Raw genomic sequence first — 72,089 nt, 5'->3', positions numbered from 1 at the left:
CAAAAATAAAATTAAATTTTAAGGCGTTACATTGTAGATTGAGATGGTTGAATGTTGGGAAATGCTGCTGAGCTATTGAAAAGGTAGGTTTGATTTAGATCTCCATATCAATGACCAATAAAATTTTACTGTAAATCATATATAGATGGGAACCCACTTTTTCGTCCCTCTTTTTAGATTTACAACAACCTATCTTTTATTTTTAATTTATATGTTAGGAATCATAAGCTTTTTACATATAGGCTTAGTAATAATATATATGCTTGAGTTAATATTTGATATATTGATTTTTTATTTCACAAATAACTTTAAAAAATGGTATGTGTTATGAATATCTTATTAAGTAGATGTTCGTCATGATTAAGATAAAGCTTTAATGTACTTTAAATTCTAATAGTTATTAGAATTAGATCTCTACTTATTTTATACTTCTTATACCTATAAATAGAGACTCTAATGACGCGTTGTAATTATCCCTTTTGATCAATAAAGTACATTCTCTATTGCTTTCATATTTTCTTTGTTCTTTATTCTCCCCATCTCTTTTTATTTTATAACACGTTATCAGCGCGATCTTGCTTAAAGTGATAGTTCTTGTTATCGACGATCAAATTTATCCTCCATGATTTTCAATTTCTTTAACGGTAAGATGTAAAGTTTTTACAGGAAGTTTCTTCTATTTAATGTTTCATATCTGATTATTATTTTTCATTCTTCTTTCATTTTATGTTATCATTGTTTTGATTAACTTATTTTACTTTTGGTTCTTAAGGATGATGAAAGATTTGATACCGTTATCTATATGAAATCAAGAATATTTTCGAACTATCTCATACCTTCTAGTGATGACGATAATGTTAAAGATCTTCAGGTGTATCTATGCTTTATTTATTGTTTATTATAATTGGAGACTAATCATGACAGCATGCATAGATAGATTTTAATTTGAAATCTCATGCATGTTTGTGATGGTGATTATGAAATAAAGAATCTATTGGGATGTTTATAAGTCCGTCCTACTAGATTTGTTGCATTCCTCGAAGTGAATGTAAACATAAAGAAAATAAAAGATATACCCATGGACCACTAAAAGTGGGAACATAGTAATAAATAAGAGAACAATGAGAGCTCTCAAGATAACTTTTCAAAGGGTAAAGATAACTTATGTTATCAATGTGATATGAAATATTGTTGGCCACATATGTGGCGTATGCCCAAATATTTTGTTTCTGTTAATATTCTTTGAGGAAAGATATGAAAATGTAGTAGGAAATTCTATCATTACAAATAAAAAAATATTTATCTTATTTGGTACTAAAACAAGAAAATATTATTCCAATATTTAATAGTACAAAATTAATTGAAGGCTCTAGAAGAGCTAATATATCACTATCTAAAAAGCACAAAATTTGTGATTGTTAATGCATTACTTTTAAAAGTTATTTGTAATGGATCTCATATTGGGATTGTGAATGAGGAAAATATTAGATTTCATATGAATAAAAAAAGGATTGAATTATTAATTTATAATATTTATGATATTCTTTTGTCATCATCCCTATTAAAGGGTTGAAAGCAAAATATTTGACTATGAAAGATCTACTTATAAGAAATAGAATATGATAATTCTATCTAAAGCTTATTATGTTTAGATGCATCTAAAGTTGCAAGTATTTTTTAAAAACTGTGAGTATAACTCTGCAGTATTCAGAATAAGTTCTCAATTAAAATTACGTAGTAAAATATTACTAATGAGAACTTGCAAGAGAGAAAACTTATAAATGAAAAGTCATTGGTTATGTACCTGTTATACACATGGAAAATAAGATTTACTCTCAAAGTTTGCTATTAATAGATTTTTGGGCATTTGAAGATTTTGGCATATTCCCTGAAGCGAATATTGCATACAATTATTTGGAAATTATATTTATTGACTTAGTGGCATTATAGAATTCATAGTGGTTTAGACATTTCCAGTAGTAAATGTCACAATAGTATTTTATGTGGATACAAAAGAAAAAGAATGACAATAAAATTATCAATTTGTTACAATTTAGTACAATTGAAACACATGTTAAAGTAAACCAGAAGTTTATTAATACAAATGCGTTTACTACTTGGCGTGACCAGTTAGACTATCCTGACTCGTATATGATGCGAAAATTAATTAAGAATTCATATGGACATCCATTAAGAACTAGAAGATTCTTTAATTTAAAGAATTCTCATTTGTTGCTTGTTCTCAATAAAAAATGGTTCTTAGAAACTCACTAGCTAAAGTTGAGATTTAATATCTTGCATTTCTGAAATGAATATGGGCCCATTCATCCACCATGTGGATGGTTTTGATATTATATAATTTTGATAGATGCATCTACAAAATAATCACATGTTCAACACGCAACCTGTCATTTGCGAGATTGCTTGTTTAAATGATTAATTTCATATTATGCAATTAAAACAATTCATCTTACTAATGTTGGTGTTGCATGTCAATTGGGATAAAAGTTGAACGTCCTGTAACTCATGTTCACGCACAAAATGATTTAGCTGAATTGTTTATCAAATGCCTCCAACTAATAACTAAACCATTACTTATGAGAACAACACTTTCTATTTTAGCATGAGATTCATGCTTGTATTGGTTTACATGTTGTGCGCATCAAGCCAATAAATTATAAATACTCCTCATTACAATTAATTTTTGGTCAAGAGCCAAATATTTCCCATCTTACAATTTTTCGATGTGGGGTATATGTTTCAACTGCTCCACCACAACGCACAGGTCAATATAAGAGATTGGGAATGTATATTTATATGAGTCTCCTTATAATATTTTTGAGCAATTAATTCGAGATTTAATTGTGACATGAGTTGTTAGTTTTCTCAACATTAGGGGGAGAGAAACAATAACTTGTAATGATTTAGAAGAGAGTAATTAAACCAGAAGTTCAATAAGGACAACTCATTACAAGTTAACTATTTGATGTATTTACAACCTTAATGAGAATAACCAAGTGTTATATACCATCTAATATTTTAATTTGAATCAAAGTCCTAGTAGGACAATCATTTAGAATAAATAATAAATTGATCGGTTCTAAAGATGAAAATTATTCTAGATGGTCATATAGTGAAGACGGGTGCTCTAGAACAGACCCAAGACAAAACTAATAAGTAAAATACCAGAAGAGATTCAATTACCTAAAACTGAATTTTAAAATAATGAAAATAAGAGATCTCGATAAGTTATGTCAATTCGAGAAAATGTAGAACTGAATAATAAAAATGGTCGACAATGATTTTGCATGCAATATTATTATTGAAATAGTGAAATAAAAGGAGGATCTTGAATAAATCTATTGAGAAATATAGATATGGAATAAATTGATCAAAATAGAAAGATGCAACTCAAGTACAATAAAATTTGTGGAGTTTTTGAACCAGTAGTCCAAATATCTAAAGGTATAAAGCCAGTGAGGGTGCAATTGAAATAGTTTTGCAAAAGCAGAATAAAAATATGAAGTTTTCTGCTAAGTCCTGGCATTGATTATGAAAAGATATAATATTTTTTTGTGGTGGATGCAATAACTTTTAGATATATTATTAAATTGACAATTCATAAAAGATTTAACTTGCGTTTAATGGTTATTGTTACTACCTTTTATGAATCACTATATAGTAAAGTTTATATTAAAATCCTTGAAGGATTTAGGATGTTAGAAGCATATTGAAATTCTAGAAATTATTCATTTATATGAATTGAAATAATTTGAATATATACGTAAATTTGACTTAGTGAATAGTAGTTGAATGAGGATTATAAAATGATCCAAAATATCTATTTGTGTTTTTAAAAGAATCATAATTAAAGTTTGTTATGATTATTATTGAATCTCTGAAGAGATCAAAATATATTTCCCAAATTTCCCTCACTCATGACTTTTAAAAGAATGTTAATATAAATGCTTATCAAATACATTCAAATAGTCATTTGAAAAACTAGTATTCAAGATTGAATACGTAGAATATGATAAAATATGTAATGTTTTCATGAGGGGGAGTAAATATGCGTTGTACTCTTTTTCCCTTAACTGAGGTTTTGTCCCATTGGGTTTTCCTGGTAAGGTTTTTAATGAGTCAGCATATTATGCGTATTATAAATTGTGTATTCTTTTTCCTTCATTAGGTTTTTATCCCACAGGATTTTTCCTAATAAAGTTTTAACGAGACATATTATCTATCAATGGACATCCAAGGAGTGTTATGAATAATTATTAAGTGGATGTCCATTATGATTAAGATAAAGTTTTAATGTAGTTTAAATTCTAATAGTTTTAGAATTAGATCTCTATTTCTTTTATACTTCTTATACCTATAAATAGAGACTCGATAAAGCATTGTAATTATTCATTTTGATCAATAAAATACATCCTTTATTGCTTTTATATTTTTTTGTTTTTATTCTTCTCATCTCTCTTTATTTTATAACAATATGTGACTTTTTTCTTTTAAATATTTATTTTTTAATATTTTAATATACACGACATTTATCATATCTTAATCTTATTTGTGAAATCTAAAAATTGATAGCCTACCAAATATTTTCGCATATATTTGGTTTACCGTAATACAAGGTAATTTTAAAAGTTGGTTACCAGAAACCCCATTCGATGGTTTTGGCGTAATTATTAGGGTTCTCAAAACTTGAAAATTTTGGGATTTTGGAAAAAGAAAACAGAAAGAAAAAGAGAATTTCATGGTTTGGGGGGGGTAAGGGTGAGTGGCAAAAGTTGCTGCTTTTGTGTTATATATGGTGATGTACTCAATCATGCAGGGGCTAAAGGAGACTGATATTTTAGGTGTACTTTAGGTCACTCGGTTAGGGTAGACAAACTGTATAGGGATATACCCTTAGAAACTCAAGGTAAGATTTTCCCTGGAGATCTGATGGAGTTACCGTTCGGAGAGTTTGATCTCATTTTGGGAATAGACTGGCTTGTTAAGCATAAAGCGACTCTGGATTGTACTGCTAAACGAATGGTGTTAAGGACCACAAAGGATGAGGAGGTTATGGTGATAGGTGAGCGAAGGATTATTTGTCCAATATGGTGTCGACATTAAGAGCCGAAAAGTAGATCCGAAAGGTTGTGAGGTCTATTTGGCATTTGTAAGTCGATTAGAAGAGGAGGGCCGACAAAGGATAAGGTTAGGACCGTAAAGGAGTTCCAAGATGTTTTTCCGGAGGAGCTTCGTGATTGCCTCCAACCGAGAAGTTGAGTTTGGAATAGACTTGTTGCTCGAACGCCCATGTCCATCGCACCGTATAGGATGGCACCAAGGAGTTAGTGGAGTTAAAGGCTCAAATTCAAGAGTTGTTGGATAGGGGCTTCATTAGGCCAAGCGTGTCTCCATGGAGAGCACCGGTGCTATTCGTGAAAAGAAGGATGGTAATGATGCGGATGTGCATTGATTATCTCTAGTTGAACAAACCGACAATTAAGAATAAGTATCCACCGCCAAGGATTGACGATCTATTCGACCAGCTTAGATGAGCTTACAGATTTTCCAAGATCGACCTTCGATCTGGATATCATCAGTTAAGGGTCAAGGAGGCAGATATCCAAAAGATGACATTCAGGACTCGATAGGTCATTACGAGTTTCTGGTTATGCCATTTGGACTAATGAACGCTCCTGCAGCGTTTATGGATCTGATGAATCGTGTGTTCCAACCATTTTTAGATCAGTTCATAGTCGCCTTTATTAACGATATCCTGGTATATTCTAAAACTGAAACGAAACATGATGAGCATCTCCGTATAGTGCTATAAGTATTAAGGAGAAGGAACTCTTTGCGAAGTTCAAGAAGTGTGAATTTTGGTTGAGGGAGGTAACCTTCTTAGGACATGTGGTCTCTGCTGAGGGGATTAAGGTGGACCCTCGAAAAATTGAAGCGATTTTGGAGTGGAAGCCGCCTAGGTCAGTGTCAGAAATACGGAGTTTTCTAGGACTGGCAGGATATTACAGAAGGTTTGTGGAAGGTTTTTCTGTGATGACAGCAGCTTTGACAAAACTCATAAGGAAATGAGTACTGTTTCTATAGACTAAGAAGCAGCAGGAAGCTTTTGAGAAGTTGAAGAAAGTTCTGACTGAAGCACCTGAGTTGATTCAGCAGGAGTCTGGGAAGGATTTTAGTGTGTACAGTGACGCATCACACGTGGGTTTGGGCTGCGTGTTAATGCAAGAGGGTAAGGTGGTTGCATATGCATCATGATAGCTTAAGCCTCATGAGGAAAACTATTTGACTCATGATTTAGAGTTGGCAGCAGTGATATTTGCACTTAAGATTTGGAGACATTACTTGTACAGAGAAAGGTGTATTATATACACTAACCATAAGAGTCTTAAGAATTTGTTGACTTAGAAGGAGCTGAACCTTAGGCAAAGGAGATGGATTGAGTTGCTTAAGGATTATGATTGTTCGATCGAGTATCACCCAAGTAAGGCTACTGTGGTAGCCGATGCTCTAAGTCGTGAGTCAGATTCGATCTCGAGAGCAATGTTTGCTCGTCTGTCTCAGATGATGATGGAAGTCTGCTATCGAGTTGCAAGTGAGGCCAACTGGGTGGATCAGATTAAGGAAAAATAGTTGAACGATGAGTCTTTGGTCGCTCGTTTTCAACAAGTTAAGGAAGGAAACTTCGAGTTTGAGAGCGAAGAGACGCTGCAACAGCAATACCCTCATCTGTTTGATTAGGTAAATTTCGAGGACGAAATTTCTTTAAGGAGGGTAGAGTTGTAACGCCCAATTTTCGGAATCTCGTGAATGTTGGCATAGGTTTAATTATGTTAGTGGGCCTCTAGAAAGCCTAAGCTTAAGATAGAACCCGACAATTTTAGTTAATTTTTGTTCCATAAGAAAAATGGGGTGAAATTATGAAATAGGACCTATGTGAAAATGTTTGAAAATGCTATAGATTAAATTGAAGTGGCCAAATAAATAGGAGTGCAAAATAGGAGGATTTGCATGACAAACCTCCCATTTTACATGAAGTGGCCAACCATCATGTTGTTGTAGACAAAATGTGCACTTGATATCCATAATTTATGGTACAAATTGATAATAGGTTAGGTAAATGTTTCATGATAATAGGTTAGGTAAATGTTCCATGATAATGGATTAGGTAAATATTCAATGATAATGGGTTAGGTAAATGTTCCATGATAATGGATTAGTTAGGTAAATATTCTATGATAATGGGTTAGGTAAATGTTCCATGATAATGGTTTAGGTAAATGTTCCATGATGGGCATTTCATGTCTTTTGTATTAAAGAATTAATAGATGAAATATGAAGTGTTATTAAAAGAAAAAGGGGTGAAAAGAACAAAGTTTTGTCTATCTTTGTTCATCATAGCTGAAAGTTAGAGAAAAGAAAGGAGAGGAGAAAGCTCTTGAGTATTCGGTCATTAGGAGGAGGAAAATTGAAGGTAAGTTCTTGGTATCTTGCTTCTATTTTGAGGTTCATGAGTTCTTCTTGATTCTACCTTAACTCTTGAAGTATATTTTGATTTTTAGTTGTGTTGTGAGCATTTAGTCATGAATTAAAATGAAGGAAATGGTTGTTGTTTCATGTTCTTTTGATGAAAAATGGAAGATAGGTGAAGTTGAGCCAAACAAATGAGCATGCATGTGCCTTAGATGCTAAAGGGAAAAATCGGCTAACATGTTGTGCTTTAAAATGATGAAATGGAGATTATACTTAAGTAAAATCATAGATATGTGATGATTGATTGGTGATATACATGTTTAAATAACAAGCATGCAAGATAGGTGTGTGAAAGAGTGATTTGGTAATAAATCTGCTTGGGACAGCAGCAGTAACATGAATTTGGAAAATCACCATAAATTGTGGGAGATGAATTAGGAGCTGAATAAATTATGTAATTAAAGCTTAATGAGTCTAGTTTCAAATGAAATAAACGAGAACATATTTTAAATTCTTTACAATGAGAAATTTGATTTGTAATGAAGAGTGGTCAGATTAGTCAAACAGTGAAACATGGGAAACTTTGAGAAAAATCTGGTATTGATTGGCTAAACCAAAAATTCTGAAAATTTTATGGATAGAAGATATATGAGTCTATTTTCAGGGAAAATTAACGGAACTTTATTTGGATTTTCGTAGCTCCAGTTATAAATAATTTAGTGACTGTTGCTCAGGAAGACAGCTTGCAGTGAAATTATGATTATGTGGTAAACATTGACAAAATTTGTTAATGAGTTGCTTATTGATTTCTTATAAGCTTACTATGATTTGTAGGTGTGGTTGGCTGAATATTGTAAGGGGTTAATCGTAGTTTGTATTTGAATAGTTAGATTAACGTGTTAGTAATCCAATTGTAGGCGGTTCGTGTGGATCTCGTCAAAGATATCGTCGCAAAAGCAATGTGTAACTAACACCCTTTTCTTAGTCTCGACCGCAAAAGTCGAAAAGCCAAAATGCCAAAACCGGTATTTTGTAGATTTGCGAGTGTGCGAATGCTCGTAAGGTAAATCGATTAATATTTTTGGTAAACGCAAAATTTGACCAAAGTGCATGATTTACGTGCCCTCGATATTTTTGGGCTTAATGGGCCAAAATTGGAATGATGGGCCAATGTGCCTAATTCGTAAGAACCCTCGGTAGTGATTACATTAGTACGTGAAAGGTAGGAATATGCATGAAAACCCTAAAATAGATAAATTACTGAAATACCTTTAAAAGTGGAAAATTTACGCTTTACCCTTAGGAGATAAATTACCAAATACCCCTAGGTTAAATTGACCTAAATGCATGTTTGATGTTGTTATTTCTTGCATGCCATGTTATTATTATCTCGATGCATGGACCGGGATATTGACGAGGAAGTACTGAAAGTGGCTTGTCCACGATCTGGAGGCTTTGCCTCAATTTATCGATAATCGAGCAGCAAGGTACAAGAATGTGGAGTGTTAAATTTGGGTGGGTTGAGCTATTCCCACATGGAGTGTATGGCTGGTACGGGTGGAGTGTAGTGGTTGGTGGGTTGAGTAGTCTCCCAAATGGGCTTGCATATGTTTACCGATGTTGCATGTATTTTGAAATGGGCCTATGGGCCATACATTATCTGAATAAGGGCTAAGGCCCGCTTATTGTAATCAAAAGGGCTTTGGCCCAAGATCACTATACCCAAATGGGCTTGCATATGTTATTGATGTTGCATGTATTTTGAAATGGGCCTATGGGCCATACATTTATCTGAATAAGGGCTAAGGCCCGGTTTATTGTAATCTGAAAGGGCTCGCCCAGACCATCATTACTGAATGGGCTTAGGCCCAATGGGCTTGAGTGACTTGGGCTTTGAAGGGTTTTCCTTACACCGAGTTTCCCCAAACTCACCCTTTTATTTTCATCCACGCAGAAATCCCCAACCATAGTGGGCTTGGAGTTGTGAGGGAATTGGAGTGGCCACCCGCTCGAAAGTTTGATTTTCTTCGGTGAACTGGACATCCTTTTATTTACATTTGAAGTTTTGGGCTTTTAAATGTAATAAGGCCGCTTAATTATTTTTGATGGTTTTAATATGTATTACTAAGATAGGTAATACTTATATTTAACTGTTGAAACTGGATAGCTTTAGGCGCGTTTTCAAAAACAACAGTTGATTTCAAAATAACACGACAACAAGCAAAGCTTCCGCAATGAAAGTATTTTTCCAAAATTAATCACTTTTCCTAAAATGACTTAATCAAATCGGTTTTCCTAGAAATATCCATGACATTAAGGTGTGGCAATGGCGGTATGCATGTCTAGGATTGGATCCGAAGGAGCTTGGTACTTAGCGAATCAGATGGACTCACCACCTCTTTTCCGGTTTCCTACCGGTGCATAGCTTCCATTCACTTTAACCCTTAATGAATTAATCTTTGAACATCAAGTACGATTTTCTGGACTTAGAAAGGAAATTTTTTTTTTACGTTTTTGATGTGGCATGCCGGATCCGGCCATAACTTCTGGGCCGGGTTTGGGGTGCTACATTAGGTATATGAATGCGATTGATGTTTATAACTCATGAACCTCCATCTTCCTTTATTGTTTATTGTTTATTCTTTTATATATATATATAAGTAATGGATATGTCGATAAAGTATTTTGCACTTCCAATATTTAAGTTTAAACTATAAAAATAATATTATTGAATAATTTATCTACAAAAATTTAAAGAATTAATCTTAAACTTGAGTAGGCATTTTTAGCCTTAGTGTTAGTTGATTATTTTAGATTTAATTCTTTCTCATAGTCATCAAAGAAAGGAATTTCTCATAGTCATCAAAGAAAGGAAGTGGATATGAAAAGGATAGCATTATTTTTTGCCAAAAGCATGAAAAAAACATAAACTTTCACAAAAAGAAGAGGAATTTAAGTTACATGGATCTCATAAATCATAATTATGATTATCCCATATTAATTCATTTTGGAATTGAAGCTAATATTTATGTATCATAAAATTGGCTAAAACATATAAGTACTTTTAATTGATTAGAAACTAGGCTTGTTTGTCTGTTTTCATTCCATGCATGATGGGACTGTCATAAAACAATTAAAATCGAGTTGCCGTCACTTAAAACAAATTCATCCTTTTGAATATAAAAAAATGTTTTAATTATTTAATTTTAAAAAATTATAGAATGATTATTAAAGTATTTAAAAGTTTTTATTTAATATACTAAATTTTTTTAAATTTTTTTAAATCACTAAGTTGTTAAATTATAAAATAAAATAAAAAAAGTTGGATTAGCAAGTTTCAAACGACGATTCGATGACTGCACTACAGGAAAATAGGGCTTTAGCGGCATTTTTAGCGGCGTTTTATCAACAAACGCCGCAAAAATTTTAAAATACAGAGCAATAGCGGCGTTTGTCTTAAAATGCCGCTAAAAACAGAGCAACAGCGGCATTTTTTACTAAAACGCCTCTAAAAACAGATCATTAGTGGCGCTTTAAGTAAAACGCCGCTAAAAACCAGATCATTAGCGATGCTTTCGATAAAACGCCGCTAAAAACCAGAGCATTAGCGGCGCTTTCTGTAAAACGCCGCTAAAAGTCATAGAACCCCTAAACCCGAACAAAAATCATAAACACTAAGCTTATAACCCCTAAAACAATAATTATTAAAATTTATGGTTATACAATATATTAAACATTCTCTTTTATAATCGTAAAAGAGATATATAGTATTGAATTTAAAATATTAATTAAATTAATTATCATTATAGTTTAAGATATATGGTTTAGGGTTTAAGCAGGTTTATGAGTTAACTATATATGGGTTAAGATTTACGGTTTAGGAGTTAACTAGTAATTGAAGGTTTATGATGAATTATGGGTTTAGGGATTATGATTTAGGGTTTAAAGGTTAAGGTTGAAGTTTACAATGGGACAATTATTAACTTCTTAAGAGATAATTTTCTTTCCAGATTCTTATAACATGCATAGGATCGATGCTATTAAGAAATGGTGATTTTGAATGTGGAATTAGCATTTGTTGAACTATTAGCTAGAAATTAACTGAAGAACATTTAAGATTCATGCTATTTTGTATATACTCATATTATTTAGTATAAGAATATAAACATATATATATATATATGTGTGTGTGTTTTAATTTGTACTACATTAACATTGCCCACACAAATTCCCAATAATATGTATATGATTATGGTTTAAGGTTACCGATTGATTTTGGGGTTTAAAGTTTGGGGTTAGGGGTTTTGTGTTTGTGGTTTAAGGTTTAGGGGTTTAGAGTATCGGGTTTAGGGTTTTAAATATAGAGTATAATTGTGTACATGAATTCTGTAATTTGATATAGATCTTGTAAAATATTTACGCGTTATTGATATAATAAATAGCATCATGTATTTAATTTTAAATTAATTTATATGCATACATAATATGTAATTTAAAATGTGTAATAAATAAAAATTAAGTTTCAACTATAGTTAGGGTTTAGAGTGTAAGTTTATTGTTTGAGGTTTAAAGTTTAAGGTATAATATTATTTTTATTGAATATTTAATATTTAGAATTTTATGAGATTCTTGGGAATTTGTACTAAACCTAATATAAATATATGAAATATAGATATTGTACTACACTAACATTCATCACAAGAATATTATTTAGATATAATTTAAAAGAAATTCTAAATATATAGTTTTAAATTTTGATCAATTTTTATAAAATATTAAGGTATTAGCGGCGTTTATAAACACCGCTAAAGATCAGAAATAGCGGCGTTTTTCAAGAAAACGCCATAAAATTTCATTATACATTCAGTAAAACGGCGTCGTTTCCTCTGAATAGTAATGGCCTTAGCGGCGTTTTTGTAATAAACGCCACAAATCGTATTAGAACGGCGTCGTTTTGTAGTATAGATAAAAGAGGCATTAGTGGCGCTTTGCTGAAAATGCCGCAAAAGGTCTGATTACCGGCGCGTTGCTGAAAACGCCACAAAATTTCCATATTTTAAACGGCGTCGTTTTTTTCTCTCCTGAGGTTTATGGCCTTTACCCGAAATCAATTTCATTTTTTGCTAAGTAATTTTCCCCCATTTCGTCTCTTGCTTCCCTAAATCCCTAAAACACCTCTTCTCTTTTTCCCAAATCATCCCTAATTCCCTAAACCCAAATCCCTTACATTTTCCCCAAGTCCCTTTTTTTCCCTATTCGTCCCCCATCCCCAGAATCGCTAACATTTTCCCTTTCCTCTCGTCGATGGTCATACGCTTCATGGGTTTGAAATGGTTAGTTTTGAGTCCCCTTGATTAATATTTAGTTATCAGACATTTGCCTTTTTTTTTTTTTTGTTTGAAATGGTTTGAAATGGGTTTGATCTCGATGATTATACCCTTGTTTTAAGTAAACCCAATACCGGGTCTGGTGTTGTTTTTCGAGATGTTGATTAGGTTTGCGGTTTCTTGTAAAGCTAGGGTTTTGTCTGAGATTTGCATAATTGTCAACAATGCAGGTGTCCTGATAGTTTATTTGATTATTATGGGTGATGTTATGTCTGGTTCGGTTCGTCATATTGGGGTTCTCGAACAGTGGTTAGGACTGGTTTTTGGGTTCATTCGGTTGCAATCTTTTATGTACAATTTTTGGTGGTTTATGATATAGTTTGGTTTTGTGAGGAGGGGGCTTTCTTTTTCTTCTTTTTTTTCAATTTGTAATCAAACTCTGTTTTCTCCCTTTGTTGATTTGGTTTAACTTTTGATTCTATTGAAGGAGAGAACTGTACCTACAAATGTTTGAAAATAGTGATTTTGAATTTATTGAATAGGTATTTAAACCGAGTTGAAATCATTATTATAAAAATTTTAATTGAATATAATTTTTTTCCAAATAAAATTAGACTTAGAATATAAAATGATAAAAACATTTATGATTATCTGCATGCATAGCTAGTGTTATTGTTGAACTATGTTTAAAGTGAACTGAATTTGAATTTGAATTTTAATATTTGATTCAAATAGTTGGATAATATGATCCATTTTTATTTTTAATATATTTATTTGATATTATTTAAATTTAAGCTAAGTTGTTTAGGTAATTCGATATTTACTTTAAATTAAAAATAAATTGGGTCATCTCTCAATTAAATTTTAAGTGAATCAAAACATTTTCATTGGTTGATGTTAGGTCAAGAACACCTTATTACAACGAAATAGAGTGTGAAAATAAAGGATCCTCTTTCCCATCCATATAATAATAATAATTAGGTGAAGCTTGAATGGTTTAAAACTTCTTTTGGATGATGATGTTTACCTCATAGTTTATGTTCAATGAATCAATCCTATCTAACATGCAACAACAAACTTATATATATTGGATCTATTATGAGGACTATGAGGTAAAACTTCTTTTGGACGTAGATGTTTACCTCATAGTTTATGGTAAAAAAGGTCTTTGGCATTAATAAGAATATTGTTAGTGCTTATATATATTGGATCTACTATGATCCCAAAGATATGGACAACTTTCAAATTTCATCGAGCAATAACGACTTCTTGTATTTTAATATGTATACAATGTAACTTCTTGTCTTTTAATGGAATTGAGCTTGGTCCTATTTCTCCTGTTAATGTTATACCAAATTGTCAGGCTGTTTTTTTAATCATTTTATTTGTTTATTCCCACCTGTTATTATGCAATATAATTAATATTATACCAATCATTAAATGTTGTTTATTTTTAGAACTCATTTGATTGTTTTGTCGACCAAAAACAGACTTTTGTTCTTCAAATGCAATGAGTAGGGAAGTCTCTCGACATTATTAGAGATCAATCCCAAGCATCTCTAAATAAACCCTCAAGAAAACATTTCCGTTTCAATCAAGGTAACATGTTTTTCCTAACATTTATGTTTCTTTCAACATGTTTTTCCTTTTATGTTTTCAATGTTTAATTAACATTTAATTACATTCCTAAATTTTTAATGTTTTTCCTAACATTTAATTAACATTTTAATTACATTCCTAAATTTTTAAGCTTATTTCATCCACTCTTTTTTGTGTTTTGTCTCGATTTGGCTTCCTTCGTTAAGTTTCCTGTAGAAGCTTACTTATCTTTTATTTTCAAGAAGCTGATTTAGGTAATGGAAGATGTATGCCTGTGTGTTTGTGTCTCTATATATGTATGTATTTGGTACTAGATGAAAGCTTTATTCCAGTTTTGAAATATAGACCAAGTTTTGCATAAATTGATCAATTTCTGGCTCTTTTCCTTTGAATACATGGTTCTCTTGATACTAAATACTCAGGTACTTTCTGCATATTCTGTGATTCTTATTAGATAAGTTATATATCAACAGTTATGTTAGTTTCCATCAAGGCCTCTGTAAACATAAAGTTGGTATTCTGGTTAGGAGAAGTTAATGTTTATGGTTTGTTTCAATCTATGCATTTTCATGTTTACATAATAATGGTGATTCCATTTTGGTTATTTAGATGTTCTTTTGGTCTGTTTTCATGTTTCTATCCAACTTATGTGTTTAGTGTGGACTTAGATTGATTTAAGAGTTTATTGTTGTCTTGTTGCTCACGTTTTATATAATAAAATTGTTATATTTTGGTTATTTAGATGTTCTTTTGGTCTATTTTCATGTTTCTATCCAACTTATGTGTTTAGTGTGGACTTAGATTGATTTAAGAGTTTATTGCTGTCTTGTTGCTCACGTTTTATATTGTTGAATTCCTCTATTCATTTTCTTTCAGTTATGTGAAGAAATTGGCCGTGCTTTGACTGCTTTCTTATCCATTTGTTTATTATTTTTTATTGTTTGAATTGGAATTGTCCTGGGGTAGTTCTGCATTTATTTGCCTGGTACTGAATGTTAAAAACTGCATTTACTGTTCTGCGTCCTAGAAAGGGACCTTTTGAGTTTTGAGCTTATCGGGTCATTGTTTGGTTTTCAATCTCTGCGGTAAAACCAGTTTATATGAATTTACAATTTTATTGATGAGTTTATTTTAGCATGCAAGAAAAGACACTTTACTTGCTTGCGAGTAATTTTCATGGTCTTTGGGAACCTACACATTGGGTTGTTAACTGTTCATGTCTAGTTCTGTGAATCATTTTATCCTCACTTGTTTCCTATTGGATTCCTTTTAGTTTCATACCCTCCATACTACCAAAAGGAAGTGCTCGTGAGACAAAGTCAAAAGTTCTAAGATATTTTTTTCATTATATAGTTTTTGTTCACCAAACCTAAAACTTAATAAAAATGATGGTTGTGAAATTTTATAAATAATGTTCCTGAAATGTTGGTAATGAACCAAAAAGAAGAGAATTGCTCGCCATGCTGAAAATTCTTGATGAGAGTCAAGAGAACAAGAGGTGGTGTTGTCCTTAAACGAAATTGTTAGTATTGGAGTTTTTCTTTTGCTTTCTGCCTTTAGAATATTGATATTATTTCCTATGATGCTCGATTCATGTGTGAGTGGGAATGAGCATGCTAGTATTTGCTTGTACTTATTCTCGAAACCTGCTTTTAGATGTAGGATAATGTGTTCGATTTGGGCACTTTAGGGTTTGAAGAAACAAATTGATTGGATTTGCTAATTGTGTTATGTGCCTTGTATTTACAATTTTTTGCAGAGATGGAAGTCATTTGTATGCTCATAAAAGATTTTGTATTTTTTGCGAAATGGTTTGAAAAGATGTGCGCTTTGCGATTTTGCTGAGGGTACATCTTCATTTATCGCTTCTTGCTCCTCCCGCAAGTATTGGTTCAACTGAAGTCGCCATTTAATCTTCGAATGAAAATTTGGTACTGATATAGATAAAGTTTTTATATTTTCTTAAACTGAAATATATTTGGTGCTACTCTTATAATCTTACATCTGTTCTAGGTACTATCGAGCACCTGAAATAATATTTGGTGCAACTAAATACACTATAGCCATTGACATTTGCTCTAGGTACGTACAGGCCGTTTAGTTGCTAAATTTTTTTTCCTTATTTCTATGCACTTTCACTTTAAATTACTTAACAAATATTACTTTTTGGACTCCAGCCTCTGCTTTCTGGTGAGAGTGGAGTAGACCAGTACGTTTTATTAAGGTACGTTTTAAATATTTTAAAGATTCAAAGTATATAGGTGGAAACTTGACCTTATAGTATTAATTATTTGAAGTATGAATAAGTATGAATTAATTTTATTACCATATATGTAGCTTGCTTGTCCATTATAATTACAACAATAGTGACCTTCTCTCCAACCTTATTTTAAATATTTTAAAGATTCAAAGTATATAGGTTTGGAAACTCGACGGGTTGCCTTATATCGAGTGCAAGATATAATGGATCCTCCTAGGTGTAACAACGCCACGTATGATGAATCTTAAAAATTCAAAAGAATTGAAAAAGTTCTATCGCTATTGAATATTTATATAACCTTAATTTATTTCCACTTTACTTATAAAAATTAAACTATGATTCTTTCTTGATATTATTATATTCAAATTACTATTTTGTTATATTAAACATGTTTGATTTTAATATTTATTATTTTTAAATGTCTTTAAAATTTATAACTAATTTTTATCAAAATAGTATTATTAATTATTATTTGAAGTATGAATAAGTTTTTATATTTTGGTTCAACTTAAGTATTATTTGATTCAACTTAAGTATGAATTAATTTTATTACCATATATGTAGCTTGCTTGTCCATTCCTTATTTTAAATATTTTAAAGATTCAAAGTATATAGGTTGGAAACTTTGACGGGTTGCCTTATATCGAGCTACAAGATATAATGGATCCTCCTAGGTGTAACAATGCCACGATGATGAATCTTAAAAATTCAAAAGAATTGAAAAAGTTCTATCGCTATTGAATATTTATATAACCTTAATTTATTTCCACTTTACTTATAAAAATTAAACTACGATTTTTCTTGATATTATTATATTCAAATTACTATTTTGTTATATTAAACATGTTTGATTCAAAGTATATTTATTATTTTTAAATGTCTTTAAAATTTTGTTATATTAATAAGATTTCCAAAAAGTTCTATGGAGCTTATAAATAATTCTATTGACCTTAAAAAGAATTAAAAATTTCAACGAATTGAATGGCCAATTATAAATTTCATTTATCAACATAACATTATTGATCATTGTTTAAATATATTATAACTAATTTTTATCAAAATAGTATTAATATTGATCATTACTTAAATAAATTACATAACTCACATAACGTATATAACAACTTACATAACTTAACTAATACATGTAGTTTAATCTAATAATTTCCTTAAAAGTATATAGTTTAAAAGTTCAAATTTCATAACTTACATAATCTACATAACTTACATAAAACATAAATATATATCATATCAAGACTTACATAAGAAACAACTTACCCGTGAAACTTATTGCCAACTTTAGACTTCAACAATTACGAAATGGATAGGACTTGGATGAATTTCTCAAGGGCAAGCAACGAGTATCAAAATGGAGTGCAATCTTTTTTAGATTTTGCATTTCACAATTCAAGCCAAGAGAATATGATTCTTTGCCCGTGTAAGAAGTGTGGCAATATCTATTGGCATTATCGTGAAGTTGTCTACGAACATCTAATTGTTGATGGCTTCATTCGGGGGTATAAAAAATGGAATTTCCATGGAGAGTGTACAACTAGTGGAGCCTCTTCGACGATTAATCCGGGTTATTCTTATAGTGGTTATCGTCAGCATGTTAGAGAAGATGACATGGAAGGTATGATGCGGGATGCATTTAATATGCGGAGTGAAAGTTTCCAATCATTTCCACCAAACTATGTTGCATCTGATGATGTCAATATCGGTGGGAATACTTTTATGGAAACGAGAAGAAGTGTACCGGATGAACAACCGAATGAAGAAGCGGCGAAGTTCTACACGTTACTTGGTGAAATAAATGAAGAACTTTATGAGGGATCAAAATTTTCGAAAATGTCATTCTATATTCGCCTTTTCCACTTAAAATGTTTGGGAGGGTGGACCGAAAACTCTTTGACAATGCTGTTAGAGCTTTTGAGAGAAATGTTCCCATTTTCAAAAATCCCTCAATCATGTAAAGACATGAAGAAAGTGATAAAAGATTTGGGCCTTGGGTACAACAAAATTCATAGTTGCCCAAATGATTGCATGTTGTATTGGGGTGATCGGAGAAATCAACAGTCTTGTCATGTTTGCGGTAAATCTCGTTGGATGAATAGAGATGCAGAAGATGTTAATGAGGATGAATATGGGCCACAGTCAAGAAGGAAGTCGAACAAGATTTTGCGATATTTCCCGCTAATCCCAAGGCTTCAAAGGCTATTCATGTCGTCAAAGACAGCTGAGTTTATGACGTGGCATCATGATCAACGAACGGATGATGGATTATTAAGGCATCCAGCAGATTCTTTTGCATGGAAATCATTTGACAATAAATTTCCAAGCTTTGCAAGTGATCCTCGGAGTGTAAGGCTTTGGTTAGCATCTAACGGATTTAATCCTTTTAAAATCATGAGCACCTCGTACAGTACTTGGCCTGTGGTCATTGTTCCTTATAATTTGCCTCCATGGCTCTGCATGAAGCAATCTTCTTTGATATTATCTATGATTATCCCCGGAGAGAAAGGCCCCGGAAATGATATTGACATATATCTGCAGCCACTTATTGAAGAGTTAAAACAATTATGGGCGGGTGTTGAGACGTATGATGTATTGAGAAAGGAGAAATTTTACTTACGTGCTGCTTTGATGTGGACAATTAATGATTTCCTGGCATATGCGAATTTATCGGGTTGGAATACCAAAGGACGTTATGCTTGTCCTTGTTGTGCTGCTCAAACGTGTTCATAGTGGTTATATAATGGGAAGAAGTTCTGCTATATGGGGCATTGTCGGTGGTTAGATGAAAATCATAGATATAGATTTCAGAAGGCTTTATTTGACGGTACTGAAGAGTTGAAAAAAGCTCCTGAGCAGACCATTGGATCTGAAATCTTATTCATGTTAAAAGATATGGATTTCAGTTATGGGAAGCTGAATCAACCATGTAATAGGCAAACAAATAGACGATCGAGGGATGAATCTGATGATGAATCTGACGAGGAGGATGACCCTAATGAGGCAGACTTGTGGAAGAAAAGAAGTATTTTTTTTGAGTTGCCTTATTGGGAGCATCACATATTACGCCACAATCTTGATGTGATGCATATTGAGAAGAATGTCTGCGAGAACATCATTCGGACAATTTTGAACGTCGATGGTAAATCAAAAGATAATCTTCAAAGTCGACTTGATTTAGTTCACATGGGAATTAGGCGTGATCTTCATCCTCAAGTACTTCCTAATGGGAAATATTGGTTGCCACCTACAATTTTTGCAATGTCAAAGGAAGAGAGAGAAATGTTCTGCATGGTGTTGAAGGATATAATGGTTCCGGATGCGTATTCATCAAATATATCTCGATGTGTGAGTCTTAAAGATCGAAGACTATATTCATTAAAATCACATGACTATCACATCCTGATACAAGATCTACTTCCAGTTGCTTTACGGTGCTGTATGTCAAAGAAGGTAACGTCCTGTATAATTGAGCTGTCCAATATAATGAAAGCAATTTGTGGCAAAGTTCTGAATGTTGAAGAACTTGAAAAGGTACAAGATCGAGCCGCTTTGACATTATGCAATTTGGAGAAGATCTTTCCACCTTCCTTTTTCACTATTATGGTGCACCTTGTCATTCATCTCCCTCGTGAAGCAATAATTGGTGGGCGGTTTTCTATCGTTGGATGTATCCAATTGAAAGGTGCTAATTTATTTCAAAGGCATTCACCTTTATACCTATAGTTACCAGTTTGATAATGTTGTATATGGTGTTTAGGTTCCTAAGCAAATTGAAGTCTTATTGCCGTAACAAGCGTTATCCTAAGGATCAATTCTTGAAGGCTACTTGGCGAGGAGTGTATGACATTCGTTCTAGATATTTAGATGTTGAAACAAGATTGAATAGACCAAGTAGAAATGCCGGACTCAATGATCCTAACTTGGACAAAACTTATTTATTTCAAAGTTATGGAGAACCAATCGGCAAAGTTGAAATTGTAGAATTAGATGACCGATCTTGGATACAAGCACATAGATATGTTCTTTTCCACCACGATGCACTTGAACAATTACGCAAGTAAGTTCTAGAATATGATAAATATTCTTCTTTTTTTTCATTGTTTATTTTTTAACGAATTAAACATGTGTTTAACATAGTGAGTACAAACAAATCTTAAGATCTCGTCCACGTTCACGAAGATTACAACATCGCGAGATTAATAGGTTATTCGTAGAATCTTTTCATGAATGGTTAATCCAAACGGTATGCAACTCAACATTTTGTTGACAAATAATAATGTTTTCTCATAACATTTATAATTACTCAATTTACTTTCGATTCAATAGGTTTGGAGTGGGAATATCGTTAATGACGAAGTTAAATGGCTTTCCCAAGGTCCGAATCGAGTAGTAAAAAGATATAGTGGCTTCATCATGAATGGATTCAGATTTCTTACCAAATATCGCGAGAGATTGAGGAGAACTCAAAATTGTGGAGTAGTTGTTAATTCTTTAATTACAAGTTACGCTAGTGCTAGGGACAGTAATCCTGTCGAGGGAAATGTGGAGTATTATGGACTTCTAACCGACATTATTGAGTTGGATTATTATGGAAAATGGAAAGTTGTCTTATTTCGATGTGATTGGGCTGATGCTAATACTGCTCACGAATTAAAAATGATCAATTTGGTTTTACAATGGTGAATTTCTCTCGATTAATTCACACTGGAGAACATTTGATAGACGAGCCGTATGTATTTTCTTCTCAAGTTAAACAAGTTTTTTACTCGAAAGATCCAATTGATGAGGGTTGGTACGTTGTACTCTGAAACACCCCTAGAGACTTGTTTGACATGGGGAATGGAAGTAGAGATGACATCGGTGAAAGATCAGAAACTTTGCCTTTTCCAGAACAAGACTTAGATGAAAATATCCCTAGTATTAGTACACAATTTCAATGGGTTCGTCGGATGTAGACGAAGATATTTACGATTTATGATGTAGTAAGATTTTATGATTTTTATTTATATGTATTGTTACAATATTAACATTGGTCATGTTATATAATTTAACTATTTTATATTTACTATTATTGTTATTTCTTACTAAAATTTTATCTATTTTATGTGTTGCGGAAAAATGCCTAGAAGAAGATTAAGAGATCTTAGTATTGTGCGAATACTAACAATTCGGAAGAAGTAAGTAATCTTGAGCAATGAGACAATTGTTAGATCTTCAAGCGTCTTTAGGAGACACTTGACGAGTCTGTGGAAATTCAAAGTAATGTTAAGTTTATTTTACAAATTGTATTAAATTTTATTACTTGATTTATTTTAAATTTCAATATAGTAATAATTTATTATTTTTCAGCTGAAAATGGTGGGACACGCAGAGAATCGAGGACGACGCTCCTAACAGATTTATATAACTTAAATTCTGTCGAGCGTGTCAAAGTAACTAGAAACAGCCATGGTCAGCCTGTTGGACAAGAAGCTCGACTTTTAGCAGGCTATTTGGGCATTATAGCACGAAATGCCAATCTGTTGCCCATCAACTACGAATCATGGCATAACATGCCTGATAGCAATAAATATCAAGCTCTCTCTAATATTAAGGTAACAAAACGTTAATGTAATTATAATACTTTTGTTTAAGTTTCATTTATATTTACTTCCTAAACTTGTGTTTTTTAGGATAGGTTTGCTTTAGAGGTCTCTGATGCCTATATCAAGAAGGCATTGGGTAAAAAATGGAGAGACAATAAAAGCATTTTGAAAAAAGAATATTTTAAAAAACCCATAAGCCTCGAAGAAAAATTGCAAAATGTCCCACCGGGAATGCTGAGGTGCTAATGGGAAGATGCGGTTCGATTTTGGAATTCGAAGAAAGGAGAGGTATTATGTACTTGCAAACTCTTAGAAATTTTTCGGTTTATAGTATTTACTATATACGTAATAATAATTTTATTATGTAGGACCGTGAGCGAGTTGGAACAAGCAGCAGGCAAAAACAAAAATTTACTCACACGGCAGGGTCGAAAAGTTTTGCTTGTGTTGCTCAGGCCGAGGTACTATGGATTTATTACATCTATCAAGTATTAATAACTTTTTACTATTAAATAATATTTTTACTACTATATTGTAGGAAGCCTCGTCTGGTCAAAAAGTTGGACGCCTTCAACTTTTTGACATTACACACAGGAAAAAAGATGGAACTCCGATGTCATCTGAGGCTGCAGAAATTATGGTATATTTAGCAAATAAAAATTGATTCATTATAAATATTTATAATATTTAATTATAATGTTTTAATTCGTCATTTTTATTAGTGTAATTTAAATAATGTTATGTTGTATTCTTTTTTATTGTATATTTCGTTTCTAACTCTTTAACTAATTTATTAGGAGAAACTAAAAGATAAGAAGGCAGAGTATGAAGCGACTGCTTCGACTGATAGTTCTGTTAATTTTGAAGATATTGATAACAGAATTATTAATGAAGTTTTGGGTCCTGAAAGGTACGGTCGGGTTAGATTTCAAGGATCCGTGTTAACCCGACCCAATATTTTGGATCCACCTCGCACCAATACATGCCTTCCGGAGTCAAAGTCAAGTCAAGTTCGAGGTTAAAAGATCGATAGTTCGATACAAGCTAGCACATATGAGCAAATTTCTCAACTTAGAGCAGAGGCAAGAAGCGAGGAGGCGGAGGCAAGAGAGGCGAGGCGAGGAACAGAAATACAATGAACTCCAGAAGAGCTTCATCTATGATGACTATGTTCCACCAATTTCAAAATCCGCCATCATAGACATGTTTTCTTGTAACTTTTAACATTATTTTAAGAATATTTTGAATATTCATTTCCAATTTATATAATATATTTTTCAGATAATTTTGTATTATTTAAATTTATGTGTTTTGGTTGGGTTGGATTTTATGGTAGATTTGCTGTTTTTTATTGAATTTCTTGCAGGAGGGTTGGATATAGGTGTAAAAATATATATTGCAAAACTGGGCAAATTAGCGGCGTTTTTTTAAAAAGCGCCATTATCGTTTTGGTCTATAGCGGCTTTTGTAAAAATGCATAAAGACCAGACAGATGGCGCTTTTTATAAAAGCACCGCTAAAGTTCTTGGTGTATAGCGCGTTTTTTATAAAAGCGACACTAAAGGTCCTGGTCTTTGGCGGCATTTTTTTACAAAAGCGCTGCTATAGACCAAGAACTTTAGCGACGCTTTAGTAAAAAAATGCCACTATAGACCAAGAACTTTAGCGGCGTTTTTTTCTAAAAAAACGCCATTAACTTTTGTGGCGCTGCATATAGCGACGTTTTTTGCAGCGCTTGAGAAAGCACCGCTAAAAGTATTAGCGGCGCTTAGAAACGCCGCTAAAGGCAAAAAAAACGCCGCTAAAAGTCTGTTTTCCTGTAGTGCTGATAGATAAATACTCATCAATGAATAGAAAAAAAATACATTAAATCCAAGTTGATTTGATTGTCAATGTCGGAAATTTGAGAAAAAAGATGTTTGAGATTTGGTTAGTAAATTCATGACATTTAAAGTTGTTTCATGAAATAAACTGAATTATAGAAGAAAAGGGAAAAGAGAGCTTTTATTTGGTGCAAGTGAATAGAAAAAGTCATGTAACTACGATTTTAACAATCCGGTGATTTAAATAAAAATTTTTGAATAATTCAACGGCTATATAACTTTTTAAAATTGAGTAACTAAAAAATAAATTTATTAACTTTATGGTTTACCCAAATAAAAAAATTACTCATAATTGGACGGAAATTTGAAGCTAAAATTAGTATATAATAGAGTGTGCATGGTTACCCATTGAGATAAACTTTTCTTCAACGTAACAATAACTATCGATTCTCAAGGGTCAAAGTGAATAAAACTAAAAATAGAAATTGGTTTTCTTTCTTAAAAGAAATTACGAAGTAGACATCAGTGAAGAAGATATCAATATTCCAATATTCGTAAACTTATTTATACATTAACAACGAACAAAACGTTTACTTACCAAATTAATAAGAATTTGGCAATATTAAAAAAAAAAGCATATAAGAGATCAAACTTCCATTACTATTCTAATTGGTTTGAGTATCTAATTATTTTTTTTCCAAAATTAAATATTAAATATAGTAAATATGTAATAAAAATCTGTATTTAATCAAATGGAACAAACTTTAATGCAAACTAAAAAGTTCAAATTCCATCCCATATAAATAAGTTTTTCATACAATTTTTTTTTCTTAAAAAAGAGAGAGTAGTAAATCCCAAATATAATTGATATTTTAGTGTTGGATTTAAGAAATCGGAAAATGAGAATGGTGGAGGAGAAACAGATGCATGAACTTTCTGTTTAGATGAGATATATTTTTATATTCGTTTTTCTGAATGTGATTCCTCCATGCAACTTTTCTTAGGTGAGTTCAGTTTTGACTGACATGTGGAGGAAGTTTCCAATGGAAGAAACAGGGAATCCCAAATAACACTGCAATTTCAGATACTATGAAATTAAATACTAGTCTGGTTAGCCTAAGTCTAGACTGCCCTTTTCTAAAATTCTTACTTGGAAAAATAATATCTTTATTGTAGGAGAAATCTCTTTATAATTTTGCTCTTCAAATTTTATAAACCTAAACTTATTAATATCAATAATAGAATATTAACTATTTTCATTTAACCATACTTTTTATTACTTCTGAAGCATTTATTATTTTAATAAATATTAGTTTGCTATTCTCAAATTTTTCCATAAATATATAATTATTTATATCAATTAAAATAAATTAAAACAATTTTTTATAAAATTATTAATAGAACATGTGGTAAAAATCAAAATTATTTATCATTTTATTAAGGTTAAAATATACTTTAGGTTTCTGTATTTTTAAAAATTTAAAATTTAAAATTTAAACCTTTTACTTTTATATTTAGTAACTTGGTCTCATTACTTTTTCAAATTTCAAACTCCATATCCAATTGTCAATACCATTACTTTTTTTTTTTTTGTTAAATTTATTGGTGGGACATTTTGAAATAACAAAATACTCACTTGGTAGCTATATAACAAAAAGAATAACATTGTAATAAACTTGAATTTAATGAAGAAATTAACAAAGTTAGCAATTGGACTTGAATTTTGAAACTTAAAACAAAAGTTAAATTTCTTAAAAATAAAAGTTGAGAGACTAAATTTAAATTCTCAAAAAGTAAGAGAGTTGGAGCATATTTTAACCTTATATTAACTATTATAATTTTTTCCATCACAAATATCTTAATCATTCAAATAAAAATTTATCATTTCAAGTATTGAATTAAATAACTAGTTACAATCAAATTAACCATAAGTATTATAGTTTGCAACTAAACTCATGATAATTATTTTAAGGGCAAATTACACCAACAATCACCCAAGTTTGGGGTAGCTGACAAAACAGTCACCAAGATTTCATTTCAGTCACTCAACTTTCGAAAAGTGACAAAACAATCACTAACATTATAAAAAAGTGACAAAATAGTCACTGATTAACAGTTTCCGTTAGTGTGTTAACGGGACGGCTGAAGTGGCAAGTTAACTTGCCACGTTGGTGAAGCAGCTGATGGGTCTTGATTTGGGGCGGGTTTAGGGAAAAAAATTGAAGGGTTATGTTGGTTTAGGGTAAAAATTAGAAATATATTTTGATTAAGTGGATTTGGGGAAAAAAAATCGATTTGGGAAAAAATTGATTGTGATTTGGATTGGTTTGTGTTTGAAACTGAATTGGGTATCCATTAAGAAGGTTGATTTAGGGTTAGTAATCGATTAACAGGGTCTAGGGTTAGAAAATGATTGGTCTTTTTGTTTGGGGAGAAAAGAAGATGAAACCAGAAACCATTCAGTGTTTTTGATTCTCAGCGACAATAGTCAATAGAAGAGAAGTTGCCAATGTTGTTATATCCACTTTAACGGGTAAGTTTCTGCCTTTAGTTTTTTTTTTGGATTTAGGGTTATTTCGATTTTAATTTTGATTTTGATTTTGATTTTGCTTTAGGGTTATTTCGATTTTGGGTTATTTAGATTTCAATTTTGATTTTTGATTTTGATTTTGATTTTGATTTCAATTTAGGGTTATTTCAATTTTTGTTTTAGTTATAATTAATGTGCATGATAGATTAGGGTTTGGTTATTAAAGTGAATGACATATAATGTGTATGGTATGTCATGTGTATGATGTTTATTGTTTGTATCAAACTGCTGTTTATTGTTTGTATTTGCCATTGTTTGTTTCCTAGCTGCTATATTGTATGTGGCAATGTCAAATTTGTTATTTACCTTTTATATTGTACTGGTTATTGTCTGTCATTGCCTGGGTGTAGGGTTAAAGTGTTTGGTTATTGTCTGCCATGTGCATGACAGAAATTATTATGGTTGTATTAAATTATTTTTGTATTGGTTACTGTCTACCATGTGCATGACAGAAATGGTTGTGTTTGTATTAAATTATTTTGTATTGGTTATTGTCTGACAAAAATGGTTAAAGTGTTTGCCTTTGTAGTTTGCCTTTATTGATGAATAATTTGTTTGGTAGGTTTAATTGACTATAATTTTAATGAGAATAAATAAGAAATGTCTGGTAGTGATGTGTCTGGTAGTGATGTATCTTAAAGTGATGTGTCTAATAGGATAATTGTTAATTTAGATGGTTTAAACATGGATGGTATAGAAGTAGGTGAACTATGTGATAGTGATGATTCTGAGAGGTTAAATAGTGCACATGAATCTAACTCAGATGGCCAAAATTGACTTGAGTTTAACCTAGAGAATGACATGAGTAATCCTAGACTTAAGGTTGGAATGTTTTTTAAGTCTAAAGACTATCTAAAAGAAACTGCCAAACAGTATGGTGGGTTGAATAGTTATTTTTATTAAGTTTCCCAAAAATGTTTTAAAATGGTTAAAAGCAGTCTGCAGTGAAATGTTCTTGGTTCATATGGGCCTCTAAACTAAACACTAATAACCCTACTGACCAGACTTGGCAAGTTAGGAGTTCAAACCCTAACCATACTTGTTATAAAGTTTATAAAAATAAGAATGTAACCTCAGCTCGGATAGGTGAACATTATAAAGAAAAATTTATTTTTGATCTTGATTATTCTCTGAAATCATTACAACAAGATGTCAAAAGAGATTTATGTTGCATAGTCTCACTAACCAAATGTAGGAGGGCTAAACTTAGGGCATTTGAATTAATTGAAAGAGTCATAAGGCTCAATATGAGAAGATTTATAAGTATTTGTTGGAAGTTAGGACCCAAAATGAGGGAACAACAACAATCTGTTATCTGGATAACCGATTGTTTCAAAGGATGTATGTCTATCTGCAGGCATGCAAAAATGGCTATAGGGCTGGTTGTAGGAGGATAGTAGCTTTAGATGGATGTTTCTTGAAGGGCTACTATGGTGGCTACTTGCTTGTAGCTGTTGGGATAGATACAAATAGCATCTATCCTCTTGCATATGCTGCTGTTGAAAGTGAAAACCAAGCATTATGGTTTTGGTTCTTAGAGTTGCTCACAATAGACTTGGAAATTGTGAGCTCATACAAAATATCTTTCATGTTTAACAAACAAAAGGTAAAATTTTATTTTATTTTATGTTGTTTCTATTTAGGGTTTAGGGTTTGTCAATAAATTAAATTGTATTTGTTTTAATTGTTGGGAATTTTAAAAGCAATATGTATGTTGTTTCCTAATACAGAAACAAGACACTGTGTTAGACACTTACATGCCAATTTCAAGAAGGCTAGTTTCTGAACAAAGGAATTAAAAGATTTATTTTGGAAAGCTACTAGAACAAGCACTATAAGGGATTTTGAGGATGCCATAGATGAACTAAAGAAAACCAATCAGCATGTTTATGATTGGTTGAAGGAAAAGAACCCTACTCACTGGTCAAGGTCTCACTTCTCAATTAAGAGTCATTCTGACATGTTGTTGAATAATCTTTCTGAATCCTTTAACAAGGTAAATCCCTATGTTTTATATTTCTTACTAATCATTATCAGTTCACTAATCTTTTATGTTGTCTACTGGTAGATGATACTGAAAGCAAGAGGAAAACCTATTATGACCATGATGGAAACAGTAAGGACCAATATTATATTGCTTATTGTCAAGAAGAAAGAAGAAACTGACAAATGGAAAGGAATGTTATGTCCAAAGATCAAGAAAAAGCTAGATGTAAATAACAAAGATTCATTGAAGTAAAATTACTCTTTTTAATATTTTTGATGCCTTTATTCTGACTTTATGTTGCTGGTCACATGCTTTTTTAGTGAGTGTTTTTTAATATGCATGCAATGACTTTTTTTAGGTGTGCACTTGTGTATGACTTTTTTTTAATATGCATGCAGTGATTATTGGTGCGTATGACTATTTTTAATATACATGATGTTAACTATTTTTTAATATGCATGCAGTGATTGTTGATGTGTAAGATTATTTTTTTAATATACATGTTGACTATTTTTTAATATGCATGCAGTGAGCGTGAGTATTTTTTTAATAATATTTATGTAGTGAATGTTTTTTAGGTGTGTGTGTGTGTGTGTGTGTGTGATTGTTGGTGGGGCTGCTCATAATGTTGTTTTAGTGATTGTTTTTTAACCAAGCATGGGGACTATTTTTTAGGTATGTTTCATCATATGCTGGTGGGGACAGGTATCAAGTTGATGTGGTCTAGGCAGCCAACATGTGGTGGACCTAGTTGAGAATTCTTGCTCTTTTAAGAATTAGGATCTCACTGGCATCCTTTTCATTTATGTACTGGCTATCATTCAACTAAAAAATGAATTCCCAGAGACCTATGTACAAACCTGGTACACCAAGCAAACCCAGTTTCAAATTTACTCCAACTTTATAAGGCCAATAAGGGGTCATAAACAATGGGTCTCTTTATCAAACATGCTGCCAATACTGCCTCCTACACTAAGAAGGCCACTTGTAGACTTAGTAAAGTGAGAAGGATAGAACCTGATGAACCACAAACAACAGAAAGGTTGAGCAAGAGAGGGATGGACATGAGGTGCAGTAAAGGCAAAAGAATAGGCCACAATAAAAGCAGTTGCAAAGGGAAAGTTGGCCAAAACATTCCAGTAATTCATTTGCCTTAGGTTAAGTTATATTACTTCTATTTATGAATTTGTTTGACAAATTTCACTTGCTCCTATAGGTCACAAGACATAAAGTTGGTGTTCACAACCAAGTGGTTGCCCCAACTCAGTAATAGGCTACCCCAAATCAGCAAGAGAGTACCCCAACTCAACAGGCTGCCCAAAATCAGTTACAAACTGCCCCAACTCATCAACAAGCTATCCCAACTCACCAAAAAGATGTTGCCCCAAAAGAAAAACTCTCATTCAAGAGGAAACCAACCACTGTTAGATGGATAACTCCTACTCAAGAGTCATCTATGACAGACCAATAATGACATTGTGAACAGGCCTTATTTTGCTTACTTTTTGAAATTGTGTTAATTTGCCTGCTACTGATTTATTAACTTAGGCAGATTAGTTTTTGTAAATTTGCCTATGATTGCTACTGTTGATAATCTTAGGCATATAGCCACTGATTTTTTTTTTTTGTAAATTTGCCTACAATTCATATCTGTTCAATTGTGTTGAATTGTAGGAAAATTTGGCAATAATTTGCCCTTCTTTCATTTTGTAAACAGATTGACATTTTGGCCTTAATATATAAGCATTGATCCATGTAATTTGTGTTACCTTTTCTAACATATGAGTATTGAGAAAACAAATGTGTGAAAATTGAGAAATACAATATTTTTTTCATCTGTGTTGTCTTTTCTGATATATGAGTATTAAGAAATACAAATGAAATGAAGATTAAACATTCTTTCAAGTCTGTCAACTTTGAAATGAAATCAAATATTACAAAACAACTTTCTAACTGTTGTAAGCAGTAACAATATTACAAAACAATTTGTAAGCAACGACCACATATTATACCCTATTGCAAGTCTTTCAAGTTTGTAAGCAACAACATGAGTTGGTTAGCCATGTATACCAGCAGTCAAGTATAACAACATAAGCAACAATATACCAGTAGCCATGTATAACAACATAAGTAACAATATACTAGCAACAATAATACAAAACATAAGCTGGTTTCCAGTGCTAACAACAACAACATAAGCTGATTTAGGGTTTAAAAAATAACATTACAAATACAAGTACCAAAAACCATATTTTTCTCTCCTTCATCCTTGTATCCTCCAATGTCCTCACTTTTTTCAGAAGACCCAACAATACAATTCATGAATGGGGCATCAATGGTAGATCAAATCAGCTGAAAAACTGATATGGTTTTGGAAATCCACTGTCAAATTTCTTACACCCAAAAAACCTCCTACCTAGGATGTCATTAGATCAAGACGTGTTTATTTTGACAGGGTTTCCATAATAGCACATTAGAATCACTTCAAGCATTCCTATTTTTCCTCTTCTCATTCATCATCATCATCATCATCATCATCATCATCATCATCATCATCATCATCTTCTTCTTCTTCTTCTTCTTCTTCTTCTTCTTCTTCTTCTTCTTTTTTTGTTTCTCTAACCTTAAATTGGTGCTGGTAGGGCTGTTAAATTGAGAGTAATCGGTCTGTTGGAGGGTTTTTTGACACCAAGGACGCCGTCATCTGTCATCTCACTTTATCGTGACGTCTGTAATGGAAAACAACAAAAATGATTATTTTGTCACTTTCTGAAAGTTGAGTGACTGAAATGAAACCTAGGTGACTGTTTTGTCAGCTACCCCAAAGTTGAGTGACTGTTGGTGTAATTTACCCTTATTTTAATATATATATTTTGGACAACTATGATTTAAACCTAAATTATTCTTAAAAAATTGAATACTCAACCAATAAGTTACATCTTAAAATTAATTTTAAAATAATTTTTGATGTCATAACACATTGCTATGATTTATAATATAAGACAAATTGTTTAAAAAAATAAATGAATTTAAAAATGATTTGAGTTTTCACTTCTTCATTCCCTTAAAAAATAACAATCTTTAGCTGGTTGGGGACAAACGAATATCAAAGGAAATTAGGTCCATATAATTAGGCGGTGTGTCCTCAGACAATTTGAAGATTGTTAATAAGTATAGGAAAATAGAAAAGAAATACAAAATAAGAAATGACTGAATATTCTATTATTGATTGCTTGATTGAATCTGTACAGAAACACATGAGTAAGTAACAACTGTTGCTAACCAATTCTACTAACAATATACCAGATTGTATAAAAGACTGCTAACAACCTAACTTACCTTATACACTAATATACACTAACATTCATCCAACTTCTCAATAGATAAAAGTCAAAGAAAATTTCAAAATTAAGTAATAAAGAGACAGACAGGGTTTTATGAAAATGTCAACAAGCTGGTCACATGTTAGTACCTCTCCGACAACAAGCGAACCTTGAGTGACCTTTTTACGAACAAAAAATAGATCAAGTTCAACATGTTTGAACTTGGAGTGTAAGACCGAATTTGCAGCAACTACGACTACACCAAAATCATCACACCAAATAGTAGGCAAATCGGCAGACAATATTTTCAGCTCTATTAGGAGAGAGATTAACCACATAACATCACTAGTGGCTGTAGCTAAACTTCGATACTCAGCCTCTGCTATTGACCGAGAAACAACTTGTCACTTTTTTTAACACCACGCCTCTACTGTTGACCGAGAAACAACTTGTTGCTTTTTCTAACACCACGAAATAGGTGTATCTCCAAAATACACATAATATCCTTTCATAGATCTGCGATCATCAAAATTCGACCCCTAGTTGGATTCAGCATAACCAATGAGAAAGAGTCAGTCGGATGGACGAAAAATCATCCCATGATCTATGGTCTCACGTAAATATCGTAAGATTCGTTTTAGGGCCATCAAATGTACTGAAGTAGGTGTATGCATGAGCTGACACTCGATTTATTGCATAAGCAATATCAGGTTGAGTTAGAACCACATATTGAAGTGTATCGGTAAGACTTTTATATTCTGTAGGATTAGGAAGACGATCGCCCTCATCTTTAGACAAAGCTGATAAATTGATCATTGGTGTGTGAACACTTTTTGCATTAGTCAAAGAACTTCTGCCAAGTTGCATTGGCATAAATGAAGACTTCCAGTGGAGGATTGAGTGACTTCAACACCTAATGAAGGTTCCCCATATCTTTAAGTGAAAATTATTTATTTAACAGCTGAATAAAACTAGTTATACTGTCAGCCACACTCCCCGTAATAATAATATCATCCACATAGACCAGAACATAGATGACGAACTCGGTCATTACACGAATAAAAAGAGATGCATCAGATTTGGATACGAGAAACCCAGTAGAAATAAGAAACCTCTTCAATTTATCAAACCATACACGAAGAGCTTAATGTAACCTGTATAATTCCTTTACCAATTGCTCACCATTTGTACCAAACTAAACGTAGCCTCAAGGTTGTTACATGAGCACTTCATCAGTAAGATCCCCATTTAAGAAGGCATTGTTGACATCGACCTAACTAATCTACCAACCAGGAGAGACAACAATTGAGAGTATAGTTCAAATAGTAGCAAGCTTGACCACTGAATTGAACATTTCCTTAAAATCATATCCAGGAACTTGCAAACACCCTTTTGCTACCAACCTAGCCTTACGCTGAGCAATAGTCCCATCAAGATTTTTCTTTACTTTGAAAAGCCACGTACATCCTATTGTCTTTTGTCTATGAGGAAGCAAAACAAGTTCCCAAGTGGAGTTGGCCATGAGAGCATCAAATTCAGCTTAAACTGTTGGTTTTCATGCTGGATCAGCAAGAGCTTCCACTACCGTGCGTGGCTCATAATCAACAGCTTCAACAGACAGAGCCTTGGGTTTCAAAATCCCAGCCTTGGACCTAGTAATCATAGTATAAGTATTCCTCAGTAAAGTAGATGTTGAAGGAACTAAGTCTAGAGAAGACAGACTACTCTCATTTGTCGAGGTTAAGGGCCGGAGCTCTTTATGAGTAGCCTCCAGCTCAACCAACGAATCTCCTATTATAGACGGCATAGGATTAAAATAAGGAATAGATGAGGAAATATCAGTAGGATTCTCGATTGTAGAAAAATGGTAAGAGGTAGTAGATCGAACAAGAGGAACATATATGGAGACACATGAACTAAAGTTCATATTATCCACTGTAGATGAAGAAAATAAGAAATGTCATTCATAAAAAACAACATGACGAGAAACAATTACTTTACCATCTGGTATGAGACATTGATAACCTTTATGCTGAGAACTATACCCTAAAATTGTACACAGCTAAGAACAGAACCCCAACTTGTGGCTCGCGAACGGGCACAGATACGGAAAACAACAGCAGCCAAACACCCGTAAATGATCATAGGTAGGCTCACGACCATAAAGAACCTGATAAAGAAAATAACGAAAATGATATAATAAGTATAATAAATAATAGTGTAAAAAAAATAATACAATAAATAATAAGAAAATAACCTAAAATAGTTAAATAAAATAGCAATAGATTAATAATAATAGTACCAAAAGAATTTAATTTTGTGATAAAAGTGTTTAAAATAAGCAAAATAGGGCTTAATTGAGATCAAAACGGAAGTTCTAGGATAAAGCACAAATAAAAGGGGAAAGGAAGACCTCATTGAAGGGCACGTGGAACAAGGGGGTTTAAAAATGTAATTTACCCAAATTTCTGAACCTAGCATTTAATATGGACCAAATTAAAAGTTGCACAAAATTGCTGGGTGAAATTCAAAAACAAAAGTGAAGCAGATTTGGGCAGAAGAAAATGTACAGGACCTGATGCACAAATTGACCCTTATAGGCAAAACACGTGGGCCCCGCCACTTTAAAAGCTATTGAATGGTTCTGCAGGACCCATTTTATTTCTTATTCCCATTGTTTTTCAAACAAAAAGAAGTAAAATGCTTCTTTCTTCCCTGCTCCCTTTCCATCTTTCTTTGCTAGGAATTCAACCTAGCTTGCGCCACCCTGAAGGATCATCGGTGCCACGCACCTCCACCCCACCGCCGGTTCACAGATCAAGACCAGGTAAGCCCTCATTTCTCTTTTAAAACTTTGTTTGATTATTTTCAAAAATAAGGAAAAAAAAAGAAAGGAAAAAAAAATGTAGATGCACAACAAAGGCTAAAAACCTTGGAAAAAAAAACTATAATCACCTTTGATTCTATTGGATGGTATTAAAAGTTTACTCAGAAATCTGGTATATTTCTCTGTATTTCTCTTGATTCCCCCCCCAAAAAAAACTCTCCTCTATACCGTATTTTCAATGGTTTTTTATAGCCTAGAAATAAAACAAGGGAAAAACAAGTCTCCTCCTGTTACTATGCTTTTTGTTGTTTTTTGTTGAAGATATAGCTGCGAAAATCTCGGAATCGAGAGGCGTGGCGGAGTGGGACGCTGGTGAGAGGCGTGCGGCGCGAGGACTCATGCAACAACTTTGAGTCTCTGTTCGTTTGGGCCTTGTTTGGGTCTATTTTTGTGCCTATTTTTCTTGTATTGGATCATGGCATGAATTTGGTCCTACACACACCACACAAGGAAAAAACGTTATGTTTAGAACGATTACCATTGGAGCATCGGATTCTTGGGTTGTTCTAATTTTAGGATGTCTTAGAAAGTATGGCGTGGAGGCTTAGATACAAACGATCCACTTGTACTTAAAACCTCTATTGCCAAAATGTTTAACTGGGTATAACTTTCATGTAACTGTCATTATACCCATTATCTATATAATTGACCTCCATATTCCCATGTTCAAGTAATCCCTCTTAATCCTAATACCCACTATTTTAGCTTCTTTTCATAACCATTTCCCTTTTCACTACCAATTCAAGGAATATACATATAAAGGTTTGAATGTTTCATTTGTGACTTTTTGAGCTATTAACAAATTTAGCACTCTAAAATTATTTTTCTGATTTTCTTTTGCAATCACAACAACTATTGTAACTCTAATTTTTTTCAATTCTTTATTTCGTCCATTACCACAGCACTTGTTTTCTAGAGTCTACTTCCTCTTGTTATGTTACCATATCTTGTTTTGCTAGATTATAACATTTCCTCACATTTCCAAAAGAATCATCTACAATATCTAAAAATATATTTTAAAACAAATTATTAAAAGTAATAGTTAGAAGTTGCTTTCTTTAAATATATTATATAAAATTTTAAATATAAAATATAAAAATAGTTTTATTATATTATTTATTTCTTTTTTACTTAAAAATTATAATATTATACATATAGATAAACACTAGATAACCTCTAATCTCTTGTTAAGTTTAAGAAATTAATTTACAAAAATTAGTATAAATATACTATAATAAATAAATAAATAAATGGAAATAAAACCCTAACCTTAATATAATTACCATATAATTCACAGTTAGAACTCAAACTTAAGTACCAGACAATACCTCATTTGCTTATTCTAAATTATCTTTAATAAATAAATATATTAATTTGGTCCCTCCCATTCTTTTTCTTGTTATTCCGATTCTCTCCATGCGCTTAATATAATTCTCCTCCTTATGTATAGTCGTATATGTATATTTTATATATGCTCTAAAGCCATATCTCTCTAGTAAATTATACTGTAGTTTTTTCACTCGTTTTCTTTCCTTCTTTCTTTCTTTCCTTCCAAACATCTTTTAAATATATTAAATCGGAAAAAAGAAAAAAAAAATTGCAGTGTATGAAACAAGTCTGAAACAATAGTAGGTAGTTGTGAAAGAAACACAGATATGAGATTTTATCCTCTTTAAGCAACGGTATTTTTCATTATCCCCAATTTGCCCTTCCTTGACAATCATATCTCACTCCTCAACCTTCCTTAGAAGTCTCTCCACTAGATCTTCTACAGTCCTACTCATAAGAACAATATCTTAAAAGATGACCAGCTGGGGCGATCTTTACACCGTTTTAACGGCTGTGATTCCACTATACGTGGCTATGATCTTAGCGTATGGTTCCGTCCGTTGGTGGAAGATATTCTCTCCCGACTAGTGCTTGGGAATCAATCGGTTCGTCGCCATATTTGCAGTTCCTCTCCTGTCTTTCCATTTCATTTCGACCAATGACCTTTACGCCATAAACTTTATGTTCATCGCCCCCGACACCCTGCAGAAACTTATCATGTTGTTTGCCCTTGGGTTGTGGGCTAATTTTACTAAGAATGGGAGCCTGGAATGGATGATTACCATCTTATCTTTATCCACTCTTCCAAACACCTTCGTCATGGGCATTCCGTTGTTAATCGCTATGTACGACGAGTACTCCGGAATGCTAATGGTTCAAGTCGTGGTTCTGCTGCAGTGTATTATTTGGTACACTTTTCTACTTTTTCTATTTGAGTACCGTGGGGCCAAAATGCTCATCATGGAACAGTTCCCCGAAACAGCGGCTTCCATAGTTTCATTTAAAGTTGATTCCGATGTGGTTTCGCTTGACGGTCGTGTTTTTCTCCAAACTGACGCTGAAATCGGGGAAGACGAGAAGCTTCATGTTGTAGTGAGGAAATCCAATGCATCGAGAAGGTCGTTGGGCCTGGTTCGCTTCCGGTATTGACACCCAGGCCATCCAATCTCACCGGTGCTGAGATATACATCTTGAGCTCGTCTCGAAATCCCACTCCCAAGGGCTCGAATTTTAACAACTCCGACTTTTATTCCATGATGGGCATTCAAGGATTTCCCGCGAGGCAATCTACTTTCGGTCCAACTGTTTTGTACTCTGTTCAGTCATCAAGGGAACCAACTCCAATACCTTTCAATTTTGAAGAAAATAGTACGGTCATGTCTTCACGATTTGGATTTTATCTAGCACAGTCGGCTCCTTCTTCGTACCCTGCTCAAAATTCTGAATTTTCCTCCCTCGCAAAGAACGCTAGTAAAAACAACTAGGCCCAGCACCCGCAGGAGAACAATAACGTGAATCATGATGCAAAAGAACTACACATGTTTGTGTGGAGTTCCAGTACTTTGCTGGCATCAGAAGGTGATGGCCTTCACGTGTTTGGTGGGGCAGATTTTGGAGCGTCCAAGCAATCTGGACGGTGAGATCAGGGCGCTAAAGAGATCAGGATGTTGGTCGCTGATCACTCTCAAAACGGGGAAACCGAAGGTATATACAATAACTTCATTCATTCATTCATCTAAATTTGCTTTGAATTTTTAAAAATTTTGTGAACTATTGGTGTGAAAATAATGGCAGCCAGTGGTGAGTTGGATGGAGAAAACTTTGGATTTGCTAGAAGAGACGGCGAAGACGAGAGAGAAAATGGAGGACCCAATGAACTCAATAAGTTGAAGTCCAATTCAAAAGCGGAGCTCCACCCAAAGGCCGTCGTTGGAGCACTTATCGGTGGTGGCAAACAAATGCCTCTGGCGAGTGTAATGACCCGACTAATCTTGATCATGGTTTGGCGGAAGCTTATCTGAAACCCCAACACATATTCCAGTATCATTGGGCTGGTTTTGGTCCCTAATTGCTTTCAGGTAAAATGATCATTTTGGTAGTAAATTTTTAATGATACAACCTTCAAACTTTGTTCACCTTATTTGGGTATTTTGAGACGTCATAAATTTACTGGTTTGGGGGGGTTTGAATCACAGGTGGCATGTGAGTATGCCCAAAATATTAGAGAAATCTATCTCCATTTTGTCAGATGCTGGACTAGGAATGGCCATGTTTAGCTTAGGTAAGCATTTTCTTCTTCATTCAAATTTATGGTTTACTAGGAAAAATCCTCGTGTGTTTTTTCTAATATGGTAAAAAGGTCTGTTTATGGCCCTGCAACCCAAGTTGATCACTTGCGGGAACTCTGTAGCTACCTTTGCCATGGCGGTTAAGTTCTTGATCGGCCCCGCTGTCATGGCTGCTTCTTCTATTGTAGTAGGGTTGCGCGGCACGCTCCTCTGCATCGCCATTGTTCAGGTTATTTACCAATAATAATAATAATAATAATAATAATAATAATAATAATATCCTTTCCTCCATAACTATTTCCCTTGTTCGAATGTCACAATTGATTCAGTTAATTTTCTTGCAATTAATAGGCTGTTCTCCCACAAGGAATTGTACCCTTTGTATTCACCAAGGAGTACAATGTTCACCCTGCAATTCTTAGCACCGCGTAAGTATATTAACGTACTTGGAAATCGGAATATGTATAATCGGAACTGATATCTTGAAATGCAAATTTGTAGGGTTATCTTTGGGATGTTGATAGCATTATCGATAACACTGGTGTACTACATTCTTCTAGGACTGTGAGGCTTTTCTTTTGTTTTTGAGTCATAGGAGCGGTGTTATATGTTTGGGAGCAAGCATTCATCAAAATCGGTTTACATCCTTAATTAAAAGCTCGAGGATTTGCTGGGAAAGAAGCTTCCATTACAAAATAATTTGCCAAAGGGCTCCGAACTATTTGGAGGTAATGCTTAGGTAAAGGTAATTGACTTAGGGGAGACATTGAAGAGCAAAACCAGGGTTGTTTCCACTCGATATTATGCTTTGTTGTAAAGTTTAATGTCCTTGTATTTGCAAATCGACAAAGGGATATGATTAATGAAATCAAGTAGAAGAGGAAATAAAGGGGATTTTCTATTTTTTTTAATTATAGATTAGTAAAAATGAGTTTTTGTTTTGTTGTTAGTGTTGGTTTTGATCGTCCGTAGAAGCAGCAATTATTTGCGGTTGTCGTGTTGCTTTGGTTTGTGTACTTTTAAACTGTTTTAGGATATTGTTTTATGATTATGAAAGAGATCCAAAAGGAGTTTATTGTTGATTAGTCAATCTTTCACCCTTAATTAGAGATTTGGTTTTAGACAATGACGTTTCACTAATGAACTTTCACGTAAACGGAAAAGAACAAAACCCAAATTCCCATGTCCAGTGAAGCACTTTTTAACCCACTTGCTGGCTTTTCATTAAATATACTAATAAAATTACCACACAATTTGTTTTATTTTATTTATTTTTGGTACAAAAGAGGTATAAAACCAAAACTGAATTAGTTAAGGTAAATTTCCTCCGACTTAATCATCGTGTAGTAACTGAAGTACTTGAGTCAGTGGTTGCATATATATATTTCTCCTCAAAGGTCTTGAAAAAGTCATGTTAGTCAAACCATCAATTAACTTGTTGCCCTCTCTAAACACATGTCTAACATGAACCATCTAGGGACATTGGAGTAAGTCCTTAATGGCTTGACCCATAGCAGAAGTGTTGGTCATCCTCATTTGCTTGGATCACCTTGATAGCTTCAGTGCTATCCATCTCAAGTACCATTTTTTCTAAGCCTAGATCCCATGTTAGTTGGAGCCCATCAAGTGCACCCTAGAGCTCCACTAAAAACACCAAGCAAATGCCAATATTTCTGAGAAACTAGCAACCCAAACCCCCTGGTGATCCCGTATTACTCCTCCTGTTGCAGCAATCCCGGATAAGTAGCCAACTACCCTATTAATATTCACTTTTAGCCACCCAACATCTGGTGAAGTCCATTTTGTCTTCATTCGAGAAACAACATTAATTTGTCTCAATGGATGCTCCCTTCCCTAATTTGCTTGTAGAAAGTTCCCTCTCATCTGTCAACTTTTCTCCAAAATGCTCCAGGTTTCAATGAATTATGTGTTGAAAACATAGTTATTCCTTCTGACCCAAAGCTGCCAATAGATGATGCCAAATAGTCCTGGCCACACACTAGACTTACTGGCAAAATAATCTGGGGCAACGAGATTCTTCTCAAACCAATTTTCTACTTTTTTTTTAATATAAATAACCTAATAATATTAAAAAATTATGAAAATAACCCTGATACCATATTATTTAAGAAAATGACCTTGTTTCTACGGTGCCAATGGGTGTCATTTCCCAAGACAACACCACCCAAAAATATGACAGAATCATTGCCTCTTAATTGAAAAAATCATTGGATATAAAAAAAAAATATTTTCTTTTGGCACAGTCACTTCCCAAGGTGGCACCCATATAAGTTTTCTAAATGCACCGTATTTTCATAGGTATTTTCGAAGGTAAATGGAAAAAAAAATTATTAATTTTTGTTGCTGCCTCCTTTAATGGAGGCACAAAATTGGATTAAAAAAAATATTTGTTAGTGCCTCCTCCTTCAATGGAGGCACCAATACCAGTAAAAAAATCACTTTGGTTCCTACTCCAAATGTGGCGGCACCATTATTTCTTTTGACATTTTTTGGTGTTGCCACTTTACATCAAGTTACCAAAAACAATAAAAAAATTCCCTTGGTCTCTACTCCAGATGTAGCGGCACCAGTAATTTTTTTTGAATTTTTCAGTCTCACCATTTCATATAGAGTCACCACAATGAGTAAATTAGATTATATGGATCAATACATTTATTTTTTTCATCATCTAAATATTTTTTCCTTCCACCGATTGTATTTTTATATACATAACTAACAGATTAAATATTGCTTAACATAATAACATTTCAAATATTGCTTAAAACATAAAATTCAATTAAAAAATTATTGGTGTCGTCACATCTAGAGTAGACCTACTCATGGGTCGGTCTACCCGGCTCGGCCCGAAGGCTGGCCCGAAATGTGGGAGGGTTAGGCAAAAAATATAGGCCCGAAAAATGGGCTTGGACAAAAAAATAAGGCCCTTTTAAAAAATGGGTCTAGCCTCAGATAAGGGTTTTTTTGCTCGGGCCCGACCCAAATTCACTAAATGACAAAAAAATCTGCTATTTTTTTTTGTTTTTGAATGTTGTCTTTTGTTGTTTTCTCTCTTTTTGCTACCATATTACTATTATATTGCTACTATTTTGTTGTTATTATTTGGATATTGTATAAAACTTATTTTATTATTAATTTTGTTATTATTTTAAAGGCATTTGTTAATTTTGTTATTATTTTAGAGGTATTTGCTTGTTAAGTTGCATCTCTTAGTGTTATTTAAGTTACATATTTTTAAAATTTATTTTTAATTTGTTGGAAAATATTTATTTTAATTTTATAGTATTTTAGATGTATTATATATATTTAAAAATTATATAAAATAATATAAAAATTAATACAAGCGGGTTGAGTGGACCCGAATTTTAGTATTTTTATTTGGGTCAGGCTTGGGCAAAATTTTAGACCCATTTTTTGGGTCCGGCCCGACCCGAGCCCAATGAGTGGGCCTAAATTTTTAGTTGAGCCTGGCCCAGCCCATGAGCACCTCTAATCTAGAGTAGGGACCATGAAATTTTATTTTTTATTTCTACCTTTTTGGTGACTCCATTTGAAGTGGTGGCACCAAAAAATTCCAAAAAAATAATGGTGCCGTCTCATCTGGGGTAGGCACTAAAGAGATTTTTTTTTTACTAGTATTGGTGCCTCCATTAAAGGAAGCGGCACCAAAAATTAATAAAATATATTTTTTCCATTTACCTCCAGAAATAGTCGTGAAAATATAGTGTATTTAGAAAACTTATATGAGTGCCGACTTGGGAAGTGGTGGCACAAAAAAAATGTTTTTTTTTTACATCCAATGATTTTTGTAATTAGGAGGTAATATTTTGTCACATTTTGTGGTGGTGTCACTTTGAGAAGTGGCGGCAGCCATTGACAATGTAGAAACAAGATCAATTTTCTAAATAATCAGATACTAGGGACATTTTCATAATTTTTTAATATTATTGGGTTATTTATCTAAAAAAGCCCCAATTTTCCAACCTAAGGTTGAAGAATTCCTATCTTTTACCTGGCTTGATCACTGAAGACCGTGTTGCCACAGCTGGAGTACAAAACCACAACACATGCTCAATGGTTTCCGACTTATCTCCACATGCCTCGCAGCTTGCATCAACCGTAAGGTGGCACTTCACACGGTTTACATTTGTTAGAACTCTATCAAGATAGGCTAGCCAAACGAACACACGTACCTTTTAAGGGGTCGAAATGTGCCAAATCTGATGCCATATTTTTTCATTTTTAGTCACATCAAACCTACAAGAAGTAGCATACACAGATCGTATGGAAACCCACCCTTATTAACATGAGCCCATCCCACAAAGTCTCCACATCTTGCTCCGATGGAGGTTTATAAGCTAAAATACTCAATATAACTGGATTTGGCAAAACTGTCCTAAAAAATAACCAATTCCAATCCCCATTTGTCATCACCATCACCTTCACATGTACATGCTCCTCAGGTATGCATTCAGGTGTAGTACAACTGTAAAATAAAAAAGAAAAAGACAAAAAAAAGACCTAGCCTTTGACCCAGTTATCTCTCCAAAATTCAACATATATGTCATTCCCAAAATTCCATATAACACCATCCTTTACCATATTCCATACTCTGCAGACATCCTTCCACAATCAAGAAACATTTCCCACATATAAAGTAGAAGGTAATCTACCCTTCCATTTATACTTAGCTCTGAGAATTTGAACCCAAAGTTGATCAAGTTTCTCTATAAGATTAAGGGCTAGTTTGGCAATACTTTTGAAAAGTGTTGTGGAAAAGTGCTTTTGAAAAATTTAGTTTAAAACTTGAGTGTTTAGCATTGTTGTCAAAAAGTATTTTTGAGAAATAAAATGTCTATTTTAGACATGTTATTATCAAGTAACAAATATGCATTTAAATAATATTTAAATTAGTTAATATTATTATATTTAAGAATATAAAAAATATTATAACTTGTTGTTAATATTTTAATATATGAAATATAAATTTTAAATATTTTAAGCAATAAATATTAATTATTTATAAAATTTAATTAGAATATATAAACTATATTTTAAATATTTAAATATAACCATTAAATATTTGTAATTAGTATTTTAAAATATTTTTATTTTTAATTAATGATATTAACACATTTGTAATTAAGCACCAAGAAAAATAAAGGGAAAGTACTATGTTATTGGAGGAGTGAAAAAGTAATTAAGTACTAAAAGTGCTTTTAGGAGAAGAAAAGCTAAAAATTTTAGCTTCTCATCTTCAAAAGGGCCACTTTTGAAAAGCTAAAAATTTCAGTCAAAAGTAGCTTGTTTAGCACAGCTTTTCTTCCAAAACTACTTTTGGAGCCAGAAGTTCTTTTTTAAAGCACTACAGAACAGGCCCTAGACTCAATTTTCATAAGGAAAGCATTAATAGTATTGTCAAACTTCGTAAAACCAAGGCCTCCATTCTTCATACCTTTGCAAAGATTGTCCCATTGGACTAGATGTATCTCTTGTTTCTCCTCTGTGGTCCTCCATACAAAATCATGTATAATCTTCTCCATCTCATAGCACATTCCTTTCAGAACCATTGTTGATTGCATTGCATATATAAAAATGACGGTTAGAACTAGCTTAGCTAGTGTGATTCTACCAACAAGAGATAGCAATTTAGACATCCATCTTGCCAATTTTTCCTCATATTCTCGACTATATATTGAAAGGTATCCTTTGTGACTCTTTGATGCAAGAGTGGAACTTCAAGGTATTTCCCCAAATTATCCACATGAGAAAAGCCAAGTCTATAATTGATATTTACCTTCAATTCATGGATGACATTCTTCGAGAAAAAGATTTGAGTTTTTTGTGCATTAACTCGATGTGCGGAGACTACACAAAATCTCCCAAGCACCCTTTTCATTGTTTCCATCTAGTCAATAGATGCCTCACTAAACATCACCAAGTCATCTACAAAAAATAGGTGAGAAATACTAGGACCATCCCTAGAGAGTTTTATAGGCTTCCACCCCCTGTTAAGAACTTCCACATTGATAATCTGAGCTAACCGCTCCATACAAAAAACAAAGGTATAAGGTGAAATTGGGCCACCTTGTCTTATACCTCTGGATGGAGTAAATACTTCAGTGAGATTCCTATTCCATATACCTGCATTATCGAATAACTAATATAGTGTATAATGAAGTATTGGAGATTACCTGAAATACCAATAAATATTTCTGCAATAAAACTCTAATCCAGTCTTTCATATGCTTTTTCTAGATAGATCTTCACCGCCATCCACCCTTTCTTTCCAGATTTACTACGCATTGAGTGAATGATCTATTAAGCAACAACAATATTGTCTATTATACTTTGTTTAGTTACAAAGCTTGACTGGTTCTGAAGCACCCATTTTTGCATCAATGGCTTCAATCTATTAACAATTGTCTTTGTCACAAACTTGTACAAAACCGTACAAAGGCTAATAGGTCGGAATTGGAATAAGCTCTAAGGATTTTCTACCTTAGGAATCAACACGAGCAAATTATGATTGAGTCAGTATTCAAGATTGCCCCAACTCCAGATATTCTTCACAAAGTTACAAACACTCTAACTAACCACATACCACTTTTTTATAAAAGATTGCGTGTATCCCATCAACTCTAGGAGCTTTCAATTGGTCCATGTTAAATACAACCTTCTTAATTTCTTTTGACGTGATACTAGATTGCAAATAGTTGAACTCAACCTCAGTCATCTTGTAAAATAAACCTTGCTCCATCGATGTCATGTCCTGTGGCCTTTCCTTAGAGAAAAGGACTTTGTAAAATTCGGTAGCCATTTGTTGAAGCACCTTCAGCTCATAACACCAATTGTCATTGTTAAGCTTTAGCATGGTAATTAAATTAGTCATTTTTAGAATAGTGATAGTATAAAAAAATTTGTATTAAGGTCTCCTTCACAAGCCCATTTACATCGGGATTTTTGTTGCCAAAGACTCACTTCTTGGGAAAGGATATCCTCCAGCTCGATTTTAAGTTCCTTCTGTAGGCTACCAAGGAAATTAGATGGATGTCTATCAAGCCTCTCCTCAGTCCTCTTTAACCTGGCCAGAAGCATCCTCTTCTTATTCCCAATGTGGCCAAAAGAGTTCGTGTTCCACTCATTGACTTTAGAACAAAAATTTTCAACATTAGTCACCACGGCATCTCCTTAAGACCAGGATCCACTCAGAATTGAGTTGAATTATGCATGATAAAGCCATGCCGCAAGAAATTGAAAAGGCCTAATCAACTTGAGAACTACCTGAGGCCTAGTGGATATACAAATCAGCCTGTAATCTGACCTTATACGTTGCAAATGGGCCACCAAGGATTTAGGAAAGGATACCAACCAATCTTTATTACAAATCAACCAGTCCAAACATTGAAAAAGTGACCCCCAACGCTAGGTGAAAGATGGCCCTTTATACCCTATATCAATAAAAACGTGGTCAAACATGAAATCCCGAAATAAGAGATCAACATCCAAATGTGACCCTACACCATATTTCCTTTCTTCGCTAAACATAATAGCATTGATATCACCCCCTCATAATCCACGATTCATCTTGTTGGGGGTTAAGGATGCTAATTGATTCTACATGCGTTTACATTTTGATGCACAAAGACTAGCATACGCAAACGTAAATAGAAAACTTTGTTTCATACCTTGCTTGAAATATCGAAAATGAATAAATTGAGCATTAACTTCCACAACATTTTAACCATCATTATATCCTTCCATAGGATCCAAATGCCACTTGAAAACCTATTTGCTTCTAATATGTACAAAAAGCCAGAATTGGTTTTTCGAATAACCTCATCGGCTTTATTCTCACTAACTCTTATTTTCAATAAAATAAGAATATTTGGTTTCAGTATATGCAGGATTTTTTTAAAATAGCATCAAATTTGGAGCTAGCAGCTCATTTACAATTCCAACATATAATATTAATATCCATAAAAAATAATAAGTACGGGGAACCACTCACTTCCTAGTCGATAACCTACCAATTGCGGGGACATCCACACCACTATGTTTGACTATCACCATTTGGTTCGATGGTTCCTCTCCAATCAGTCTTCCATTCATTAGCACCATATTCGCATCACCATTTTCCATTTTCATCATTTCTATAGGCCTCTCAAAATCATCTTCTAGTCTAGGACCTCTACTCGCATTATCAAGCTCATTCGAGAGAGATTCCACCCATTCTGCCAAAAAGGAGTTTAGAAGATTATTTATGGTCCACCCTCTTTCTCACTTTATGCCCCTTTTTGGTAATTCCTTTCATGGAAATAGTCATATTTTCAAAAGTCAATGAACTTTTGGCTTTGCATGGGTCATGTACGCCACCTCTAGCTTGTTTTATTCCATTCCTTTCCTCAATTTTGACAATTGTATGTCAATTATTTGAAAGAATTGATTTCTTTTCAATTGTAATAAAAGTAGTATCTTCTTGGCCCACCAGCTTTGAACCATTCAGCCCACTTATCGAGCCCTTCACTTAGCCATCCAACTTCTTAAGCCCATGCGCACCACTTGGCCTAACTTCCATTTGACCCGCATTTTTAGAATTATTAAAATCTCTCACGTCATTAATTTTTGCAACCCCCTTGTTTCTCATGACACTTCCCCATTTTTCGTGCTTTTTATTCTCCTTTACACCTGTTCATGGGTCAGGTCACTCGGCTAAGCCTAAAGGCTCGCCCAAAATATGAGAAGATTTGGGCAAAAATATAGGAAAAAAAAATGAGTTTGGACAAAAAAATAAGACTCATTTAAAAAATAGGCTGAGCCTCGGGTAAGACATTTTTGGCTTTGACTTGACCAGGCCCAAATTCACTAAAGGACAAAAAAATTTATTTTTTTTTGTTTTTCAATATTATTTTCTTATTGTTTTCTTCCTATTTTACTACTATTTTACTATTATGTTAAATAGTAACAAAATAATAGTAAAATGATAGCAAAATAATGAGAAAACAGTAAGAAAATAATATTAAAAAATAAAAAAATAAAATAAAATTTTTATCTTTTAATGAATTCGGGCCGGATCCAAACAAAAAATACCTTATCTAAGGCCCGAGCCGTTTTTTAAACAGATTTTATTTTTTTATCCAAGCCCAATTTGTAAACGGTGAAGAAAAGAAAGATGGAAAGCTGAAGTCAAAAAGCAGGTTACCTAGGCTTAGGCTAACTTTGCCACAAACCCTACCCTACAGAAACATGTTGCCATTCTAGTTAGGGTATACGTGGAGTCTTTGGTCAAACGTTTCAACTCTTTTCCCTTCTTCAAGTCCCCTAAAGCCTTTTTCTTTTTTTTTTTTAATTTTGTTGGAGGGTTTTGACTTTTGATTATGATTGTGATTTTAAATTAATTTTCAAACTATAAAATATTTTAACTACATGCTTATGTTATTAATGTTATAGTAATGAAATTTATGCTCACAAGTAAGATTTCATTTAACATAATCAAAATGAAACAATTTAGAGACATATGATGCAACTAAATCCTTTTTCCATGTTATATATAGTGTGGCTTAGTGAATAGAATCCAAATTTATAAATAAATGGAAAATGGTTTTTAACTCTCTCATCATCTTAGGATTTAGCATTTAATGTTTTAGTGTTTAGAGATTAAACCTTAAAATATTATTTGCTTATACCAATAAATGAGGTCTTTTTGGGAAGTAAATGAGTTTAAAAGAATATGAATATAATATTTATAATCCCATGGCATAAAAGTCATTTCTTAAAATGAATTCAACTATTTGTTAAAAAAGTTACTTTTAATAAAAATAAAGTATTAAGAGAGAATATAAGAAATTATAGACTAAATATAACCAATGGAGTGTTGAGGATTATGGTGGAAAGCATTGAATTTGATTCTAAATTACTATGGTTTAGGGTAATTGAGGAGAGAAAATGTCTATATAAATAATAAATTTATTATTAGCTCAAAAGATGCTGTCACTTTCGCAACTATATGACATCATTGTTGAGTAATAAAATAATTTTGTTGAAGAGGCAATTTTCAAAAACAATAAAATAAAAGCTTCTACATTTCAATTAAACTAATATAAATCTAAAAATTAATTAAAGAGTAAATTATGCAATTAAAACTAATTTAATAATCAACCTACAATGCAAAAAATGTCGTTCCCATGAATGAAAATTTTCTCTTTGAATTTAGCACCACTTGAGTATTATCTTGCAAACTTCCATTCTTCCTTTCTACGAAACCATTTTGTTTTTGGTATTTTAGGTGATAATTTTTTTGAAGAATGCCTTTTTTAAATAAATTGATTTAAATTAATTCTATTATTCACATTAATATCATTTATATTTATCTTCATGTAAAATAAAATGTAAGAAAATATTAGCTCATTGATTACCTAATATTTAATTACTACTAATTTGCATTACATAGTTGGATCGTAAGGTGAGAAAATAACTTATATTATTAGGTAATCTAAAAGATCCATAATATGATAAATTGAAATTGAGCAAATCAGTTAAGGGACTATTATGATGTCTATCAAGTCCAAAATGGGAGATACATTGTATTCGGTATCAGAGTAATCTACTCCCATAAGATAGAAACATAGATGTGATTGTTTGGATTGACAATACATTGGATAGGACCCAACTTGAATTAATCCTAGGGATTAATTCACTTATGATATTCATAATGTGACTTATCTTAATCTTGAGTAAATAATTATTATATATGTGTGACTCGTATTCTTTGATGCACTAAAAGCCTAAGTTCAAATAGCAAAAAAGTCGAAAGCTGTCATATTGGGCACACAACTTCTGCATGATATAGCTGTTGGAAAAATACAATTAAAAAAATAGTTTCCAGTTACGCGAAAGTATAAAAATTTTGAAAACCGAGCTAATTTTTGATATTTATAACAATAAACTTTTTCTCGAAAAGTACTTGTGCTTTGAGCGAGATGAATTTAAATTGTTCCAGACTTTCAACCGAACAGTCTTCTCTGCTATCCTTGTACCCTTTATTGCATTGAGTGTGGCCTTGAGCAATACGAATCAAACACAAAATAAGAAATGATTTAATTACTTTCAAAAAGAAAGTAATTCTCTCAAATTGAAATTAGTAAAAGTTGTAATTTCTAGAAAATAAAATTTATTCTTAGAAAATAAATTTTTACTATAGTTTAATAGAATAACAATATATGAAACTTGTGTGTTAATAATTCTATCGGTGTCATATATTTATAAGAGAATATAAGAGAATCTTGATGGAATACGAATAACACAAATAGCATTTATTTAATGAAAAACACTCCCCTAGTCTAACTAGTAGAGAGAAGGCAACACATACTAGATAATAACATTAGGATTGTCGCCCCTCACATGTAAAATGAAAGGTTTTGGGTCTCTCTGGTTGGGTCCAATTATATGTGCTTATTAGACTTTTGACCTAGCGTTTTATAATATAATCCAACCTAATATTTATTTTCTATTTTCAAAAATAAATATGATTTTATTTAATTAATCAAATTAACTAAATTAATTTTCCAATTAAATAAATTTTAACTTAACTCTAATTTCGTTAAAATCATGATAACATTACCGTAAAAGATTGTATAAGAAAATATATTTAATTTTCACATTCAATGAATTCATAAGAAATAATTAATTTAATTCTATTTTAAAACTTAAATTATTCAATTATAATTAATTAATTAATAATTCAAAAATTTAAATTAATTAAAATAATTTATCTACTTCGTGACAAACACATTCATTTATGAATGCAACCCGTTCTCTAACTTCATCATTTCAACTTATTTAGGCTTCATCTATGTAATTAAAAAATGCTTCTAGAAAATAATTTACTTTTCTGGAAAAGCTAATATTTTCTGGTATTTGGATGAATCATGTACAATATTTTCATTGTTTTGTGATTTCTTGAAAATATTTCATAAAAGCTGTTTTCAATTAAACAAACATACATTTGAGATCTTCTTATCTTTTCATTATTTAATTGAGTTTATTTTATATCTATAAATTTATATTTTACATTATTTTTGCATATATTGCAATAATTTATTTATAAATAAATGCACAAAGTTAAATATATAATATTACTCAATTATTAAGCTAGAATATTAACAGATATAAATTGAAAATAACCAAAGTGAACAGATGATTCATGATTGCGTTATAAAAAATTGAATAATAATAAATTAGTTTCCAAACCTCAATTAGTACTTGCATAACATTAAATTAATAATATTATCCAAGTGCATAATTAATAATACACCACATGATGACTATAATATTGTCCAAATATATATTTAATAATACACCACATAATTAATTGTTCACCACATAATAATATTGTCCAAATGTGTAATGACCTAATTTTCAGTGGTGTCAGAACAGTGATTTGAGATCACTAAATCCGACAAATGAGTAAGAAATATTATTAATTTAGTGAGTATAAGTTAAATGTGAAGTTAAAAAAAAAATTTAAAATAGTGAATAGCGTACTAAAAATAAATATTAAAATAATTAGAATCGAAAAGCGAGGTATTAAGACCTCGAATTTTAAATCGAGCCATAAATATTTTTATAAATATTTATGGAGCGTTAATAAGTTAGTATTAAAGTTTCGTCAAGAAATTTTAAAGTTCTGATAGTTAATTGAACAAAAAGGACTAAATTGTATCAAATGCAAAATTGTGAGAAATGATTAAATAGCTTAAATGATAAAAGAAAGAGGGTTTAAAAGGCAAATAGACCCAAGGTCTCTTTGGGCTGGACGGCAAGGCATGAAATCAGCAAGAAAATAAGGAGAATTAAGGGTAAAATTAGAAAATTGCAAAATTTACTTAATAAAGCTAGGACTAAAGTGGAATTATCTAGATTTCTCTTTATTTTTCTGCATTCTCATCAGAACAAACACCATGGAAGAGTTCCTTCAAGCTGGTTTTTCATATTTTTACTTCAAGTAAGTTCAATTATTGATTATTTCTTGAATTTTTTGTGTTTTTGTGACTTTTACAACTAGGTCCACTTGTTGAATTCATTAGTTTTTAATTCTATGAAAGAAATTGAAAGTTGCTATGAATATGTTCTGGAACTATATGATGATTTGGCATGGAATTAGAGCTTTAAATTGTTTATATGCTGATTTTATTGAAAGAATTGAATAGAAAGTGAATGTTTAGGACCTAATTGTAAAAGAGTTTGAAGTTAAAGTTTCATGTGGAAATTATGAATTTCAATAGTTATGAAATAACTTCTAATGTCTAGGAAAAGTATTAATTGAGAAAATTATCTTAATTGAGGGGTTAATTGAGTAAGGACTGAATTGTATGAATTGTGAAATTTGGGGAAAAATGGAAATCAACACTTTGCACTAAAACTGTTTTGGACAGTAGCAGTAGTCTAACTTTTAAAAATCACCAAAAATTTTAGAAATGGAATTAGAGGATGAATAAAATATGAAATTAAAGCTTATTGAGTCTAGTTTCTTATAGAAGAAATTATGTAAGCAATGGAATTGTAAATCATGAGATATGATAAATTTTGTGAGACAAGGTCAGAATGATTTCGGGTTCCCCTGTTCTGAATTTGAAAAATCATTAAAAATTGGATAAAAACAATTAGGGGCTTAAATTTATATGTTTAGAATTCTGAATGAGTCTATTTTCAATAGAAACAAACGAGGACATCATTTGAGTTCTGTACGAGAAGATAATTAATTTTTAGTGAAGAAGGGTCGGAACTGTCAGACAGCAGAACAGGGGAGACTTCAATGAATAAACTGTATTAATTGGCCTAACCAAAAATTATGAAATTTTTATGGCAAGAAAACATATGAGTCTAGTTTCTGGGAAAATTTATAGATCTTAATTTCGAGTTCTGTAGTTCAAGATAAAAATGATTTAGTGACTATGATACGGATGGACAGCTTGAATATTCACATAAGTAAATAGTGAAAATTATGGATGATGTTACTTACAAGTGTGTTATTTATACTAAGGATGTGGATGGAGAGGAGGAGGAGGAAAAGTAAATATATATATATGAATGACTTGATCACATGCCCGATTATAATCGATAAATGTTGAATTAGAAATGATATAATGTTTTATTTGGAATATTTATTATGAAATTATGAATATCGTTATAATACAAAAATCGTACTTGTGAGTTTGTATAACTAAATTTTAGTGACCATTTGTTAATTTTATGAATTTCATGATGTATTATTTTATATGTATTGATGATAAAATCGTGAATAATGTAAAAACATGAAAATTGAATAAATGATCAAATTGAGCATTACAATTCAGTGACAAGATGAATTGAAGGAAAAGACCATGGTTGGACTATGGCAACAAGTGATAAGTGATAGCTTCGGCTACACTTATCTGATCAATGACAAGTGAAAGTGATAAGTGATAGCTTCGGCTACACTTATCTGATCAAGGACAAATGAAAGTGATAAGTGATAGCTTCGGCTACACTTATTTGATCAAGGATAAGTGAAAGTGATAAGTGATAGCTTCGGCTACACTTATCTGATCAAGGACAAATGAAAGTGATAAGTGATAGCTTCAGCTACACTTATCTGATCAAGGACAAATGGCAAGTAAAAAGTGGTAGCTTCGGCTACCTGATCAATGAAAAGTGGTAGCTTCGGCTACCTGATCATCGGCTACTTGATTAGTGAAAAATGGTAGCTCCGGCTACCTGATCAGTGAATAGTGATAGCTTCGGCTACAAGTGACAAGTGATTTCTGTGTAAGACCATATCTGGGATAAGACATCGGTGTGATAAGTGTATAAAATGTAAGACCATAGCTGAGCTATGGCATTCTAGTGAAAAGACCATAGCTATGCTATGGCATCAGTGATTGTCAGTGAAATTCAGTGCATACCGGTGCAGACCAATTCCGTAAGATGTTCACTAATTTGAAAAAGTTTGGCAAGTATTACATGGAATTATGTGACATAAGGAAATAAGAGATGATGATATCTATACATTGAATTTATTGATGAATACGTACATCCAAATTTATATGATAGATTTTAGTGTACATTGAAATTGGGCTCAATAAGTGATTTGGCAATTTAAATCGTGATTGGCAGGAAGAGTTAGTGAATTGCATATTTATGAATTGTTACACGTATTTGTCTGAAATACGAGGAAGTGATGGTAATTGATACATGTAAATTTGAGACTATGATATATATATAAAAACATGGAATATGTTTGATAAATGTGTTCATTTATAACTACGGAATTATGTACCTCATGTGTGTTATTTGCATAAAGATGATATTTCAAAGACTTTAGTGAATAAAGTTTAAATACGAAATAGTATGAAATCGAGACAAGTTGTTATGAAAATGTATTTAAATTATCTATAAGTGTTTCGTGCTTCTCGGTAATGCCTCGTACTCTATTCCAGCGACAGATACGGGTAGGGGTTGTTACAAAATGCATTACTAATACTACACCATATGATTAGTACTACACCATATCAAAACATTGATATCTTTAACCTTAGGAAAATTTTTGAAGCTAAATGTTTCTTTGCTTTGTGCTTTTAGCCAAGAAAGCTTTGGCCTCGGATTCACGACCTGCAAGATAACCAAACACTTTTCAAAAGAAGTCGTCAACAAAACCTTCTACCTCCATCGACATCACTTCTCCATAAAGATGTGGTGTCTTATCCTTAGTAAATTGTTCCGATGCGTAAGCAATCTTACCAAGTTGCTCACCTACAAATTGAATTTGTTCATCAGCGACACTTTCTTAGTATATTTCCATTTTACGTTAAGATGTGTCAAATAATGTTTTTGTTCTTACCTCCTCAACGTCTTCATTGTCGCAATTTACATGCATTGAATCCTTGTTACCATCATCCAAATCTATGTCAGCAAATGTTCTGGTAAAACTCTCTGTTGCCATCTCTTTGCCAACAACAAAAGCCATTTAATCATAATGATCAAATTTTTTGTTCGAAAATGGTTCATCCTTCTTGTGTGTTTGTTGGATATTATACACAATTAGAATAACAAGTAAAAAGCAACTAAAATATATTTAACATATATATATTACCATTTCTACTGCATTATATGTCGCTTTATCACATGTAATCATTTTCATGTTATCATCCTATCCAAAACCACTTTCGGCCCGAATTATGCATATAATTTGTCATGTGTTTTTTACAACTCTCAGATGATTTTCCACATGCTTAGCATCATATTGAACTTGCAATCTTTTAGAAATAGTTGTACCAACTTGATTAATAGAAACTGCTCTGAAAGAGTTAAAAATCTTATTTCCTTTTTAGGCCTTCTTTGCAAGAGTTTCGAAAAAAAGATGTTTCATTAGTTTTGTCCACCTGAATTGCTTTATTGTCCATTATTTGTTGTCATTACCCATTCTACATTAATAATTTACATTATCAATAATTTCAATATCCAACAAGCCTAACTAATGTCTCTAGCCATATAATTGGTCCCCATAATTTGTACAATTTTCTCTCTCTTAGTAGACCATTCTCTTGCTTCTTCTCTTTCTTCTCGCTCCATAAGAGTTGGTATTATTAAATCAGACTCATGCTTCTCATATAATCCTTGATTAAGTAAATCATTAGTATCAACTCTCATTATATGATTATAAATGATACAATAAGTCAACACTATATCTACTTGGGTTTGGAAATTTCAAAATGGTTCAGCATTTAACACACAAAATTGTTTCTTCAAAATCCCCAAAACACACTTAACAATAATTCGTAATGATGAATGATGAAGATTAAAGAGCTCATTTGCATTTTCTAACAGCTGATCACTAAAATATTTTAAATGATATCAAACACCACAATATGGAGAAATATTTCCATTTCGGATGTCATATCCAACATCAACAAGAAAATATTTACCTACAATTTTACAAAACATAATTATTATCAATAAATTATGAGCTTAATTAAACTATTTTGTATAATTAATGTTAATTGTTACCTTCCAAAATTCTAAATCCTCTTGGGCGTGCAAGTGCATCACTAAAATATGAGAATCATGTGCACTGTCTTCCCAACTAGGTAGAACATAGGAAAATTTCAAATCAAATATAATGGCAACCAATACAATTTGTGTCGTCCCCCTTTTATGGCTATAAAATCTTTCTTGAATGCTAAGTGGAACAGATGAACGAACGTGAATTCCATCTAATTCTCTAATGCAATCTTTAAAATAAGGATAAAACCTTGGATTGTTTCTGATTTCAATAAGAGTTGACTCATCAAGTAATCTAATGACTAGTTTATAAAATTTTAAAATAGCTCTCAATACAACCCTAAAGTAATGGTGAATTGTCTCAATTGATCTATAATATTTTGATCCAACGACTTGAAACCTTACATTATGATCAATTATATGTAAAAACATAATCACTTGCTCCCTAACATTCACGATCTAGTTGAGTGTAATAAATTGTTCCTAGTAAAAATGTTACACAAATAAAAAAAAAAAAACAATTGGTCTCATCCTTATTGCATCAATACAATGCTGGTCAACTCTATATAAAATACTATTAATATAATTTTCTCTTTCATAATCTCGATTCACACGAGGGTGACAAGCAATTTGCTCCCTAATTTTAAATATTTTAATCCAAAAAGCCCCAAAAGCTGAAACTAAAGACATAGTCCCAACAATTGCATTATGATCTTTATTACGGTCCATCTACAAAAAATAATGCCAGAAAAATATTTAATTCTTACAAAAAATAATTGTTTTTTCGCATTTTATAATAAATAAAAAATCTATCTAATTGACTCATTTTACAAAACATGGAAGATGTGGCTTACTGGTTGAGTGGTAATTGTAACACCCCCGACCTTGCTTGGGAGTTTCAGCTAAGTTTAAGGCATTACATTCGATCACCAAAGTGATAGTGTAAAACCACTTTTTTCCTTGTGTTGATATGTAAGGAAAACACTCTTTTGTTTTTAGTAAAACATTTATTCATTAAGCCAAATTTTCTTAGGAATTTAATTATGATATTATTATCCTGGTGTTTTGAAAATGATTAAGGTTTTCAAGAAAAGATTTATCAAAACTTTAAATATTTTCTAAAGAAAAGGAAAATATTTAAAATAATAGTTCTCTAAATTGAATAACATGCAAATATCATAGTAATAATTAAGTAACATGCTTAACATAAATAAGCTAAACAATCCTAAACCTAAAATATAAAAGCACAAATAATTAATAATTACAACCCAAAAACAAAATAATTACTGAAAAACTTTAGTGAAAACTTTTAAATAGGAAAACAAGTTGCTAATCCGAGGTTCTTCTGATGTCATTTCGAAACCTAGTTCTTTGTGTTACCTGAGAGGTGAAGAAATGGGGAGTGAGCTTATGACAACTCAATGTGAGTCTAATTTTTGAACCATTATATATAATTGTACAAACAGTAAAGCATTCAATTTATGGCATAATAGCAAATTAATCATAATATAAGAAATATTCAATAAACACATGCATGTATAGATTATATTCATGATGCAATGCAATTATAATTTTAATTTCCCACCCGTCCATCCTGTCCACCCTCGAGCGTTGGTCAACACTCGAAAACACATATCAATAACTAACCATCCCAAATTTCTTGGTGAAGATGGTCATTCACTTGCCATCTATGGCGATGAATTTTACTACAAGAACTTACCATCCCAATTGCCTGATTTTGATGGCTTTTTTTTTTTTTAAAAAAAACTATCATTCTAGTTTAATCTGGTTTTGATGACATTGGCACCTAGTTCATACAATACTGTCTTTCGATGTGGACTTAAATTGCCACTATCTCCTATAGAACTCCTCCGTTCTCTGTACCTCTTTTTATGTAATTATGCACATATACTTAGCATATTATGTTATTTATCACTAATCAATGCTACATTTGATATCTTAAACTTATCGTATAACGACATGTGTTCATGCATCCATTCACATCAATTTCACATAAGTAATTAATTTATGCAAAGTAAAATAGTATTACATATACAACATTTTCATGTGATTTAACATGCTTAGTTTAGCTAACACATACAGAACTAGGGTTTGCACTTACAGGGGTCACACATATAAGGTTGTACATATAGGCTCGTACACTTAGGGGTTCGCACAGGCAGGGCTTGCACCTAGGGGTTCGCACATAGAGTTTGCATGCATTTACAAACAAGCTGTAACAGCCTAATTTTCAGTGATACCGGAACACTGATTCGAGATCACTAAATCTGACAAATAAGTAGGAAATATTATTAATTTAGTGAGTATAAGTTAAATGTGAAGTTAGGAAAAAATTTGAAATAGTGAATAGTGTACTAAAAATAAATATTAAAATAATTAGAATCGAAAACAAGTTATCGAGAACTCAGGAATTTTAAATGGAGGCATAAATATTTTTATAAATATTTATGGAGTGTTAATAAGTTAGTATTAAATTTTCATCAAGAAATTTTAAAGTTCTGATAGTTAATTGAATAAAAAGGACTAAATTGTATCAAATGCAAAATTGTGGGAAATAATTAAATAACTTAAATGATTAAAGAAAGAGGGTTTAAATGGAAAATAGACCCAAGGTCTCTTTCGGCTGGACCGAAAGGGCATGAAATCAGCAAGAAAATAAGGAGAATTAAGAGAAAAATTGGAAAATTACAAAATTTACTTAATAAAGCTAGGACTAAAGTGGAATTATCTAGATTTCTCTTTATTTTTCTGCATTCTCATCAGAAAAAACGCCATGGAAGAGTTCCCTTAAGCTGTTTTTTCATATTTTTACTTCAAGTAAGTTCAATTCTTGATTATTTCTTAAAATTTTTGTGTTTTTGTGACTTTTACAACTAGGTCCACTTGTTGAATTCATTAGTTTTTGATTCTACGAAAGAAATTGAAAGCTTATATGAATATGTGCTGGAATTATATGATGATTTGGTATGGAATTAGAGCTTTAAATTGTTTATATGCTGATTTTATTGAAAGAATTGAATAGAAAGTGAATGTTTGGGACCTAATTGTAAAAGAGTTTGAAGTTAGAGTTTTATGTGGAAATTCTGAATCTCAATAGTTATGAAATAAATTATAATGTCTAGTAAAAGTATTAATTGAGAAAATTATCTTAATTGAGGGGTTAATTGAGCAAGGACTGAATTGTATGAATTGTGAAATTTGGGGCAAAATGGAAATCAACATTTTGCACTAAAACTGTTTTTGACAGCAGCAATAGTCTAACTTTGAAAAATCACCAAAAATTGTAGAAATGGAATTAGAGGATTAATAAAATATGAAATTAAATATTATTGAGTCTAGTTTCTTATAGAAGAAATGATGTGAGCAATAGAATTGTAAATCATAGGATATGATAAATTTTATGAGACAAGGTCAGAATGATTTTGGGTTCCCCTTTTTTGAATTTGTAAAATCATCAAAAATTGGATAAAAATAATTAGAGGCTTAAATTTATATTTTTAGAATATTAAATGAGTCTATTTTCAATAGAAACAAACGGGAACATCATTCGAATCCTGTATGAGGAGATAATTAATTTTTAGTGAAGAAGGGTCGGAACTGTCAGATAGCAGAACATGGGAGACTTCAATGAATAAACTGTATTAATTGGCCCAACCAAAAATTATGAAATTTTTATGGTAAGAAGATATATGAGTCTAGTTTCAGGAAAAATTAGCAGATCTTAATTTGGAGTTCCGTAGCTTCAGATATAAATAATTTAGTGACTATGACACGGGTGGATAGCTTGAATATTCACATAAGTAATTAGTGAAAATTATGGATAATGTTACTTACAAGTGTGTTATTTATACCAAGGATGTGGATGGAGAGGAGGAAGAGGAAAAATATATGAATGACTCGTGTATAAATTGATCACATGCCTAATTATAATCGATAAGTGTTGGATTAGAAATGATATAATGTTTTATTTGGAATATTTATTATAAAATTATGATTATCATTATAATACAAAAATTGAACTTGTGAGTTTATATGGCTAAATTTTAGTGATTATTTGTTAATTTTATAAATTTCATGATGTGTTATTTCATATGTATTGATGATAAAATCGTGAATAATGTAAAAGTATGAAAATTGAATAAATGATCAAATTGAGCATTTCAGTTTAGTGACAAGATGAATTGAAGGAAAAGACTATGGTTGGACCATGGAAACAAGTGATAAGTGATAGCTTCGACTACACTTATCTAATCAAGGACAAATGAAAGTGATAAATAATAACTTCGGCTACACTTATCTGATCAAGGACAAGTGAAAGTGATAAGTGATAGCTTCGGCTACACTTATCTGATTAAGGACAAATGAAAGTGATAAGTAATAGCTTCGGCCACACTTATCTGATCAAGGACAAGTGAAAGTGATAAGTGATAGCTTCGGCTACACTTATCTGGTCAAGGACAAATGACAAGTGAAAAGTGGTAGCTTCGGCAACCTGATCAGTGAAAAGTGGTAGCTTCTGCTACCTGATCAGTGAAAAATGGTAGCTCCGGCTACCTGATCAGTGAAAAATGGTAGCTCCGGCTACCTGATCAGTGAAAAATGGTAGCTCCGGCTACTTGATCAGTGAATAGTGGTAGCTTCGGCTACAAGTGACAAGTGATTTCCCTATAAGACCATATCTGGGATATGGCATCGGTGTGATATATGCTACTGTATAAGACCATATCTAGGATATGACATCAGTGAGATATGCGATTTGTGTAAGACCATAGCTGGGCTATGGCATCATTATGTGAAGATGTGTAAGACCATAGTTGAACTATGGCATCGAGAAAACGAAGTACTCAATTCCATAAGACGTTCACTAATTTGACAAAGTTTGGTAAGTGTTACATGGAATTATGTGATACAAGGAAGCACGAGTTCATAAGATATGAGTATAGAACTTGGTTGATAAATGAATTCATTTGTGATTATATAATTGTTCATCTTGAATGTACTGTCCATATGTATTGATAATTCAAATGTTTTAATGAATAAAGTTCCGACATGGAATAAATTGAACACGAGACAAATAATTATGAAATTGAACTCGGAGTTCATGAAATGACGGTTATTGATATATGGAGACATGAGACATTGATATATGAATATGGAAAATGTTTGATAAATGTGTTTATTCATAATTATGGAATTATATACCTCATGTGTATTATTTGCATAAAGATGATATTTCAAATACTTTGGTTATTTAAGCTTAAATATGAAATAGTATGAAATCAAGATAAGTTGTTATGAAAATATATTTAGATTACAGAGATATGGGTGATATATGTTGTATGATTACATAACGTGAAATTGTGTATATATATGAGAAATTTAATGAGAATTGAGCCCATAAATGTTTCTTGTTATTTATATGAAGTGTACGACTGACAAGGGTGATGAAGTTATAAACAGAGAGTTACACAAGTTGAAAACACGAGCATGTGACTCTCCAAAGTGTGAAAATTTTCTATGTGTTGCAAAAGTTTCATATGTTTACGGTTTGGTCCCGAACCACCTTGAATATATGTTTTGGGCCCCGTAGGCCCATATAAGGGACGTTAAACATATGTATGAAAGTTTTTAATTTAGAAGAAATTTTATGGCTGATTTTTACATGATTGATCATATTAAGTTCGGTAATGCCTCGTACCCTATTCTAGGCTTGGAATACAGGTAGGGGATGTTACACATGCTCACATAAAGGTGGTTCGTATGTAAGAACATGTAAGGGGTTCTCCTGTTAATACATATTGTAACACCCCAAACCCAGCCCAGATGTTATGGCCGAATCCGGTGTGTCACATTGAAGCGTTACTGTATAGGTCATGTTTTATCTAAAATCTTTTTTAGTGATTTAAATAGTATTTTCGTTATAGATTAAAGTGAATGGAAGCTGTGCACCAGGTAGGATGCCGGAAAAAGAGGAGGTGAGTCTATTAGACTGTTTAAGTACTAAGCTCTCCACGGATCCACTCTTAAACATCCACACAACCATTGCCGCAATTTAACTGAATGATTGTTCAGGAAAAACCATTTCGTTTTAAGCCTTTGAAAGCACTTATTAATTTTGAAAATGTTTTCGTTACGGAAGCTTTGCTTTGTTATCACGATATTTTGAAATCAAGTAACCTTTTTAAAACGCGCCTTAAAGCTAGTCAATTCCATACGATTAAAACAATATCATAACTAAGCTAACAAAACATACTAAAAACAATTAAAAATAATTAAAGTGGCCTTGTTACAACTCGAAATATAACTGAAAAATAATTTAAAGGAATACTAATTTAATTAAGAACCATCTGCGCTGTCCACGTAGCCACCCTGAATCCCTCTAGCTCCAAGTCCACTGATCTAAAGCTCACCTGCAAAGATGGGAAAAAGGGGGTGAGTTTGGAAAACTTAGTGTGTAAAGTATCCCAACCAGAGCCCAAATCAGTTCAAGCTTTACTGGGCCTAAGCCCTATTCAAAAATCAAAGTTAACTGGGCCTTAGCCCATATCAATATTAATCTGGGCCGTAGCCCCTTACAGTATCAGAGCATATTGGGCCTAGCCCATATCAGTATCAATCTGGGCCGGAGCCCTATAACAAGTCGAGATATATTGGGCCTTGCCCATATCAACACAATTGGCCCATAACAAAACAGTCTCATATGATTAATGCATGATAGCCCCATCCAACCCTGCACTTGCCTGTGTCCATCCCTACACTTCCTGTGGGGAATAAATCACCCATGCCATCCCTACACTTACAGTGTTAGCACTGGTTACGGCACTAACTATAATTCGCAGCAAAGCTGCTTATATCAGAATATGTGGCACAGCCACCAGAACAGGTTCTTCATCTATAACAAAACCCAACCCCATGCAGTATAACATGTATATAGAATATATATAATTAACAAGGCATGCTTCAGAAAGACAGTCAGATTATAGCGTAAGAACAGTTATTTACCCTCGAGGGGCGTAATCGTAAACTTACCCCTTTAAGGGTATTATGGTAATTCTACCTTACAGAGGTATTTCAATAATTTTATCAGTCTTTTTAGGGTTTTATGCTCATTATAGTTATTAATGTGTTAACAAAAACACTTACCGAACGTTTTTACGGAATTTAGCCCGTTAGCCCACTAACCCGATTTCGACCCATTAAGCCCAAATATACCGAAGTGCACGAAATTGTGCACTCTGCAATCTTACTGCTGAAGTTACCAAAATTATCAATACAAACAATCCCGTGCTTCTTGACGTCAGAAGTTCTCGAAATGCCGTTTTTGGCATTTCACTTTTACGTTCTTGATCTAGTCTACTAGTGGGTGTCGTTTACACACCTGATTTGCGACAACTGCTACCGAAATCTCCCACGATATCCTACAATCATCACTAGACATATCAAATCCAAAATACAATGGCAACCATCATAAACTTACTTACCATAATCGGCCATCAATACCTATGGCCCTTGAGATCCTACCTTCGCCAAAACTAGAGACTAGATCTAGTCATTCCACTTGTCCAAGCCTTTGATCAGCAGCCTCTGGATCACACTAACACCAAAACAAATCAATTGTTACAACCCTTAGAGCCTTAAGCTCCAATCGACAGCCTCCCTATGCCTTTAGGGATTTCGACTTTTCTAAAACTCGAAATAAAGAATAGATTTGAATACTTACCACAGGTTCTTTCAACCAAAATGATTCCACTTCAGTTTCTACTTAGATCTGATGCAGATCCAGCCCTTAAACACTTGCACAAATCGAATCTTAGAGATCTAAAGATTCGGCTATATGTCTCTAAAAGCTATGGTGTTTTTGGCTTTTGGAATTGTGAAGAGGAAGATGATTTGGTATGGTGGTTTTGCAGTGGTATTGCCAATAGGGGTTAAGGTTTAGAGGATGTGAAAATCAGCCAAAAGAGATGAAGAAAATAGAAGGATTTTGGCTAGAAGAAATTGGCACAAGAAACAACTTTCGGGATTTTAGCTTTTATGGCAATCGGCTATAGAGGTTTAGAAAAGAATGAAAATGAAAGAAGAGATGAGTAGAATGAAAAAAATGTTTCGGCTTGAGAAGAAAAGAAAGAGAAAAAGAAAATAGAAGAAAAGAGGAGAAGAGAAGGAAGAATTCGGCACTCAGGAGATCTAACTTTGCGTTTTTCGGCTTTTTGAGATACTGCGAAGAGAATAGAATAAAAGGGAAGGCTCTAAGTGGCTAACCCTAATTTGACAAAACAAAAAGAAAATAAAGCTTGCCCTAATGGCCATTCAAACCCATGACCCAACCTTCCTAAAGCCTTAACCGAATTTTCACTTAAGCTCTATCACATGCCCGGCACATGCACAAAAAAAAAATAAAAGTAACAATACGCTTACCTTGTGACTTAAACTCTGGCTCCCCCTAAACATCCACACGTCACTCCCCAAACACCTAGGTGGCGCCACATGCCACTTTACCACAGATCTTTTTGTATCCTATTTTACCACCTCAACTTTAAAAGCCCATATTGCCAGAACCCTCTCTCTCCAAACTTAAAAATTCAGGAATTACCTCGAATTAAATTTACTCTTGGGCCATTTTTCCCACACTATAAACCCTTCATAATTTATTTAATTACTAAACTAAACATACTAAATAATAATAATAACATCCAAATTATTAGGCCGTTTTCCACCCGAACCCAGAGTCAAGGCCCAATACTTTCAGGCCCAAAAATCGGGGCGTTACAACTCTACTCCCCTTAAAAATATTTCGTCCTCGAAATTTTCAAACTATCAACTAACCCTATTACTCAAGTCAAACCACTATGCTTCTGCTGCGCACTCTAATTAAAAATAATTCTTAGTACGACCGAGAACATCTAATTACCAAAGTAAAGAAATATCTATCAAGTATGCATACAACTCGTAACACACACTTAAATAAAATAAGCTTGGCAATCCTGAGCTCGATGCTCCTTGGACCCACATCTAAAGTATGCTCCTGTCTTCCTATGGCATTCACCCGGATGACGCCCGTTGCAATTCTTGCAGGTTGGAAAGTTTGGTCGTGTCTTAACATGTTTCACAGAACGAGGCTCAGTCTTCTGAGAACTAGAATCCTTCCTCTTCATACACTCCAAGCACCCTGCTTGAAGCGTTTCCCTAATTTCTTTAACCTTGGTCTCCAATACTTCTTCTACCACTTTCCTTACTAACTCGGCCGGTGCCTCAGTCCCAAGCTCCGAGTTACCGCTACCTGAAGTTGGCAGACTTCGCTTACCCTCAGAATTCATATCAACACTCTATATTATCAACATGTATAATAATAACTACTAAGATCTCAATTCAAAAATTCCAGTATTTATACAGAAGTCCTATGCATAAAGAGTATTTCAAAGTTCTTGTTTTCGCAGTATCGTATCCTAGCTACAGTCTCAGTTTTCTAAAGTTTTTAGTTTTCCCTATTGTCACTGTTTCTACAGTTTCAGTATTACCCTAACTACAGAATCATAGTAGGGTCTCAGTACTATCTATAGTAGTATAACAATATTTCAGTACAGTACAGAATAAAAATACTTACAGACTTGGTGCCGGGGATTCAATGTGCTACTTCTTCGGTTATCAAATTTCAGAAACTCAAAAAAACTTAAACCATTTTAAGATTAAACCTTAAAACATGTATAACTTGTAAAATATCTTTGAAAAGAATTTTCCATAACCGTTTCCAAAATACCATTCTTGGGCCTAAGTTTAGTAATTTTTTTCGAAAAGCTTTTCGGACCCTGATCCACAGCTGAGTTGTTGCAACCGGGCTTTGATACCACTAAATGTAACACCCCAAACCCGACCCAAACGTTACGGCCGAATCCGGTGTGTCACATTGAAGCGTTACTGTATAGGTCATGTTTTATCTAAAATCTTTCTTAGTGATTTAAAGAGTATTTTCGTTATAGATTAAAGTGAATGGAAGCTATGCACCAGGTAGGATGCTGGAAAAAGAGGAGGTGGGTCTATTAGACTGTTTAAGTACCAAGCTCTCCACTGATCCATTCCTAGACATGCACACAGCCATTGCCATACTTTAACTAAATGATTGTTCAGGAAAAACCATTTTGTTTTAAACCTTTGAAAGCACTTGTTAATTTTGAAAACGTTTTCGTTACGGAAGCTTTGCTTCGTTATCACGATATTTTGAAATCAAGTAACCTTTTTAAAACACGCCTTAAAGCTAGTCAATTTCATACGATTAAAACAATATCATAACTAAGCTAACAAAACATACTAAAAATAATTAAAAATAATTAAAGCGGCCTTGTTACAACCCCAAATATAACTGAAAAATAATTTAAAGGAATACTAAATTAATTAAAAACCATTTGCGCTGTCCACGTGGCCACCCTGAATCCCTCCAGCTCTAAGTCCACCGATCTAAGGCTCACTTGCAAAGATGGGAAAAAGGGGGTGAGTTTGGAAAACTCAGTGTGTAAAGTATCCCAACTAGAGCCCAAATCAGTTCAAGCTTTACTGGGCCTAAGCCCTATTCAGAAAGCAGAGTTAATTGGGCCTTAGCCCATATTAATATTAATTTGGGCCATATCCCCTTACAGTATCAGAGTATACTAGGCCTAGCCCATATTAGTATCAATCTGGGCCGTAGCCCTATAACAAGTCGAGATATATTGGGCCTTGCCCATATTAACACAGTTGGCCCATAACAAAACAGTCTCATATGATTAATGCATGATAACCCCATCCAACCCCGCACTTGCCTCCGTCCATCCCTACACTTCACGTGGGAATAAATCACCCACATCCCTACACTTACAGTGTTAGCACCGGTTGCAAAGATTAACTATAATCATGACAAAGTGCGGATATCGAAATATGTGGCACGACCACCGAACAGGTTCTTCCTCCATAACAAAACCCAACCCCATGCAAGATGACATGTATGCGAATATATATAATTAACAAGGCATGCTTGAAAAGACGAATGATTATAGCGTAAGAATAGTTATTTACCTTGAGGGCGTAATCGTAAACTTACCCCTTTAAGGATATTACGGTAATTCTACCTTACAGAGGTATTTCAGTAATTTTATTAGTCTTTTTAGGGTTTCATGCTCATTACAGTTATTAACGTGTTAACAAAAACACTTACCGAGGGTTTTTACCGAACTGAGCTCGTTGGCCCACTAACCCGATTTCGACCCATTAAGCCCAAATATACCGAAGTGCACGAAATTGCGCACTCTGCAATCTTACCGTTGAAGTTACCAAAATTATCAATTCAAACAATCCCACGAGCGCTCGCACGCTCGCAAGTTCTCGAAATGCCGACTTTTCGGCATTTTGGCTTTTGCCGATCTAATCTACTAGTGGATGTCATTTACATACCTGATTTGTGACAACTGCTACCGAAATGTCCCACGATATCCTACAATCGTCACTAGACATTTCAGATCCAAAATAAAATGGCAACCATTATAAACTTACTTACCATAATCGGCCATCAATACCTATGGCCCTTGAGATCCTACCTTTGCCAAAACTAGAGACTAGATCTAGATATAGTCGTTCCACTTGTCCAAGCTTTCTATCAGCAGCCTCTGGATCACACTAACACCAAAACAAATCAATTGTTACAACCCTTAAAGCCTTAAGCTACAATCAACAGCCTCCCTATGCCTTTAGGGATTTTGGCTTTTTTAAAACCCGAAATAAAGAATAGATCTGAATACTTACCATAGGTTCTTTCAACCAAAATGATTCCACTTCAGTTTCTACTCAGATATGATGCAGATCCAGCCCTTAAACACTTGCAGAAATCGAATCTTAGAGATCTAAAGATTCGGCTATATGTCCCTAAAAACTATAGTGTTTTGGCTTTTGGAACTGTGAAGAGGAAGATGATTTGGTATGGTGGTTTTGCAGTGGTATTGCTGACAGGGGTTGAGGTTTAGAGGATGTGTAAATTGGCCAAAAGAGATGAAGAAAATAGGAGGATTTTGGCTAGAAGAAATCGGCACAAGAAACAACTTTCGAGATTTTGACTTTTATGACAATCGGCTATAGAGGTTTAGAAAAGAATGAGAATGAAAGAGGAGATGAGTAGAATGAAAAAAATGTTTCGGCTAGAGGAGAAAAGAAGGAGAAAAATAAAATAGAAGAAGAGAGGAGAAGAGAAGGAAGAATTCGTCACTCAGGAGATCTAACTTTGCGTTTTTCGGCTTTTTGAGATACTGAGAAGAGAATAGAATGAAAGGGAAGGCTCTAAGTGGCTAACCCTAATTCGACAAAACAAAAAGAAAATAAAGCTTGCCCTAATGGCCATTCAGACCCACGGCCCAACCTTCCTAAAGCCCTAACCGAATTTCCACTTAAGCTCTATCACATGCTCGGCACATGCACCAAAAAAAAAAATAAAAGTAACAATACGCTTACCTTGTGACTTGAACTCTGGCTCCCCCTAAACATCCACATGTCACTTCCCAAACACTTAGGTGGTGCCACATGCCACTTTACCACAGATCTTTTTGTGTCCTATTTTACCACCTCAACTTTAAAAGCCCATATCGCCAGAACCCTTTCTCTCCAAAATTAAAAATTCAGGAATTGCCTCGAATTAAATTTACTCTTGGGCCTTTTTTCCCACACCATAAACCTTTCGTAATTTATTTAATTACTAAACTAAACATACGAAATAATAATAACATCCAAATTATTCGGGCCGTTTTCCACCTGAACCCAGGGTCAAGGTCCAATACTTTCAGGCCCAAAAATCGGGGCGTTACACATATAGGGTTCGTACAGTACAACATATGGGGTTCCAACATATTTACTAAGGCTCGCATGCTAACACATATAAGGGTTCGCATAGTACTACATGTAAGGTTTGCACATTTTCACTAAGGGTTCACATGATATATACAACTCGCAGTTCCTAAGATTCGCATAATACATGTGTCTCGCATAGTTCCTAGGGTTCACATGATATATATGACTCGCATGTAACACATATAATTGACACGTAATGATAATGGTTTGCATGTAAATATCATTGACTCGCATGTAATAACATATACTTGACTCACAATAATAGTGGTTCAGTGTTTATTTGTTTCTCTATCTTGTACTCTCCTTTACAGTTTTTGTCGTTTTAATAAAGTTTTCTTAGCTCGCGGTGTTTATCCTCTTTAAAAGGGTTTTTTCATGTAAATGTTTATATTTAATTTTCTCGATTTTTCATTTATATTCATTACACAATTCGGGATTTACCCAACATCTTACATAGGCAAAGTATGTACTATTTTTTTGTTTAGATAACCAAATCCAATTAGTTTAAATTTTTAACTTTTAAATGTCGTTAATCAATTATCAAATTACCCTTGATTTAAAAATACGACAAGGAAGGTTTTGAATTTTGAATTGCCATCATTCAGATTATCCTTGATTTTAAAAACATAATGAGACTTTCGAAAACTTCCATTGCTGGCCGAATGATTCACTTGGAATAGAAGAGTTGTTGTAATTCTTGAAGATCTTTCGAAATTTGTCACCTATTTATCAAAGATTTTGTATATTTTTTAATAAAATCAATCATTATAATAAATTTTCAATCTTTTTCAACAATTAATGTTCCATCATGGTAAATTAAGATTTATAAATTAAAACAAATAATAATTTTATAGATAATTATTTGATATATTATTTATAATTTTTAAAATTTCACAAGTGAATTAAAAATATAGTAAATATCACATTTAGTTATATATTTAATTTTTATAATTTTCATAATATCATTACCTCTATACGTTTGTCTTCGCTTATTCTTTCGAATTTTATTCTTTATTAAGAAACGATGACAATTAAAGTTCCATATCATGTGATAATGAATCTTAGATATGATTTAATATATTTGATTAAGTGATAATTAGTTAGTTCGAAATCGAGACAACCTAAAATTTTAAATACGAATATTTTGTTCCAGTTCAATGCTGTATGTCCTTGAGCTTTTGTTTTGATTGAGAAGTGAAATGATTGAAGGTATGGCACTAATTTTAAGAATGATAATTCTCAAACCATGGAAAAATGCATGCATACATAAAGAGAGAGACGGAATGTACAATTAGAAAAGCTAATTCAAGCAACAGGACATTAATTAGGAAGTGGTCACCTCCCAATTCCAGATGGCGGTTGATTCGTCTTCATTGGATTTGGAATTAAGCCTGTGGTCCAATGTGACCATGTATGCCATAAGCTATGGGATTTAGGCTTTTAGGCCAGCTAATGGATCTTCATGTATGCTAGGCCCGCATGAGATTCGGGTTTTTTTCATATGATTATATATGGAGTTTGAAATTTATATATATAATATCTAAATATTAGAAGTTAAAATTCAGATCACCTCATCATTTAACTATATGGTTAGAGATTCGATTTTTGCTTATAGAAATGGAGCGCATTTCATAATCTATCTTTTATCTCTTCAAAAAAAAATTCTAATAAAGAGATTAATCACTATTACTAACAATAAATACTTCAATTTAGAAAAAAACTAAAGTTCAAGTTTATTTAATTAATAATTAAATTAAAAATTGAAATGGACAGATAAAATGGGATGAAGTTGAACAATTTCAGTATTATTGTTACTTGTTAGACCTTTTCTTTCATTTTCCCTTAATTTATTATAGAATTAACTAAATCGATAGCATATATCTTCTCATATCATTCGTTCACATTTGCTTTCAATCCCAAAGGTGAAAGCTATATTCCTCTCCCATCATTTTCTTTTCTTAATTTCATGCATTTTGTCTATAGTCAAACACATATTCAATTTTGATAATGACACTCTCTTTCATTTCTTATACTACAACCATATTAAAATAATTTTTAATATATATATATATATATATATGCATCAATCATCTTGATTGTTAAATTTTGATTTGATGTATTTGAAGTTTTAAACTTTGAAATTGGATTAAGAAATTATTGTGTTTCTTTCCTAATTAATTTTAATATACTTTAAATTTTTAATTAATATCATATTTTGATACATCTGTAAAAAAATTTAATAAATCTATAAAAATAATATAAAAATAAAATGTGATTTTGTTTGAAACGTTGAAGTTGAGATAAGGAAGATGATAATGATTTGGGTTCTGTGTATATAATTTTTTGGATTGTAAATAAAAAATATAAAAACAAAAACAGTCTCAAAACAATATAGTTTTTTTGCTTTGTAAAAATAATAAGGTTTAGTAATTTTACAATTAAGTTGAAACCATTGTGAAACCAAAGAATTCACTATGTTTGTTTTATAGTGTATAAAGATTAATTTTTTTTACATTCGTGACTATCCTTCCCAACAATATTATCTCTAAAGTTTGAACCTAGATCTTCTCCTTAGAAGCCTAATATGCTTTATCATTGCCGTCGAAACCTTTTTTTTTAAAGAAAAAAACGGGGATCGAATTTTTAAAGCAAAATGTGCAGTCGCCACCAATCTTTTTGCTTAGGTGTGATTGGATCACCTAATAAATCATTTTATTCCTATTTAAAACAATTTTGGTCCACGTACATTCAAAAATAGGTTCGGGAGCTGATTATGTACGAAGAAGAGTTAGCACCCTCACTACGCCCAAAAAATTGGTATCAGATTGATTAAGTGTTGTCCTTATGTCTAGGATTTTAGAAAAAATTTTGAAATATGGTTCCTTTTTAAAACATTGGGGTGGTTCAAGCTGGTCGTTAAAATTCTCTCGTTTCAAAGGTATGCAGCATCATATCCAACACGATTAGACACGATCTTTTATACCTTCAAAAATATGATTGATTTTTTACTTTCAAAAACTTTTAGGTTAAAAATTATAAAAGGATATCCAGATATTTAGTTCAATGAAAAATCGTACCCAATACGGTAGGGCACGTTTTCCCAAATTTCTAAATATTGAATATTACATTGTTTTTAACAACTTTTTGTAAGCCAAAAGAAAAAATAATTATCATGGGATAATGTACATGCATAAAAATGTGATACTTGATGATTGAAGATAATATAACTTATTTAATCAACTAACAAAACAAACAATTAAATCCAACCAATCTAAGAAAACTATAGCCAATTTCCCAAGTATGGACGAAGAATAATCAATATAATAGTAATACAAAACAAAAATAATATACAACAATAATATACATAACCTAATACAACACAACCAAATGCAAAATATACAAAACAAAATGAAAATTTAAAATATATATATATATATATATATATATATAGAGAGAGAGAGAGAGAGAGAGAGAGAGAGAGAGAGGACAAATTTAAAATGATGAACACATAATATATTAAAAATGAATTGTTAAATTTGAAATAATTTATGTAAAAACTAGGGATATATATAATCATTGAAATAAATATTAAAGAATAAAACATTTGAATTAAATAATATGCAAAATATTTTAAAACGTAAATTCATTTTA

At 32.6% G+C, this 72,089-nt stretch overlaps 1 protein-coding gene and 1 long non-coding RNA gene across 2 annotated transcripts; both read left to right on the top strand.

Moving 5' to 3' along the window:
* The first annotated feature begins 34,686 nt into the window (after positions 1–34,686).
* On the top strand, positions 34,687–35,602 carry LOC128290102 (uncharacterized). The gene is made up of 2 exons (XR_008279745.1): positions 34,687–34,824; positions 35,146–35,602. It is a non-coding gene; the product is annotated as an uncharacterized LOC128290102 (long non-coding RNA).
* A 719-nt stretch (positions 35,603–36,321) lies between these two features.
* LOC108463076 (auxin efflux carrier component 3) lies at positions 36,322–39,568 on the top strand. Its single transcript, XM_017763019.2, is given in 8 exon segments — positions 36,322–37,336; positions 37,339–37,917; positions 38,008–38,270; positions 38,272–38,291; positions 38,409–38,494; positions 38,573–38,730; positions 38,853–38,929; positions 39,003–39,568. Coding segments are annotated over 8 exon segments (1,899 nt in total). The 5' UTR covers positions 36,322–36,687; the 3' UTR covers positions 39,070–39,568.
* Positions 39,569–72,089: the final 32,521 nt, after the last annotated feature.

Source organism: Gossypium arboreum, chromosome 3, assembly GCF_025698485.1.
Source record: "Gossypium arboreum isolate Shixiya-1 chromosome 3, ASM2569848v2, whole genome shotgun sequence".
NCBI lineage: Eukaryota > Viridiplantae > Streptophyta > Magnoliopsida > Malvales > Malvaceae > Gossypium > Gossypium arboreum.
Note: the sequence above shows the minus strand (reverse complement) of the source record. Positions and strands in the feature narration are given on the sequence as shown.